This window comes from Lagenorhynchus albirostris, chromosome 16, assembly GCF_949774975.1.
Source record: "Lagenorhynchus albirostris chromosome 16, mLagAlb1.1, whole genome shotgun sequence".
Lineage (NCBI taxonomy): Eukaryota > Metazoa > Chordata > Mammalia > Artiodactyla > Delphinidae > Lagenorhynchus > Lagenorhynchus albirostris.
Window position 1 is genome coordinate 70,734,782 of NC_083110.1, and position 71,600 is coordinate 70,806,381.

A 71,600-nucleotide genomic window follows, 5' to 3' on the forward strand; every position below is an offset into this window, starting at 1 on the left:
TCTCTAGTTGCGGCGAGTGGGGGCTACTCTTTGTTGCGGTGCGTGGGATTCTTACTGCGGTAGCTTCTCTTGTTCTGGAGCACGGGCTCTAGGCGCACGGGCTTCAGTAGTCGTGGCACACGGACTCAGTAGTTGTGGCGCATGGGCTCTAGAGCGCAGGCTCAGTAGTTGTGGTGCACGGGCTTAGTTGTTCCGCGGCATGTGGGATCCTCCCGGAGCAGGGCTCGAACCCGTGTCCCCTGCACTGGCAGGCGGATTCTTAACCACTGCGCCACCAGGGAAGCCCCCGGCCGTGTTTTATATCTTGACCCGGGTGGGGTCACATGAGGCTCAGTGAACAGTTATTTTTTACTCTGTAAACATATGTTTTGTGGCCTCTTTTGTATATATGATATGTCCCATAATAAAGATATGAGAAAGAAGCATTAGAAGCTTCTGGTAAAAAATACTTCAAAAAAATTGGAAGGGCATAAAGTTACCCGTGGAGAGTAAAAATCTTCACCTTCCTACTCTCCCCCCCCCCCACTATTTTCAGTCCCTGGAACTAAATACAGTCAGTACTGTATTGACTGTACAGTATCTGTCTGCATTTTGCATGAGTACATGTATTTATAGCCTTTTTGATAAGTTCACTTGTTTTCCTAAATGAATCATCGCAGACACGCTATCCTGTGATATTCGATTTCACAAATCAAAGAATGAAGAATGTCTTGGATACTTTTCCGTGGTAAACCTTGCACTACCTCGTTTTCTTAAGTGGCCACTGGGTATTTCACTGTAAGGGTGACCACCACTTACTTTCACAGTCCCCCGTGTGCAGCCAATCAGGAGCTTCCAGATTTTTCCTACTGCAATTCTAAAGTCACCTAAGTGACTTGACATGCAAATGTCTTAACTAATTTTCAAAAGATTTCTCATCCTAAATATTTTCTCTCATTCAGGGGGTTTGGCAAATGCCTGGGGTTGCAGAAGATATTCATGCTGCCATTTTAAAGGGATTTGTTTTCTACTCTCCTCAGAGGAATTAGGGTGCAAAATCTGGAACCTCAAAAATAAGACCCAGAAAGTCACCCAGGTAACAGCACCTCTGGCCACCTGTGCAAAAACGGTGGACCAGAACCTTCCCAAAGGCTCCTAGAAAAGGGACAGCTCTCCCGTGTGTGTGTGCTTATGTGTATGTATGTGTGTGAGTGTGTGTACATATGTATACATGTGTATGTGTGTGTGAGTGTGTACGTGTGTGTGTGTGTCCCTGTGGCATCCAAACACTGGTTTTGCAGGGAGACAACATCTTCTACAACAAGACAATAGTCAATGTAAATCCAATTGGACATAATGACTGGATTTCTCTTCCCGCTCAGAGATGGTGACAGTGATTTCTCAGATGCCTTTTAGTTACAGACAAGTTTCTGAACAAAATAATTAGGTTTGGGGCTTTGCAGTCGGCCCTATTGGACTATTGATTATCCACTAAAATCTCCTGCCCTGCGGACGTCTGGGTATGCGGTCAGCATAGCAAGTGGGCAAAGACAGCCCTGAGTGGGCGGGGGGAGCCTCCCAAGTCCCTTCTAGCATCCTCTGCTGCTGAGGGCTGCCTGTGGGCACCCACCTGTCGGCCCCTCCAGTGTTGCACACCAGCTGTCCCCAAACCATGAAGGCCCAGGAAGCAGGGCTCTAGTCCTCACTGCCCAGACCTCACACGTGGTGTGGCTTTGGGCATGCCTCTGTCCCTCTCTGAGTCTGCTTTCTCGCGTGGAAAAGGTAGCCATTAGACTCAATGACGTCCGAGGCCCCTTCCAGCACTGATGTTCTATCCCCACACCATCCAGCAGAAATATAATGTGAGCCACACACTCCAGCCATGTAGGTAATTTAATTCCTAGCAGCCATGTTTTAAAAAAGTGAAAAGCAACGGGTGAAATTAGTTTTAATAATATATTTTATTTAACCTAATGTATCTAAGATATTGTTTCAGCATGTAACAATACAAAACATTAGTGAAACTCTTTACATTTTTTTCATACTAAGTCTTTGAAACTCCGTGTGTATTTTTTTTTCATATTTTTTTATTGGAGTATAATTGCTTTACAATGTTGTGTTAGTTTCTGCTGTACAATGAAGTGTACCAGCTCTAGGTATACATATATCCCCTCCCATCCCATGCATCTAGGTCATCACGGAGCACCAAGCTGAGCTCCTTGTGCTATACAGCAGGTTTTATACTTACAGCACGTCTCACTTCGGCCTGTGGCATTTCAGGAGCTCTGTGACCATGGGTGGTGAGTGGCTCCTGGACTGGACAGGGCAGGTCTACCCGGCCCATCCACTCTGCCTGTGCAGATGCGCACACTGAGGCAGAAGGCTCCTCATTGTGCCTCTGATGCCGGTCCCAGGGGTCTACTCTGTACAGTGCACAGTGCAAGCCATCCTTGGGGGAGACAGGAAGGAATTGCTTCCCTTGCCATCAAGGGGCGAATGACCCAGGTGGAAAAAAGAAAAAGAATGAGCGCAGGGCTTCCCTGGTGGCGCAGTGGTTGAGAGTCCGCCTGCCGATGCAGGGGATACGGGTTCGTGCCCCGGTCCGGGAGGATCCCACATGCCGCGAAGCCATGGTCGCTGAACCTGTGCGTCCGGAGCCTCTGCTCTGCAACGGGAGAGGCCGCAACGGCGAGAGGCCCGCGTACCGCAAAAAAAAAAAATAAAGAATGAGCCCAGATGGACCTACTGCGGAAGAGCGCTGGCTGGTAAATGCTTTGGGGGACAGGCTATCAGGGCTTTGTGTATTCTTGGAGGTAGTGGCCCAGGGCGGGCTGTGGGTCAGCCCAGGTTTGACTTTGTGACGACAGAGCACCTGAGTTGGGCTCTCGGGCGAGGAATAAGATTTGCAGTCAGAGGGATATGAGGAGAATGTGAATGATGTCTGTTGCTGGGGCACCGAGGAGGCCAGTGTGATTAGAGCAGAGGGTGGGAGCTGGGGGTGCAGTGGGTGGATTGCAGACCACCCTAAAACGTAGGCAGGAGGGTTTAGACAGGAGCATTAGCGAGCCGCCTCAGGCTCTCGAGCTGGGGAGGGGCTCGTTGGAAGCAGTGGTTCATTGAGATCTGCTGAGTCACCGATGGATTGGAGGCAGTACCCGGTGCCAGGGAGCGGGTGAGAGGCTCCTTGTGCAGGAGGTGGTGACTGGGGTTGGGGGGGGGTCTTAAAAGGAAAGAGGAGCCGTTGTACAGAGTTAGAGGATGCCTGTCCCATGGCCGTGAGCCTTCAGCTTTGATGCTGAAAACGTGACCATGTGATGACATCTGGGCGTTTGGCTTCTGGCTGGGCTCCACTTCCCAAGGGCATTCTATGTGGATGGATCTGCCTAAGCAAAGACTCAGAGTCAGGAAGGAACAGAGGCTGGGGGGCTGGGGGTGGGCGCGGGATGGCTGCAGGTAACTGCTGGGGAGGGAGAGGGCATGAAATGACTCAATTATTTGAGGCTTGTTAAACAAGCAGAGATGTCAATTCCTTATGGGATCATAAATTGAGTGGGTCTTTTGGTGAGTTGGTGGGATAGTGGCAAAAAGGTTTTTCAAACCCAACCAGGTAGGAGGAGGCAGGGGCTTGGGTAGGTAGGAGAAAGGGGGTGAACAGTGCAGGTGAAGGACGTCACTTTTGCAAAGGCACATGAGCTGGGCTGGGCATAGCACTTTGCTGTCTCTATACAGCCTGTGAGAATAGAGGTCAATTCCTCGAGTTACCCCCAGAGGGCGCTCACTGCTTAAATGATCAGGGAAACCTGACTCAACAGCTGCATTTATTGATACTTTGTGCCAGGCAGTGTGAGGCTCTGCGGGGATGACGTGGGGAGCAAGACGCCAGAGGTCCTGCCCTGGCCTCAGCTTGCGTGGCGGAGGGATATAGAAGTCAGACATTAATTACAGTCTCATCAGTAAAATTGTGATTATAATGAAAAGTACCAGGAATGAAAGGTTTAGGGACCTATCAATATAGTACAGGGGAAAAATGCATAGGGGTCAGGGATGACTTCCCTGAGAAGAAATACCTCTCCATCCATTTACTTTCAACCTACCTGTGTCTTGACCTGAGACATACAGGCTAAGGGGGAGCTAACTAGTTAAAAGGGGTAAGAGGGAAGGACATTCTAGGCGGCATAAATGGCCTGAGCAAAGGCCCTGGGGTGAGAAGGAGTACGGGATGTATGAACAGATGGGAGACTAGGAATGAGAAAGATAATCAGACAAAGAGGGAGAGGAAGAGCTTTGCAGGCAGAAGGAATGGAGAGTGCAAAGGCCCTGAGGCAGGGAACCCTACTGAAAGGAGCCCTCTGTGGCTGGAGGGGGAAGGCAGGGGCCAAGTGGCATAAGATGTGTGGAGGCTGCATGACCCAGGCTGGGAAGGGCCTCCGGGCCAGGGCTCCTCAGGCTGCAATGCTGGGACCCTCGTGACACACAAAGATATCTGAAGCCATGTGAGAGCCCAGATAATTATAAGGGAATCCAATTTCAGATCAGAGTCAAGAGCAATGTGGCAAATGAAGATGGAGGAGTGGTCGAGGCTGGACCAGGCACTTCCCGTTGGGCCACATTGAAGACATTTGACATTATCCCAAGTGCAAGGCCGCTGAAGGTTTAGACAGGGAATAAGTAGCATGACCACCCTGGTGTTTTGAAACTCCCTTGAGCTGGTGAGGAGGGTGGACTGTGGGAGGGCTGGGTGGCCATCGGAGTAGCCACTGGGGATGACTGAAAAGTCCAGGTGAGAGTGGAGAATGAAGGCATAAAGCTGATGAAACACTACCCTTCACAGCTGGCTGGCTCCTCTGCAGCCTCTAATTACAGCAAATGTCCTCAGACAGGTTAGTGATTCTATCAAAGTGGCCAAACCTGGAGACCCACATTTTACAGATAATGCTGCATGAAGCCAGTTAATTCAGTGATTGAATTATTAAGTTAGAGCATCTATGACTTAATTTCATTGGCCATCAGCAAGGCCTCCTTCAAGTAAATTGACATTTGCTTTGCCATTCTGTCTTAAAACCAGAACAGTAGATTTGGTTCAATTTCATACAGAAAATGTGCTTTTGCAGTATGCAGAAGAACTCAGAAAAGAGTAAAAATAAAATGCATTTAAAACAAACTGTGTCCTCACTCTTTGTATGTGTGTTCAACAACAGTAGAGCTGGCTTCAAAGAGAAAAAAAAAAACAACTCTGAATGAGATAGCTCCTGGCAGAGACCTTCCTTGAATACTTTAAAAGAATGTGAAGTCTGCTATTTGCTCAGGCTAAATGAATATCAATTAAACCAAGGTGGTTAATGGCATGATTCTGATCATCTGTGTTGCTGATTTTTTGGTCTAGTGTTAGATTCCCCAATTTGGATTGTGAAATTGTCTTTTTCTCTCTTTAAGTCTGTCTGGTTTTGTTTCATACATTTTGAAGCTCTACTGTTGGGTGTATACACATTATGATTCTCAGCTCTTCTATTGAATTAATCACTTTTATCATTATGATATCTCCTTCTTGTCACCACTTAAAGTTTTGTTTTGAAATCTATTTTATCTGATATTAATGTAGTCACTTCAGCCCTCTTATGTTTACAGTTTGCATGGTGTATTTTTTTCATCTATTTACTTTCAACCTACCTGTGTCTTTACATTTAAAGAGTCTCCTATAGACAGCATAAAGGTGGGACTATATTTTAAAAAATCCATTCTGACAATTTCTGTCCTTTAATCGTGTGTCCCTGAACACAATGTAATTGTTAATATAGTCGGATTTCAATCTATCATTTTATTTTTTGTTTTCTGCTTGATTCCTCTGGGTTTTTTTTTTTTGGCTCATCTGTTCCTCCTTTCCTGCCTTTTACAAGTATTTGAATACTTTACAGAATTCCATTTAATTTTAGTTTTCCTGTTAGCTCTTTATTCTTCTTTGTATTACTTATACAGTGGTTGCCCTAGAGATTACAATACACAGCTTTGACATTTTACAGTCCATTTACAGTTAATAATATACCACATCACATAAAATACAGGAATCTGGCTGCTTTATAGCCCCACAACCAACCTTGTCCTTTAAGTTATAGTTGTTATAAATAATATACCTACCCATGCCATAAATCTCTCAATTGTTATAATTTTAAACAGTTAAAAGCTTATAAAGAAAATAAGAGGGAAAAGGCAAAAAACAAAACAAAATAAAACAGAAAACCACCTGTGTCTTTTGCATTTAGCCAGAGAGCTTACTTTTTCTGATGTTTTCCGTTCTTTCCTGGACCTTGGTTTCCATCTGCTCTCATTTCCTGTCAGTCTGGCTTGAGACACAGCACAGCCCTGCCTGCCCCAGGAGATAAAACCCACGTACAGCCTATGCGCTCAGAACAGCCAACTCTGTACTGAAAGGCTTTGACTTCTCTAGGCATCAACAGGCCACAGCCCCCTTTGGGGGGAACCACATGCACAGGGAGTTGAGTTGATCATCTGTCTCAGCTCTGCGTGTACTATCATCATTGGTCCTTGCAAGGTCCATTTCTTGGTTTATTTCCACTTTCCCACTTCATCCCAGATGCTCACTCCTCGGCCCCTTCTCTACAAAGGCACCCACTCCGAGGGGCTTAATACGGCCCCTTGAATAGGAATGAAACCTCCAAAATAAGTGGTGCTCTGCGAGCTTTTACTGAACTAACAAGCAATCTTGTTAAAGAACTTGCTCTCCTCCTCCTTCCTTCATACTCAAGACTTAGTAAAACCTGTGCACAGTCACCCGGGGAAATCCCATCTACATGGCGCTCCACCATGAGCATCCTCCACATTTCAATTATTTATTCCCAACTGAGGTTGCCTCTAACTTCCCACTGCCACCAAAAACACTGCGATGCCTACCCTAGTTCTTCCCCTTTAGGGATTTCCCCGAGTCGTAGACTGGATCAGAGGGTGCATGCTGACTTAATTCCACCAAGCACTCCTGATTGCTCTCCAGAAAGGCTGCACCAGTCCCCACTCCACCCCCAAGGAAAGCGTCCCCATTTCCTTACATCTTCACCAACATATGGCATTTACCCAACTTGCTAGTTGTTGCCAGTCTAGTGGGTGTAGCGCTGCATCTCCCTCTCATTTTAACTGGCATTTCTCTGATCACTAGTGGGTCTGAGTGTCTCTTCATGAGCTTGGGAGCCATTGGGGCTTCCTCTGTCTACGAACAGCCCGCTCTACCCTGTGCCTGGCTCTCCACTGGGTACTCCACTCCTTTCTCTACCCATGTGTTAACCAGTGTATCAGGTTTTGCTGCCCACGAACCATTGTGTCTCATCAGGATTCTATTGTCCATTTCTGCTCTGATCCTTTGTTTGCATTTCACAGCATAATGTCCAGGTCATAAGTTTGTTTTCATTATTTCCAAGTTCTCTGGTTGGGGGAGCACCTGAGGATTTTCCCTACAGACCAGCTACACCTCCCACGTATCAGCACTTTCACTTTCACTTTCCCGAGGCCAGGGAACACATAGCCTCTGCTATGTGCCAGGCACTATGCAAGGATCATCTCCCTTGATCCCCAAAACAACTCTGTCAGGGGCCCCTCTTATCATGCTTGAGTGACAGATGAGAAACGGAGGCACATAAAAGTTAGGTAACATGCCCCAGTTCACAGAATTGTAAAACTGACCCAATCAGGTTGCCATTCATAGCTTAAACTCATGTTAGTTTATCTCAAATAATGCCTATTTCAAATAACTGCTATGTTCCAGAAAGCTCCATGCCTTACCTTTCCTAAATATTGAAATTTAGTGAAAAAAAGTCAACCCTGGTGGTACCTTTGTACCTTCCCAGTCCCTAGTGTTTGAAAAAGGTGGTTGAGCTCACCAGTCTGAGTGCCCAGGAAGAGCAAATAAATGTTGTATTCACTAGGGGACTTCCTCAAAGCCTGGTCCCAGAAGAGTGGCCTCTGGTGGGGGGAGGTGTAACCGTTGCCTTCCAGCAACGGTGCTTCTCTCTCTGGTCCCCATGGCTCCGCCTCAGAAGGGAACCCGACTTACCCAGAGCACATCCTTTTTGCAGGTATTTAATGAGCATCAGCTGTGTTCTGGAACCTCAGTGATGACCAAGAAGAGTATCCCCAGTTCTGATAACCTAGGGAGACGGAGATAACCGATCACACTTATGTGAGTATTGTTCCTCATGGACAGACATATTCCGGAGGAAGTAACAGTTCCATGCAGATTTATAAGAGAAGGGGACCTGTCTGATACTTGGGGGATGTCCATGAAAGTGTGGCTCCTCCTAAGAAGTGGTACTAGGGCTGGTAATGAAGAATGAGAAGGTGATAACTAGAAGAAGAAGAGGAAGAAATTCCTAGGCAGAGAATGTGCAAAGGTCCTGAGGAACCAGTGTGGCTGGAGGGGAAAGGCAGGGGCTGAGTTGAATAAGAGGCTACAGAGTCCCAAAGTCCCAGATCAGGCAGGGCCTCCCAGGTTGGCTCCTTCAGGACACTGGGTATGTATGAAGACTTCCCAAGCCATAGGAGACCCTCAATTTCCATATGTCCTGTATTTAAAAATTGATCTGGCTAAGATGGACCCCGGTAGAGACACGAGGATTCTCTTTTATCACCTCCCCCTTCAACAATCTCCTGTCTCTCAGTTGACGAGGAAAGGCTTACCTCCCACCCAACCTGACTCTTACCATTTTACTGGGTTACATTGTTCTGAGGCATAAAAACAATATACTTTCTCTTCTTCTAAGGCTCCAAAAATCCTCTCTCCACCCATCTCATCAGGTAATGCACTTCTAATATAGTGTTCCTTTTTGTGTTTAATATTTATCAAAATTCATATTATATGTCTGAGGCGTTATCATTTATATACTACTAATAATTGTTATAATAACACAATTTTAGAGAGAACCTTAGAACATAGAACCTTATGGCCATAAGAAAATTTAAAAAAGCTAATGCATATTCATATATTTATTGCAGTTCATATAATAGATAAGGTGGTGAATACTGGATTTAAATAATAAAAACATTACAGTTGGATAAAATTCTGTTGAAAGCAGAAAGAAAATATACTTTGAAGGCATAAAGGAAACAATGTAAATTTTTGAGTGTTAAAGAGAAACTTGTTAGTATTTTAAAATATAATACGGTAGTTTTATAATGGTTTTATATATAAAGGTGAATTTACATAATATACCCCTAAACTATTAAAATTTATGATAAAAGAATATTTTAGATGTCAACTGAGAAATGTGTGAGGCATACCTATCTTTTTAAAAACTCTTTGGGGGTGTCAACAAGAAGTTTGAAGACACTGTTATAGGCCATGGTGCTCTAGGGGTGGTGACAGAGATCAGGCAGAGGGAATACAGGGGCTGGCATTTTCCCTAGGGCCATATTCCTCCAGCTGTCTGGGCTGGAGTTGGTGTGGCTTCCTGTGTTCACTGTTGTGGTGTTGCTACCAGAATGTGTAAGCACCCCAAGGATGGGGATTTTGTCTCTTTGGGCCGTTAATGTCTCTCCAGTATCAACCACGGTGCCTAGCATGCACTAAAAGCTCAACAGATATTTGTTGGATGGATGAATGGTGGACACTGACTCTCACTTGGTGCCAGGGACTGTGTTAAGGGATGACTGTGGATCCCCACTTAATCCTCACAACAACTCTGCAGTATGTCCAGTTGGCATCCCCACTGCAGAGATGGGGAAACTAAGGCACAGAGAGGATACATGATGTGCCCGAGGTCACCAATCAAGGACGGAGTGGACTGGGACCCAGGCATCCTGACAAGAGCCCTTAACCGTGATGCCTGCCTGCCCAGGGGGCACAGGGGCAGGACCTGTGTCTTTGTTCTGAAACTCCAGGCACTTTGGGGCACCCCATGAACGTGATATCCTTCACAGCCAGCTGAAACAGCTCCCTGCCATCTGTTCTCTCCTCCTAAGTGGTTTTCCTTCTCTCCTCCCTGTTTAATATTTAAGTTGCACATATCCTGGGACATCCCAGAGTCCGCATGTTCCTGACCTACTTACGTATCCAACCATTTTTCTCACATCGGGGGCAGCACAGGGGGGTTTTGGGAAGGAAGTAAGGAGGTGCAGAGAGTGGGGAGCCCTACACATCACCCTGCTGCTCTAAGCAGTCTCCAGCTGACAAGGAAACATTAAGAAAACAAGGCCAGACTCTACGGCTGAGGCTGCAGCAGACAACGTTTATTTCAAGTGGCTTTCCGCGAAAACAGCTCCTGCTTCTCCCGCCCCCAGAAGGGTCTTCAAAGCTCCAGCTCTGTTTGGGGCATGTCTGTTTGTTTCTCTTCTGTTTATAAAATGGAGGGACTTGGAAATCAAAGGCGGGCTGCTACTCCTTGGTAGTGAGGATGACAGCTCCAGGTCAGCCACACACAGGCACTTTGCCTGTTTCAACCATCTTTTTAACCAGAATCCCTGGGGAAAACGCCGAGGGGAGAGGACTACAGCACACAGGGCCTGGGACAGCTGCCCCGTAAGCCCTTTTACTAAGGCGCCAGGCACTCACCTATTCTCTAGTGTCCCCTGCTCAGGGTGACATGGTCCTATTTTATGAGAATTGGATTCAGGGCCTGGGGCCCTCAGAACCCCACTCTCACTGTGGGGTGACACTGAGAGATGTCCCCTTTCCCCGTTTCCACATCACCATCTGGAGGGTACCTGAGGACCCGATGGTCAAAGACTCCAAGTGGCACCCTGCATCATGATACCGAGGTGGGAGAGGGGAGGGGTGGTGGGGTGCAGAGTGGCTTCTCCAGGAAAGAGATCGGTCCCCGGCTCCCAACACCCTAAGACCTCTTTCCCTGGCACACTCACTAGCCTTCATGTTCTCACGGCCAATTTCAGGAACAGGGAGGCTCAAAGAGAGCTTTAGCGCCTAATTGGGCCAGGTGAAACCACTAATCCCTGACTCCTTATCTTGGCCCCTGACCCTTCACCCTGGGATCCTTGACCTCTCGGCCTGGGGCTTTTGACGTCCTCCCTCTGCGACCCATCCACTTCACCCGGACCCGGGTTCCCAGGGCTCACGGCCAAGTGCAGGAACAGGGGCTCGGGTCTGCTCAGGACGGGGCGACCTTAGGATCCGGGCTCAGAACCTGGTCGGGCACCTGGCGGGGAAAGGAAGGCAGTGGCTACTCCGACGCAGTGACGGCGCGGGAGGGCGGAGGCCGGGGCGCCCCAGCCCCCCGCCCCGCCGGCCCTGACGTCAGAGCCAGAGCCGGTAAACTGAGCGGCGGCCGCCGGGCGCTGGGGCGGAGACTGAGACCCGGAGCCGCCCGGACGGACGGAGCCCACGGAGTTCGGTGCAGGCAGCCGCAGATCACCTGAGGTAACGCCGACCCCGCTCCCTGCCGGCGGGGCTCGGCGCTGGGGACGGGTCGCCGCCCGGGGCGCGGGGGAGAGCGGGGCCCGGCCGAGGGCAGGGGAAGCCCCCCGAGGCGCCGCGCGCGGGGCTCCAGGGCGTCCCGGGAAACCCGGGGCGCAGGACGCACGGTGCGCAGGCGTCCCGCGGCACTTTCCGAGCACGCAGGGGGTTAAGTGGGACCCGCGGGGGCGGCGGAGAGCCGGGCGGCGCCCAGGATCCGGCCCAGACGGCGCTCGCGGGCGTTATTAACAAGCAGCGCAGGTGCCGGTGAGAACGCGCTCGCCGAAGGTAAGCCGAGGGTGGGACGCCCGGGACCATCCGGCGCCGCCCGGTGCGCGCCGCTCCCCGAGCGCCCCTTTGGCGGCCGGGCCGGGCGAAGTCTGGGGCCTGGGGTTGGGGGAGCCCCCAGCCCGGCAGAGCCCCTGACCGACCGTGCGCCGCGCCCGCAGCCGAGCCCCGGAGCCATGGCCTTGAGCGAGCTGGCACTCTTCCGCTGGCTGCAGGAGAGCCGTCACTCGCGGAAGCTTATCCTGTTCATCGTGTTCCTCGCGCTGCTGCTGGACAACATGCTGCTCACCGTCGTGGGTACGTACGGACCGGGCGCCTCCCCCCACTCCCCGGGTACCCCTTCCCAGGGCGTCCCGCTTACCCGAGCGCGGTTCGGGAAAATTCGAGAAGACGTTTTGCAAAAATACATTCCCCAAGACTGCCTCGTCTAGGCTAGTAGCCGTGTTTGTGGCTTCGTTTTCCTGGCGGTCCGGTCAAAAAATGTGACAGCAGATAAAACCCAGAACTTATGTTTCCTCCTGATAATTTCGTGCTTCCCTTTGTCACTTTCAACGCGATTTAAAAAAAAAAATCTATTAAGGAGGAGCAAGTCCTAGGATTCAAAATAATGTTATAATAATTATTATGCTACCCGGAAAGGTGGGTCAATAATGTGGTCTATCACATCAAGGAACAGGTCAAAATCCTTCCCTCCATAAAAGGAAGGGACATTTAAAGGTAGTGGTTCCACAGATGACTTGACATGGAGACATTACAGGACCCACATCAAGAGCAATTTTAACGGCATTGGTTTTCATCTTTTTCCTGTAATGGATTTTTGAAAAACTAAGTAATTGACATCCAGTTCTCTTAATTAGCACCATTAACAGCAACAGATTTGACATTGCTTTTCCTTAAAAATATCCCAATTTGTAATGAATAAAAAATGATTTTTTAAAGGGTTGTTTCCCTTCTCTCCATTTAAGGTTCTCTCTCGATGGTTTTCAGAACATCACACAGTCAGGGTTTCACTTCCAGGAATATCAGAGCTGGGGCGGGGGGCGCTCATCTGAGTTCAGTAACAAGGGCCCGAATCCTCCTTTGTCTTGAATGCTCTGTGATGCACATGCCCGAAGCTTCCAGTATATCAGTTTTTCTTTTCCTCTACGAAAGTCTCAGATCTTCCAGGTTGTATGAAACATTGAAGCTTCCCACTCAAGTAATGGAAAGATGAAGTGGGCCTGCTGCAGAATTTCTGAATTATTACTTCCTGCAGGTTTATTCTTTTCTAAGACACCTAATGAAATTTAGATTTCTGTTTCCTTGATTCATTCACTTAAAGGTCTTTCTAGCCTCTTTCTGAGAAGTACTGGTTGACCCCAGGTCAGCACTGATTAGACTTCAGACCGAATCTTGCTTTCCTAAAATATTCCTGTGAAGGAGCCCTGTAATGGGAAAGCCCTTGAGAACGGGGATCTCTGGGGTGGGTCAGGTCTGCACAGTAGCTGCCCTGAGAGCTCTCCCAGCCTCTGGGGCTTTGTTCGCAGAGCTGAGCAACGTGAAATTGTTCAGTGTTGCCGCGGAGGTCCCATTCCCGAGGCAGACATGCCACTTCTCTGGGCCTCGTTTAGCGTTTGACAAGACCACGGTTTTGCTGGCTTTGGTCCCGGGCAGGGTTTCAGTGTAATCACCACTCTCCTGCTCTTGTTCTCAGTCCCCATCATCCCAAGTTACTTGTACAGCATCGAGCATGAGAAAGATGCTATAGAAATCCAGACTGCCAAGCCAGTGCTCAAAGCCTCCACCTTCGGCAGCTTCCAGAACATCTTCTCCTATTATGACAACTCCACCGTGGTCGCCGGCAATAGCACCGGCAGCCTTCAGGGGGCGCTGCTGCATGAGGCCACCACGCAGCGCACAGTGACTAACAGGTCCACTGCCCCTTCCGACTGTCCCAGTGAAGACAAAGACCTCCTGAATGAGAACGTGCAGGTCGGCCTATTGTTTGCCTCGAAAGCCACCGTCCAGCTCCTCACCAACCCGTTCATAGGACTGTTGACCAACAGGTGGGTTATATCATTTTGGTCAAAAAGTTTGATGTTTATATTGTTCCAGATCACTTCCACCTGGGATTTTGCTTCTCATTCATTGATCAGAATCTGGAAAACCAAAGCTGGGGAAAAAGCCGGTCTCCTTCGCCTTACGTTTCTGTCCTTAGTCAATCACGATTTCCCATTTGGTCTTCCTTTTCACTGCCACCATGACCATCCTTGTGGGATTGTACGTACCATGTGGCTTTCTCTTCTCTTGCACCTGTGGTCATGCACTTCCTGATAGACAGCTGAGGTGGTTTCCTTCAGGGCTGGCGTCTCAGTGCTCGTGGGGATGGCCAGGTGGGGAACGTGGCACAGGACCTGTAGTCCTGCTGCGTATATGAAACATCTGACACTGAGGTCCTAGGCTGTGTAGCAGTTCTTCCCCTGCCACTTACTAAGCTGCATCCACGTGCACAAAGGGAAGAGGTGTTTTTTCTGGATGATTCAAGCTGCCCAAACTAGCTTTATATTAATCTCAATGTTCTGGAGTCTTTTGGGACCCACATTATTTTGAATAACTGTTCACATTTCCATTGCTGGTGGCCATCCAGCAAGTATTTGCTCTTCTACAGCTGAGGTGGGCCAGCTCTGCCTGATAAATGGGGACTCCAAGTACAGGACAGGGGGCTTGCAGAGGAGGGGAGGAGGTGTCAGCTGCAAAGAGTGGGAGCTGGTAGAGTGTGAATGGTGGTGGTGGGCCGCTATGTAACAGTGTGACCCCAAAGGCAGCAATGTGAAAAATGGGGCGGTGCCCAGAGTCCTACCTGTGAACCAGGCCTAGTAGCAAGAACCAAGACAAGGACTAGAGAAAAAAGAATAAAAGAGGGGGCGGGGTGAACTGAGGAGGCCGGGGCTGGGGGGGGACTCGGCAGGGCTGAGCTATAAGAGGCCTCATGTGCTAGGTGAGAGAGGAGTGGGGCTTGTTTGGGGGGCACTTGGGAACCACTAGAGGTTCCAAAGCCAAGTTGCAGAGTCAGAGAGCTGAGCGCAATTTTAAGCAGGTCAGCCCAGCACCCCCTGCAGGCTGGGAGCAGGGAGGTCTGTACATTTACCAGGCTTTGGCCTTGGGAAAGGTGGAGCAGGGCTGGCCGGGCCTTCTATTAAAATATTATTAAGCATTTCAAGATGGCAACAACAGAAGCGTTAAACCAGGCAGGGGACCCTTCTCAGAGCGGGGCGCACTCTGCGGGGTGGGAGGCCTGGGTGTTGGCAGGGGCTCAGAGAGGGGAGCCGCGCTCCTCCGCACGAGCTGTCCTCTGGCGCGCAGGTTGCGGTAACGCACCCATGGGGAGTCCGATGGAAGCACATTTTCAACTTCTGTGATTCGATTTTCCGCGCTGAGTAGGGCCATTGAATCCATTTTAACCGTCCCAGGCCACATCCAGCCTGCAGTTTGCTGTGTAGTGTTATCAGGCTGCTGCACAAATGCTGAGCAAGTTACCGCAGGACGCTGGGCTGACTGGGAGCCCGCCAAGAGGCACCGTCATCACGGTGACGTTCGGCAGTTCCTCTGCTCTTCAGGAGGAAAACCAGCCAGACCTTCATAGTTACAGGGTTTTCTTTCTTCTCTCAAGCCTAAGAGCGCTTCTTAAAATGCATCTGGTATAATTACAGGAAACAGCTCAGGGTTTTGTATTCTGAGAAAGCAAACAGCTCAAATACTATATTGGGAAAATTGAGGACATCATTGTAATAACGCCTTGCCAATCACTTGGACGTGAATGTCACTAGCTGCACAGCGTAATACTTAGAAACTCGGCTGCACTGATGTGAGTGTTCCAATCTTCCAAACGTAAATGGCAAATGAAAAGCTTACAAAAAACCCCATTCTTGTTTTTAATGCTTCGCTTATTCTACCAGGCAAGCAGCTTGTTTAAAACCAGTGTAGACCTTTCCCCTAGTAAATACTCCAAATGCTTTGACATTGCAGCCACCTAAGGCTCACGTTTGGGGCTCCCAAAAAATTATCTGCCAAGAGAAAACTAATTTCCTTTAGTGACCTGTGAGGTTTAGTCTATTGGTATGGTGCATAATCCACTTTGGAACTTATTGAGGGCAAAATTTTAATCCCTAGCTGATTTCTCCCAGCTCTCCAGCAAATTTCAAAATAATCTTCATCTTCTAGCACTGCCTTGTAATGTGGAAATGCAAACAAGTTTTAATATTGATGTAGGACAACAAACTCTGTTGTCCCTCCAAAGTGATCATGATAAGTAATTTTTTTCTAATATTTTCCAAGCCCAGTAGATATGAATTTGGGGACTTTCAGCATTTCTGGGCACTCCACGGCTGTGCTCAGAGAAGTGATAAATACATTTCCCTCTACAGACTCTTCCTTTGTGAGCCATTGCAAATAGCCTTCTGATGTAATTTGTGCCAATCACATCCGCAATTACCAACAAGATGTGTGACTCACATTTTCAGTGTTGTAAAGAAGTGAGTTTACAATAGCATTTTACACTTGGTTGGTTAAGGAGTAGTTAAAACATGAAGCATCAGATCTTGAGGAGACTTTAGCAAAAGCTTTTGGGTCCGTCTTAGTATTAATTAATTTTTTTTTTAAAGAAGATGTTGGGGGTAGGAGTTTATTAATTTATTTTTGCTGTGTTGTGTCTTCGTTTCTGTGCGAGGGCTTTCTCTAGTTGCGGCAAGCGGGGGCTACTCTTCATCGCGGTGCGTGGGCCTCTCACTAGCGTGGCCTCTCTTGTTGCGGAGCACAGGCTCCAGACGTGCAGGCTCAGTAGCTGTGGCTCAAGGGCCTAGTTGCTCCGCGGCATGCGGGATCCTCCCAGACCAGGGCTCGAACCCGTGTCCCCTGCATTGGCAGGCAGACTCTCAACCACTGTGCCACCAGGGAAGCCCCTGTCTTAGTATATTATAGGCAAAAGGGTTTGCTACTCAGGAGGAGAAAGCATTTGTCCAGACTCTCTGGCCAATGGCTTCCTTCCTTCCTGTTCTTTCTATCTGCTTACTGTTACACAGTTTGTACCTTTGGCTACGAAATATAAACAATGCAGGTCAAAATCTGCTTTTTTTGCATCTACTCGGGCTCTCCCTTGTGTGCCAGGCTGAATGAGGGAAGGTTCAAACAGTAAGTTGTTGGGTGCTATTTTTATCCAATGGGAGGGAGTTTAGGAAAAATCAGCCTGATTTTTGGGACATGGATCCTCCCTCACCTCCCTGGCCCTAGAAAAATATCTTTTTCCAGCCCGTGATGTGAGCTGGTCCAACTTCCTACTGTCTCTGCAGTGCTTCTGATAGTGGGGAAAAGAAAGGCCTCCTGCATCCCCAGAGATGTGAGGGGAGCTCCATAGAGACAGGCTGGTTGGAGCCGCTCCTTTCTAAAGCTTCTTGCTGTAAGTGGGACTCACTCTGAAATGAGACACCCAACATCACACAGGTCATAATCCGAACCCCCGTGTTACAACCTGGGGCCCCATAATTTATGGTCACGATGCTGCTGAGTGAGTGGCTTTGTGGTGACGCAGGCTGCCTGTCTGTTTTAAATATTGGATAAGATCTCATGCCAAACCCTGAAAATAAAAAATGACAATTCTTGGGAAGCATTTAAATGCTCATTTGGCTGTTAATATGACACAAGTGATTCCTGTTTCATTGACTCTTTGGGAACTATATTCTTACTGAATAAGATGTGACCAGGTAGGGAGCAAAGGACCTTTAGATTTTGTCGAGTGTGGTGATCACACGTCCAGTAACGCACTTTCCAAAGCCTGTGGGTGCCTTGCTTGGTCTGATTGCCATCTTTGAGGCTTGTGTGACTTATTTTATAATTCCAGTTTAAGTATTCATTTCATGATTGCAGCTGTGCGTAAAAGGGGGTAGAAGGACTTATACTAGCAACACCTGTTGTCTTTTGGCCCGGCAAGTGGAGTTTAGACATACACATAAAAGGAATGTTCCAGGCTGGTAAACAATGTGAAAACCACCTTTACATTCCTCTCTTCTGTAAGTCAGGCTAAGAACGAGGCATCGTGGCGTTCACTTGCTTAACGTAAGGCTTACATAGAAGTTGCATCTTTAGACCCAGGATATTCCAAACGAAGCCGGCAGCTTGGGAAAGGGTTAACAGGGTGGGGATGGTTCCCTCCCTGGCTGGTCCTTGTGTTAGTGGCCTGCTTTTTATCAAGCCAGCGTCAGTGACTTAATTTATTTCCATAGTTACCTAGTATATTTGAAAGCCAGTTATTTTTCCTCACAAATCTTAGCTAACGTCTGAAAGACGGAGAGAAAGCCGCAGGGCATGAAATCTCTACAAAATCTACTGTGGGTTTTTTTTTTTTTCCCCTTTAGCTTTAGGCAACTGGTCTGAAGTGGGCTTTGTAGGAATAAGCAGTGACCTTTTCAAAAAGCTTCTCCATGGACAGGGAAACCAGCTATGCCGGAAAGGGATTTCCCATCCTCGATGTCATTAGGGTGGTGGAGACGGTGTGACAGCGTCTTTGCTTCAAAATCAGAAGAAGCTGGCCATGGAATTGGGTACTTCTCATGGGAGCAAAGCCCTCGCGTGACCTGTGCGTCGGTGAACACCCTGGAGAATAAGAAATCCAAGGCTCGCGTAATTCCCCACACACATCTGATAGCTGAAAAAGACAGACCCAGGGGCTAAACCTAAGAATTTTGTTTTATTTATGCAAGGGTTGACCACAAGCTTCCTAGTATATCCTAGCAAATGTAAAATACCTTTCCGTTTACTGCTGCTCATCTTTTGGGAGTATGTTGAGGTAATCGAAATGGGAGATGTCACCTCTTGTCTCATCTGGTGACAGTTTGTACCCTTCCCTGTCCCCTGTTCTGTGTCCTTGCTTTTGTCACTTACCACAGCAGAGGGAACCCAGGTCTTAGCAAGCCTGGGAAGAGAGCTTACATTAATCTCTGTGGTAAAGACAAACTAGTTAGGAGCATTAGAGAATAAGTACTGATTGCCAGTGACAATTTAGAGACATAGTGGGGTTTCTCTGCTGACTGGGTAGGGATATGTAATGAATATAACTTTTATTGCTTTGCACTTTTTTCTAGGATTCAAATATATGATTTTCATTTTTATTCAACTGGATTAACTGCTCCCTGATGCTCTGTGAAGATGACTGTGGGCCAGGATGACTCACGAGGGGGTGATAAAGGGATATTTCGTTAAAGGTTTGCCACATCAGACGTGGCTCTGCTTAGTAGCACTTTACTTGAGATGGCATTGAGTTGGGACAAGAGGCCGAATCAGACATTTATGACTAATGTCAGTTGGGGTTCTGTCCATTTAGGAGACATTGTGGGGAAGGAGAAAGGACAGTGGCGATCTGCCCATCACTCAGTGACCCTGGGGCCTTGAGCAAGTCTCCTGAGGTTGGTGTTCAGGGGGCCAGGAGAGGCTGAGGGTGGAGAGCCAGGAGCTGGCCCTCGGGCCACACTGGCCGTGGGGCTGAGCTCCAGGGAAGGGCGCTGCCCAGCACTTTCCACTGGGCAGCCCTGCCAGCGGCTTGGCTGGTGGTGAAGGCATAGGGCACATGTGTCTGGTAACAAGCAGGAAGCAGCGGGAGCCCGGTGGCATCAGAAGCGATTGGCTTGCTTCACCTCTGAACCTCGGCTTTCTCACCCACGTTGGGGGTTTGGACTGGCCCGCCTTTGAATTTCCTTCTAGCTTTGCCGGTTGGTTATTCCATTCATGCTTTATTAAAATCCCAAAGGAATTAAAAGACAAAACAGTAGCTACAGCATTTTTAAAGAAAACACAGCACCTGGCCTTGGTAAAAAGAATCTTCCGTAAGCACACAGCCCTGTGGGTTCGGAGCCACCTGGTTTCAAAAGATACTGTGGGCCCTGGGTTCCACTCAAGCTGTGTGAACCTCTGCTCCTGTGACTGGTGTCCCCACCAAAGTGTATGCTAGCAGGCCCTGCCACACCTGAGACACACGAGGTACGCCCATTGCCCTGAATTTGGGGCAGCTCCCCAAGCCTCAATGTGGCCATCTGAAAATAGGGATAAAGCCAGCTACCTCGCGGAATTGTGGTGAGAATCACAGGTGACCCTTATGGTCTCTGGGAGTGCTGGAGCCTCCTGGTAAGAAGGAGCCCTCCTCAGCTGTGTCCTGCCAGGTGACCTTGGCCAGTGGCTGGGCTGTAGACTGGACATAACATTGCTGGTATTCCGATGGCTTTGACATATGTATGGTTTTCCAAGTAGGATGTTGAAAGGGATGAGAAGCCTGTGTTTATTCCAGGGCGGTCGTATGTCCATTCTTCCCCCAGACATGCAGTAGTTGCTGAGAAAATAAACTGCCTGTGAGTTCTCTGAGTTTCCTGGAAGTTTCCTTCACAGTATCCAGCAGTGCCATGTTGGACCTGGTGTTGTGAACGGCTTTCTTTTCCTACATGAATAAGGGCACAGAGCAGTCAGCTCGGTGTTAGTTGAGACGGGAGAAGCTGTCATTTGATGGCATCTGAACTGCAGTTCAGGACTCTGGTATCTTTCCTAGTTCACAGGATTGGCTTCAAGCCCTGCTTTGTGAATTACAAGCTCATTTCAGGTCGCAGTAGAGGAATCTTTGCCTGGGTTTGTGGGAGGGCGACTGCCTGAGAATGCTATGATTTTGTGATGCTGTTTAGTTTCCGGATGCACATGAAGCAGTTAAAAAACTTTGTAAGTGTGCCCAGGACTTTTAGAGGGTTCTACTTAAAGCCACGTATGCCTTTTGGCATATACCTGAGGAGGTAGTAAAATTTGCATGGAAACGTCCTGGACTGGATTGAATGGCCCTGAGTGAAATTAGCCCTAGGACATTAGACAAGTCATTTTTTTGTACCTCAATTTCCTCATCTGTAAAATGGGGAGGTGGTCGTCTGCCCTTATCAGATCATTGAGCTCGTGTGTAAGTGGAGAGAATGGAGTGTAACCTTAAGGTGAAGGTATTGTGTTATGATTTTTTTGTTCAAGCCTGGAATAGAAGAGCCCTCCCAGGCTGTTTGACTGGGACTCGGGGTTCCTGTTCCTCATTTGGTTTTTCTCCAGGATCTGGAGGGTCCAGGGCTGGAGGGAGATGAGGCCTGGAGATGCTCAGGGCTGTCCTGGGCTGACACAGGCCTCCTTTAGGGCAGTAGCTCAGCCAGTGCTGGCCCCTTCAGGCCAGGTCGTGGGAGGGAAAGAAGCTGCCTTCACTCTCATGCCCTGTCCATATGGCGGGGACCAACCTGCTTGCTTAATCTGCAGAAACAGAGAGGAAAAAAGGAAGAGAATGAGGGAGGAAACAAAATTTCTGAGGCACTTTTTCTGTTCCGGATGCCCTGGTAGCAGTTTAACATCCATATCTCATTTCATACCCACTCCAGCTCTGGGAGGTGGGTGGTGGTCTTTCTGCGGGGCCGAGGGGAGATTTGCCTGGGTTAAGTGGCAGGGCCAGGTGTCCAGGTAGGGGTGTGATGCCAGGAGGCCAAGGTCTCCCCACCTCCCCTGTCCACCTGGTAGCAGAGCCCTGTACAGACAGTGGTCTTACAGAGCAAATAGGATGTTGAATTTTTGCACAGAAAACAAGGTCTGTCTTTCTCAGTTGGCTTCATTAGGGTCAACGTGAAGACAGATCTGAAAATTTCCTTGCTTCCTAATGCCTCTTAGATGTAGTGCCGTTGCATCTGCTGCCCGTTGAATCGCTTGATGACCTTTTACTAGAGTCGTTTGATTGCAGCTGTCCCTTTGGGGAAGCTCTAGCAAAGACTGCAATTAAAGAAATTTTTACAAAATGATGGAAACAGGGGCTGTGTATTTGAACGTGTTCTGGGTTACTTGCCAATATTTTATTAACATTTATTCCAGAGAAATTTCAGAGTGGCAATCCGCAAATGTATTCACGTTCCAAGACAGTCAAACACAGAAAGGTCATATAGGAAGCACCAAGTATATGAATTTTTAGAAAAGTTGACCAAATACTTATCCACCTGATCCCAAAGGGTAAGCAGGAGAGACTCAATATCAAGGCTACACGAGTACGCAGCGGACAGCAGGTTCTCACTGTGGTTCTGTTCTGCAGGATCGGCTATCCCATTCCAATGTTCACGGGATTCTGCATCATGTTTATCTCAACAGTTAGTAAGTGTCTGACGTTTGCCTTCTGAGTGGGGGTCACCGGGTGGGCTCTGGCCACCACCAGCTGGGGGTTGAGAACACAGCCGGGGGTGGGGGTGGGAGGGTGTGTTGGCCGCAACTGCAGAAAGAAGTTGATAGGAGAAGTCTTCAGGGAGCAAAAGCACAGTGTGGTTAACACGGAAATACCCCATCGGGTTAAGGGAGGTCCCTGTTTGAGCTGATCTGGTCGCGGCACCAGCGGGTCCACAGTGACTGTGGCCTGGCCCCTCTTCCCGCAGTGTTCGCCTTCTCCCGCAGTTACGCCTTCCTGCTGATCGCCAGGTCCCTGCAGGGCATCGGTTCCTCCTGCTCTTCTGTAGCTGGTAGGTGTGGAAACGCCTAAGTCAGTGCCCCGGGGCTTCTATCTGTCGGAGGCGCCACCGTCATTGTCCAGGCTGGCAGCCCTTTACAGAATGAGTTGGAATAGTTCAGGGAATCTAGGTGTTGGTGGTGGTGGTTGGTGGTTGGTTCTCAGAGAAGGTGCCACCTTGTTGGGTGCTGCTCGGCCTTATGTTCTGTTGGTCTGGCAGGTGTGGGGAGACCACAGTCTGGGCTGGGGGTGGGGGAGGGCGAGTCATGATGGTTATTCTGTTGCTCCCAGAGCTTGGCTGTCGCTGTTTCTTCTCCTGTTTAGGGATGGGCATGCTGGCCAGCGTGTACACAGATGACGAGGAGAGAGGCAATGCCATGGGGATTGCCCTGGGAGGCCTGGCCATGGGGGTCTTAGGTGGGTGAGGGCCACTTTGGGGGCCACCTGGGGGGAGGGGCCTATCTGGCATTGGACAGTGAGCCCCCTTTCACACTAGTGTCCACTGTTTCTTCCCTCATTTCATGGAGCCTTTGAAAAATGGTGGGAAGAGTCCTGACCTGGGAGGACCTGGACTCCCCAGACCTCCCTCCTGGGCCCAGGTGTAAACCCAAGCTTTGAACGGGACGGTCTACCAAGGCCCCTCCTCTTGAACATTCTCTGAGTTACCACCCACCTGAGGACCTTCCCACTTTCCGAGCCTGCCTCCTCCACCTGCCCTGGCTGAGCTCCCAGACCAGGTGCAAACACCTTCCCTGAGAGATCCAGGTCCTCTCCGTTTTCTGTTACTTTCCTGGCCTTCATCTGGAGCCCACAGTCCCTGTCTGTGCTGCTGTGTAATGACCATGAAGTCTTCGCTGGCCCATTTTCCTGTGCACTTTCGTTGCCTGGGTCTTATTTCCTCTGACCTTTACTTTGGGAGTGATTCCATGTCTCAGGTGTGAAACCCCTTGGAGGAAGTTGCCAGGGCAACTTAACAGTCCTGAACAGAATGTAGGGTGGCCACCCCACACAGTGTTTGGAACAAAGTAGAGGGAGAAACGCAAGAAACGCAAGATGGTTCTAGACCAGGGGGCGGTCATCAGTCCCGGGCCCGGCCCTGGCCCTTCTCTCTCTTCCTTGCAGTGGGCCCCCCCTTTGGGAGTGTGCTGTACGAGTTTGTGGGGAAGACAGCTCCGTTCCTGGTGCTGGCTGCCCTGGTGCTCTTGGATGGAGGTGAGTGAGTCCACGTGGACCCCTTGGCCGTGGCCTTGGGGGCCCTGAGCTTGGCACCCCTGTGGGCAGGTGCTGGGGGCCACACCTCTTCTTTTTTTCTCCTGTAGCTATTCAGCTCTTCGTGCTCCAGCCATCCCGGGTGCAGCCAGAGGTGAGCGGCGGGGCAAGGCGGGTGCTGTGGTGGCCGCGTGGCCTCTTCTAACCCCTGTTGTCCCTGACAGAGCCAGAAGGGGACGCCGCTAACCACCCTGCTGAAGGACCCGTACATCCTCATCGCCGCAGGTGGGGCTCCCCCAGCACCCCTGATTCTTCCCAGCCAGGCGGTGGGGGTGGGCGGTGAGGACCAGCATTCATTTTGCTGCTGGAAACGTTGGGCTGTAGAAAAACATAAAAGGCACAAAGAGGTTACACGTCAGAAGAAATGGTTTTCTTCTGTCATTAACTTCTGACGCAGGCAGGCTCCTTTGTTGTTTTTCATCTGGGGCAGAGATGCCTGAGTCACAGAGACGCCCTCCACAGAGGATTGTTTTGGGCCAAACTTGCTCACTGTGTTTGTGTCAGAGGCTGTCGTCGTTTGGCCTTGAACTTCTGGAATGGGTCCATGGCCTCCCTGCCGGTGCCTTAGGGGGGTGCTCTGATTCACCTTGGCATCTGTGAATAGAGACTGACAGCAGGGCCCCAGAGGGCCAAAGGGTGCCTCTCTTTCTGCAGAGGGCGTCCTGCGCAGCGGCGGACAGGCGGCTGGAAGACACCTTTGGGTTCTTGGCCGAGATGGGCTCAAAGGACGCCCTGGGGTTCTGTGGCTCTTGGGGAGGATAATGGGCTGCATCCATCCAAGCAGCTGACCTCCCAAGAGCACCCCAGTGACACAGGCCTGGAGCTGCCTCGTGAGGGACCAGCCTTACGCGGCCTGGGCCTGGACACAGTGGTCAGCAGTGACCCTCGGCATCAGGCCGGAGAGGGCATCCATGCAGTGTGGCCTCAGGCCCGGTCAGGGTTCCCTCCAGGTAGGGGTAGGTGTGTCTAAGCAGCAGTCACAGACACTAGGGCTGGGGGGAGCCTGGGTGAAGTGAGGCACGCCCCACCTGAGGGCATTCAGATTCAGCCGCTTTCAAAACCCCAGGCTGCTTTTGTTAAGGTGTATACTGCTGGGTTTGGTCCCGGCACCACATAAGAGGCCTTGGTCTAGACCTTGTCTGTCATGCCTGTTGACCAAAGAGTTATAAGCCTGGTGTGGCGACCTCCTCATGCAGGGGGACCTCACTGTGTCCCCAGCAAGACACAGGGAACATTCCAGAGCTGAGATTCCCCTGGAGCCCTGGCTGTCCGAACTGGGGGGTGAGGACATGTGTGGTGAGAGATGGGGGCCCAGAGATGCGAGTCCCTGCACCTCGGGGCACACGTGTGGGCAGGCTGTGTTGCCTGGGCCCTCACTGTCTCACCCCTACCCACCCTTGGAGGAAATATAGAAATCCAGCCGGCACTCAGGGTCAGGCTGTCGGCAGGTCCGGGCAGCCTGGATGGTGGGGTGTGGGGTGGAGCTGGGGGGCAGGCGGTGTCTCGTTTGTACCGCTGGGGTTTAGTTTACAGAGGCGACTGAGTGACAAGATGACATGGAGAGATTAATACCACCAAAGGATGATTTTATTACTTATGTTTCTGGAGAAAAGGGGGCATGCCACGTCGCTCAGGGCCACATGGGGAGGCACTAGGTTTGGTCAGGAGGCAGAAAGGGACGAGGGGAAGACCCAGGCCAGAACCTAGGCATTGGCATGAGAAAGTGGATTTTCCATGGGAAAGGTAGGGGAGGGTAAGCAGTTTAGGATTGGCTAGTTTAAATAATTCCAGTCTGGGTGCTCTCCCCAGTTGCCTGGGTGGATTTAGGGCAGGAGATACTGGTGAGGTGGGTGAGAGTTAGATAAAGCAGGGACTCAGAGTATGGGTTCCGGATCACAGGGGAGACTTGAACAACTCTGGTTGTTAGCTTGGCCCTGTAATTAACGTCAAATAGACAAATACAGAAGTTAAGAAAACACGGAATAGATGGGTGAGGGTAGTCCAGCCATTTCAGCATCATTTTTATGTTCTGTCTTTAAATGCTACAAAGGATGAAAAAATCTTTCATCGTATGTAAACACCTTAATTATGATTGCGCAATGTTCTTTGAATCAGGAGTCTAGCAAATTAGAGGTTCCATGGCACACAGCACAGGAGGTTCTCAGAACAATGGGGACGGCAATTTGTGTTGTTCCAGGTGGTTCTACATTTACGAAGGGTTCTGGTTAACACAGTGATAACGGATATTTGCATGGATACCCTATAGGTACAGCTGATTTTAAAAAAATCCCTCAACAGCATGTTTGCACTAAATGCACTTGAATTTTGGGCAACTAAGGGCATCGTTAGAAATATCTGTGTTTGTTATACGGTGAAACATAGGCGTAGGAGCCTCAGGTTGCCTGAGTCTGTGTGTGGTCAGCCCGAGCTGCTGAGTAGCCTCAAGCAAGTTACTGCATTAGTAACTTGGATTTCTTCATTAATAATAATGAATGTAATAATAATAATAATGAATAATAACGATAATGAATAATAATGAAGTAATGAAATAATATTATAATCAATAATAACTTGGATTTCTCCATTTCTTCATTAATAAATTGGGAAGGTTAAACCTAGTGAGCACTAAGCCTCCCTCCACTTCCACACTTTATGACTCTGGGATTCTAGTTGTTTTAAGTAATAATAATAATTTCCAAAGCAACACTCCCCACTATCCCTTTGACCTGTCATTTGTCTTTTTCTTACAAAAGTAGACGTTCTGGGTATCTGAGCTGATTGTTCTGGCTGTGGGCACATGGGATTTAACTGTGTTTGGAAATGGTAGGGGACACTTGAGACCCCAAACAGAAGGACACTAACCTTCTTCCTCCCTTTAAGGGTCCATCTGCTTTGCAAACATGGGGATTGCCATGCTGGAGCCAGCCCTGCCCATCTGGATGATGGAGACCATGTGTTCCCACAAGTGGCAGCTGGGTAAGACTGGGCCGCGAGTTTCTGGTTCTAGAATTTTTGTCCCCAGGTTGGGTCTCATTATTGTAGTCCTTCTGAGCTGCCGGTAGCAGGATGATAAAGTGATGGTTTCTGTTTGTCACTTAATGGGGTCAGTGCTTAGGTTAGCAATGAGCTTTGGGGTTGGTTTTGGCTCCAGTTTTTGTATCACCCCTGATAGAGGCATAATTAATATCAAGGCATCAGACCTGGGCAGAAATGAGAGGTGAAAAATACATTCAGCATTTCCTCACACTTCTGAACTGGACAAGTTATATTAAATATATGTGGACAGTAATAACATTCATGGGAAAGAGAACAACAAACGTAGTTTTATTTTTTTTTAATTGAAGTGTAGTTGATTTACAGTGTTACGTTAGTTTCTGGTGTACAGCAAAGTGATTCAGTTATACATACATATACGTATTCTTTTTCATATTCTTTTCCATTATGGTTTATTATAGGATATGGAATATAGTTCCCTGTGCTATACAGTAGGACCTTGTTGTTTATCTATTTTATATATAGTAGTTTGTATCTGCTAATCCCAAACTCCTAATTTATCCCTCCCCCCACCTTCCCTGTTTGGTAACCATAGGTTTATCTTCTATGTGTGTGAGTCTGTTTCCTAAATAAGTTCATTTGTGTCATATTTTAGATTCTACATATAAGTGGTAACACATGCTATTTGTTTTTCTCTGTCTGACTTACTTCACTTAGTATGATAATCTCTAGGTCGGTCTGTGTTGCTGCAAATGGCATTATTGCATTCTTTTTAACGGCTGAGTAGTATTCCATTGTGTATATGTACCACATCTTCTTTATCCATTACAAACTGTTTTTAAGAGGATGAATTTTTGAAAGTATTTTTTATTTAGAAAGTAATTCATGCTTATTGTTAAAAAATCAAAGTACAGGGACTGAGGAAGTAAAAATTGTAAAAATCTCATATTCATCTTTCCCCCTGTCCCAGCCCAGTCCTCTGTGACATTCATTGTTAATAGTTCTGTGTGTCTATTTCTCCATTGTTCTGCATTGATCACCATCTTTGTGAAATGCCTGAAAAACCCAAATCTTGCCATTTACACAGTGTGACCTCCTGTTTTTCTATGTTTCTGTGTCAAAATGGGTAGATTTACTTTTCACAATTAATTAAATTTTATTTTTTAATCAAAGTTACACATGTACACAATTTTTAAGTTAAATATGTTATAAAAATCATAATGAAAAAGCAGCAGTCTTTGCGCCATGCCTCCTCATCTCCAAATCTCTTCCTCAGATTTGATCACCTTCAACTCTTTTAGTTGTTTCTTCTGCTAATTTCCTTTATGTCTCTAAATAATGTGTACACTCCTATTTTTTGATTTTCCAATTTCTGACGTTGTCCACCAGCTTCCTAATACAGTAGATGAGGATTTAATGCCATTATTGCTTTACCTGAAAATATCAACCAACCAACTCACATGTTTTCTCACCTTCTGTTCTCCTGAAACAATTGTATTACAGGTTTGGTTAGATTGGCATTCAGTATTGACATTATTGTGACTATGTAAATATTATTCAAAGACGAGCTCTGTAGGGTTCTGTGATTCTTTCTTTTCTTTTTTTACAAACTTTCTGTTTTTCCTGGAGTTAGTAATTATGGTGTCTTTCTATTTTCTTAGTTTTCTGTGTAGCATTTATGAATATATCCCTCAAACTCTTTTGCAGAGATGAAAGACCCTCTAAATATGGACAAGTACCTCCACAGACCTAACCTTTCTGTGTTTTTGCTTGTTTGTGGACATCTGTCCCACATCATTCTGACTTCCTGCTCTAGTCTAGAGTTGTTCCCTAGGCCATCCAGAGATTTTCCTCTTGTAATGTCTGGGCGTCTTCTTTGCCTCTCTTCTGTTTCCTGTATCCTCCTCTCCTGTATTCCTCTCTTTCGGTTTACTTTCTCATTATGCTAGAACCCGTCCTCCAGCAGCTTCCTGAGAGGGGGTGCACGGCAGGTAAAGTCCTCTGGGGTCCTGCTTATCAGCAGCATCTTTATGCTTCCCTCAACTTTATCCCGAGTTTGGTTGACTTAGTCTGTTTGGGTGTATAATTCTTGGCTGGACATCCTTTTCCTTCAGAGTCTTGAGGCCAGGGTTGCTGTTGAGGAGGCCAGTGTCCTCATTCCCCATCTTCTGTAGGAGCTCGAAGGATCTTCTCTTCCTCTCTAGGTTATGAGCATCCACAAGCTGATTTGCAGGGAGTCTTTTCCTCCACTGTGCTGGGCACTTGCTTGTTCAGCCTCTTCATTTGGGAAATCCCTTCTTTCAGTTCCGGGAAACCTTTTTGTATTATTTCTTTAATCCCTCCCCCTCTTCCATTTTCTTTCTTCTCTTTTCTGCTACACAGGTGGGTTGGATGTTGGGACCTCTGTGTTTTACACTTAATATCTTATTTGCCTTCCCTTATTTCCATTGATTTCTTCATCCTCCTCCTCTAAACTCTATTGAACTTTTACAGTTGGTGGCATCGTATCACACTTTTGAAGAGCCCTTTCCCATTTGCCCTAAGTGGTTTTGTGTATGTGTGGGGCGGTGGAGGGATGTTGAAATGACACCCTTTACCATTCAGTAGGAAGACTTCTCTTCACCTCCCATTTCAGCCTCTTGTGACATCCCTGATCTCCATGCTGCCTGGGGTTCCCTGAACCTTTTCAGTTCAGTTTCTCTAAAGAAACCTTCTCCTGCTAGGTGAACCACTGAGGGCTGGGGGGTCCAACCGCTCTCTTTCTGGTTGACAGCCTCCGCCCTCAGCCTTATGTTCACAGTACCTGGAGCCTTCAGTTCCTTAATTTTCTGGGTTCTGAGGCACAGAGGTCTTGTTGCTTCTGCCCGCTCCGTGAGCAGGTGGAAGGTTCCAGTGCTCTGGGCTGTGTCCCTCTCTGCTCTCCCTCCCCTTGCTCCTCCCTCTCGCTGCTTTTTCCCCTTTCATTTTGCCTTTCCTTGGGCAGACAGGGGGAGGATCTATAGTTTTCTTTTATTCCTTTACTAAAATTTAAATGGAATTTAGAGTGGGAATAGAGAAAAGCTCGTAGATTCAGTCTGCCCTGTTTAACTGGAAAGCCATCATTCCTTCTGCTCTGATTGCCTTTTATTCCATGTTAAGGTTATACCATACCTTTGGTATATACCATATACCTTTTTCTACCAGTCCTTATTGCTGGACATCTAGGTCCATTCCAGTTTTGCCATCAGAAACCATACTGCAGTGAAATATCCTTTCCACGTATTCTGCGCATGTTTGGAAGTACATATATCTGTAGGGCAAATTCCTAAACTTAAACTGGCATTTTGATATTTGGTAGCATTGCATTAACATGGGTATTATCAATCTTTTCCAATCGAGTGTGTGAGAAAGGGGGTCTCTTTTTTTTTACATCTTTATTGGGGTATAATTGCTTTACAATGGTGTGTTAGTTTCTGCTTTACAACAAAGTGAATCAGTTATACATATACATATGTTCCCCTGTCTCTTCCCTCTTGCGTCTCCCTCCCTCCCACCCTCCCTATCCCACCCCTCTAGGTGGTCACAAACCACCGAGCTGATCTCCCTGTGCCATGCGGCTGCTTCCCACTAGCTATCTGTTTTACGTTTGGTAGTGTATATATGTCCATGCCACTCTCTCTCTTTGTCACAGTTTACCCTTCCCCCTCCCCGTGTCCTCAAGTCCATGCTGTAGTAGGTCTGTGTCTTTATTCCCGTCCTAGCCCTAGGCTCTTCATGACATTTTTTTTCCTTAGATTCCATATATGTGTTAGCATATGGTATTTTTTTTTTCTCCTTCTGACTGACTTCACTCTGTATGAGACTCCAGGTCCATCCACCTCACTACAGATAACTCAATTTTGTTTCTTTTTATGGCTGAGTAATATTCCATTGCATATATGTGCCACATTTTCTTTACCCATTCATCTGTTATGGACACTTAGGTTGCTTCCGTGTCCTGGCTATTGTAAACAGAGCTGCATTGAACATTTTGGTACATGACGTGTGTGTGTGTGTGTGTGTGTGTGTGTGTGTGTGTGTGTGTGTGTGTGTGTGTGTGTGTGTGTGTGTGTGTGTGTGTGTGTGTGTGTGTGTGTGTGTGTGTGTGTGTGTGTGTGGTACGCGGGCCTCTCACTGTCGTGGCCTCTCCCGTTGCGGAGCACAGGCTCCGGACGCGCAGGCTCAGCAGCCATGGCTCACAGGCCCAGCCGCTCCGTGGCATGTGGGATCTTCCCGGACCGGGGCACGAACCCGTGTCCCCTGCATTGGCAGGCGGACTCTCAACCACTGTGCCACCAGGGAAGCCCACATGACTCTTTTTGAATTATGGTTTTCTCAGGGTATATGCCCAGTAGTGGGATTGCTGGGTCATATGGTAATTCTATTTGTAGGTTTTTTTTTTTTTTTTGTGGTACGCGGGCCTCTCACTGTCGTGGCCTCTCCCGTTGTGGAGCACAGGCTTCGGACGCGCAGGCTCAGCGGCCATGGCTCACAGGCCCAGCCGCTCCGTGGCATGTGGGATCCTCCTGGACCGGGGCACGAACCTGCGTCCCCTGCATCGGCAGGCGGACTCTCAACCACTGAGCCACCAGGGAAGCCCCTATTTGTAGTTTTTTAAGGAACCTCCATACTGTTCTCCATAGTGGCTGTATCAATTTACATTCCCACCAACAGTGCAAGAGGGTTCCCTTTTCTCCACACCCTCTCCAGCATTTATTGTTTCTAGATTGTTTGATGATGGCCATTCTGACTGGTGTGAGATGATATCTCATTGTAGTTTTGATTTGCATTTCTCTAATGATTAATGATGTTGAGCATTCTTTCATGTGTTTGTTGGCAATCTGTATGGGGTCTCATTTTGATTTAGTTTTACAAATTCTTTGTGAGTGAAATTGAGCACCTTTTCATATGTTTATTATCCATATCTATTCCGTTTACTGTGAACTTCTTATTAATATCCTTTACCCATTTTTCCTATTGAGTTTTGTCCTTTTTTAAAAATTGATTTTAAGTGTTCTTTGTATGTTATTAATCCTTTATCAGATGTTTTGCAAATATTGCCCTTTGTTGTGTGTCTTTTGACTTTATAGGTGGGATTTTATTTTATTTTATTTTAAATTTTTTAAATTTTTTACCACTCGGAACATTTAAAATGCTCTGAGTCAGATTTAGCAAGCTTCCCCTTTACGTCATTGTCATTTCAATTCAGGCTCAGGAAGGCCTTTCCTATGCCAAGATTATTTTTTCACTATGTTTTCCTCCAGTAAATTTGTGATTTATTTTTTACATTAAACTCTTGGATTTACATGGAATTCATTTTGCTGTAAGGTGTGTGATAGGGATCTGGTGTTACTGTTTTCTTTATGGCTGGCCAGCCCTACAGCCAGGAACCCTAGGAGTCCATCTGGTATTTCCCACGTCTGTCATGCTGGAAATGACTGTGTGTTCTTGGGTCTGTTTCTGGATTTCTCTCTTGTGTTCCGTTTGTCTGCTTGTATTCCTGTGTCAATACCCTCCTATTTAATTAGCTTGAGAATACTGCTTAGTACACGGAAGGCCTAGTCCCCGCACACACACATTTCTTTAAGAATTTATCAACTGTCCTTCCTGCCTCCTGGTTTGGGCTGGTCCCTGATCTTCCGGCCTCACTCCAATTGGCCTGGCCTGAGCACTAGTCCCTTTGGGTTCTGCATTGAATTTCTGTGTTCGTTCATTTAAAAAAACCCAAAAATCCTTCATTAAAAAGCCCCAAATGGTTGGAGGTCGGGCCAGATGTGGAAGGACTGCTAAAGGGTGTGAGGTTTCTTTTTGGGGGTGATGAAAGCGTTCTGGAGTTAAGTCATGGTGATGGTTGCACAGCCCTGTGAATATACTAAAACCCAGTGAACTGTGCACTTTAAAACGGTGAATTGCATGGTTTGGGGATTATGCCGCAAAACCAAACCAAACCAGGCCCCCAACAACGAATCATTCAGTGAAGCAGGAAAGATTCTGGGAGGTAAACTAAGGCTAGTTCTTAGCAGGAATTTCGCTCTGAACTTCCTGGCCATGGAGAGAGCAGGAAACCCAAAGGCTCTCAAAGGTTCTAAGGAGAGCTCACCACTTTGCAGGAGGGGTGGACTTTTTCTGTCCTCGAGTTAGCGAATAGCAGCTTTGCAAAAGATGAGGAGACATTCTTCGTGTCTCGGCGCTGGTACCGGCGGATGACACCACGGGAGCTGTTTTTCTAGGGCTCTTTCCCTCTGTGCCTGTGCTGATCGGCGCCTTCAGGTCTCCTCAGGAGGCTCCCTGTGTCGGTGGCGCGTGGCTGTGAGTGGAGCTCCCATGTTGGCTTTGCACGTGCTCCTGGGCAGAGACGCTTTCCTGGTGTTTCTGTTTTCTCCACTTAACTGACTTATCACCCTAATTGAACACGTCCTGGCCACGTGCAGCGCTCTCCAGCTGCTTTGCCCTATTCTTCTCCAGACACAGCCCGAGGCTTTCTGTAGAAAGTCTTTCACGTCAGTCAGGGACCCAGGCCATCCGGGTTAGACAGCAGGCCGCAGGCTGCCTATATTTCATCAGGAGGTCCTCTTGTGGGGCTTATCACCCCGGCCAGATGTTCCCCCGACCCTGTACCTTTCCACCAGTGAGATGGCTCCTTCCTCGTCTCAGAGCTAGACTTGGGTTTCCTCAAGAGAATCAGATTTCTGTTCCCATTTGCAGTGTCATCTCCAGTGAGGGGAAGCTCTCCTCTTAGGTGGGCCTTGCCACCTCGCGGCCCCCTCTCCTGAGCGCCTCAGGCCCCTCCGAGCCTGGGTGAGAAGGCCCCTGGGTGGGCCTCCCCGAGGCGAGGACCCAGCTCTAGGAGGTGGCACAGGGCTTCCCCGGAGGCCCGGGCAGCTCAGCCCCTCCCTGTGTGAGCTCTCTCCAGCCCAGTGTGGAAACGGAAGCCGTTCTACCTTTTGCTTCTCTGATTGTTTCTGGAGAAAGACTGTAAGATTTGAAGTAAAGCAAAACAGTCTTATGAGCTGCGTAGGGGATGCATGATTGTTCCTGTTGAACGCGGTGTTTTGGGCCGTCATTTTGGGGGAGGTAAAGACGCGGCCATCCCTACTCCAGGGGGCTCCCTTGCAAGCCCGTCCCTCAGACTCCCTGTGCTGCCACTGGGGCGTGGCCCGGGGTTTGGGTTGGTGGAGAGAGAATCATCATGGCGTCTCTTTACCTCAAGTCCTGGGTCAGATGACCTCTCCCTGACACCCTGTGACACCCTGAGGCTTAGGGAATCAAAAAGTTCATGTTCATGGTGAGGGCTGTGACCCCAAAAGGGAAGCATAGGCTCTGAGGGGCAGGCCCCAGACAAGGGTGGAAACAGACTTTTTCTTCTGGTTCTTTAACGAGGTGTGGTGGTGCAGTGTGGGATGGAGGGAAGGACACTGGCCTGCTGGTGGGGGACCACACTGCTCCCAGCCAGCTGTGACCCCAGGCATGCCCCGTGCCAGCCTAGCTGGGTGGCAAAGACAAGATGATGGCCAACCTCCTGTGGTTCTGGGATGTGACGACTTCAACCTCCCGAGCCTCCCTCTGGAGAGTCCAGATGGGACCACTGCCCCATTCTGGTTCCTAGCTGAGCCCTTGGGGACGACAGGGATGGGTCACCCGGAGCTCGGAAGAAGCCCAAGGCTTCATCCTCGCGGTCACTTTGGGGCTGCGTGTCCAGGATCAGCTCTCTGTGGACTTTGTGATGGTCCGGGCCTCTCCCTCGTGTGCAGGTCAAGCCTGTGGTCAAAGCCAGGCTTTCCATAAAGGCACCAGGGGCAGGTGGGTGGTCCCTCTTGGTTAAACGTTCTTGTATGAGCAGAGGCGAGTGAGCAGGCACCGGCACCCCAGGGGAAGAGAAGGGGTCGCGCGTGGCCCAGCCCCAGTCAGCACTTCTCATGCGGCTGGGGAAAGGCCTAGAGGGAAGTCTTGTTGTGTTTGCCGGTGATACAAATTTGGGAAGGATAAAGATGTCCAATTAGTCGCAGATTCAAAAAAATCTCCACAGGCACAAATGAAGGCCTGCAAGGAACCTGGGGGGATCCTCTGGTGAGAGTGTGAAGCCCTGCCGAAGGCTGGAAAGCACCCCAGGAAGGCGAGGTCGGGGCCCTGGAGGAAGCGCAGGTCTCTGCGCGGCAAGCCCGGTGAGCGCATGCGCCGCTGGGGCTCCACAGACTCTCGCTGTGCGGCTGCCCCAGAGGGGCGCGGCCGAGGGGCCGGACCTCGGAAGAGGCTTGTAGGATTCCTTCAGCCCTTCTTTTTTTCCTCAGATGCTAGTGGTCCTCTGCTGTGTGCCCATCGTGGGCTGGGGCAGTTCTGGGAACCAGGTTTCAAGGTCGAGAATAACGTAAACTTGTACAGAGGGGGCCGCAGTAGGCGCCCTGCTGCTGGGGAACAACCCAGGGCCTGAGGCCGTGTTTCCTCGAGAAAGCTGAGTGGCAACAGGGATGCTTCTCACTCTTCCCACGCGCCGGCGGGGGGCTAGGGGAGGGGGTTGAGCCAGCTTCTCCTGGCTCTGGGATGTGAACCAGGGCCGGCAGGTGGAGGTGGTGGGAGGCTTAGGGCTTGGTGTTAGGATGCTGCCCTGTAGTAGGAGGCGCCCCTGAAGCGCCGTCTGGAAGAGTAGTGGGCTCCCGGCCCCAGCTTTCCCAGCAGAGCTAGACGGCCCCCTCCTGGGACCCCGTTCCTCCCCGAGGCACACTGAGGTTTCTTTGAGTTCCGAGAGGCAGGTTCTGTGGATTGTGTGAGATGGTGGAGGTCCTGGCGAGGCAGACGATGCTGAGGCTGTGTCAGAACAGGAAAAGGGAACTTGGAACCTGAGGTCCAAAGCGTGCCTGGCCCCGTCCGCAGCTTGAAAGTCAAGAAAGGAGGACTCTGGGCCCCCGACCACACCCTGCCTGTTGCCCCGTGGAGTAAGCCCATGCTGGACCAACGGGGGTGCCTTCATGGGACGGCCTTGAATACTTCCAGCTCTGTGAAGTGAACGTCCTCACGCAGGGTCTTCCCTCTAAATGGTCAGCGTGTTCTGGGCGCCTCCTGCGTGCCACCGTGGAGTTGGGCTGCCGGGAGACAGATGAAGGGGTCCCTGCCCGCGGGAGCTTACCACAGTTTGGGGAAGGTCAGCAGGCTGGGGTGAATGGTGAGTGGGGGCTGTGTGGAGTGACAGGGCACAGGGTCAGGCTTGCACACGTTTTCACGTGACCTTCAAAGCCTGCCCGTGAGGTGTGTGCAGTAGGAGCTGTCACCGTCTCTTGGGCTCTGAGGGGTTCAAGTGACCCACTTAATTAAGCCTTGGGTGGTAAGTTTCCAGCTGAAATGAACACCTTGTTTCATGCCTCCTAATCCCATGCTTTGGGCTTGAGAATCGGGAAGTGGGTGTTTGCTGTCTGAGAGTACAGCTGACCCTTGAACAACTCGGGGGTTAGAGGCGCAGACCCTCTGCACGGATGAAAATCCGCTGTAATTTATAGTCGGCCCTCCGTGTCTGTGGTTCCTCTGTAGCTGCTGTTCCCCATCTGTGGATTCAACCAACCATGGAGCGTGTAATACTGTAGTATTTATTATTGAAAAAAAATCTGTGTACAAATGAACCCGTGCAGTTCAAACTCATGTTGTTCAAGGGTCAACTGTATCTGCTGTCCGTGGAAAATAACATACGCTGGCTTCCGAGTCACATGCGTGAGCTCAGCACCCCACTCGCTTCAGAAAGATGTAGCTTGTCTGGGGCTTGCCCTGAGCCGGCCTGCATCCCTGCTTTGAAGTTTTGGCTTCAGAGATGGTTTTCATGCTTCACTCTGGGAGTCAGGAGTCACCGGCAAGCCATTCTGGCCACAAAAGATGACCACGTAGACATTTACTTATTTATTTTTCTGGCATGGAAAGATGTTCATGAAGGTTATTGAGAAAAGCAGGATGTAGGACCATAGGTATCATCCCAGATTTTTTTGAAAAACAAAAAACCTAAATCCTGTGTACACACACTTATTTACGTATGTAAAACTTACAAGGGAAAACTGTGGCGATTATATGAGTGAAGGGGTGTGGGACAATTTTCATGTTTTTTTGTCCTCATCTTAATGTTCCTCGATTTTGTCAATGCCCATGTCTTTCTCCTGTCGTACAAATCATGAAGGGGGTGTGGGGAACAGAAGCAGATGCCACCACTGCTCACTGCCCATGCCGGGAGCTGTCGGTGTCATCTCCGGGTAAAGTGCGCCAGCAGGCAGAGGTGGAGGCGAGATGAAGCTGATGATAGAGGGAAGAATCTCATTTCTGGAGCGTCTCGGGCAGCTTTGGGCGGCCGGATAAGCCGCGTGGGGCCCAGATGGGCTCTGGCAGCCACCGGATATTAGCTGCTTGGGTGCAGGCCCCAGGGCTTCATTTCATCAGCTCTAATCTCTAATCACCAGCGCGGTGTCTCACAATGATTAGTTTTTCTCACATGTGACTGATATCAGTACCGATAAGGTGTCCTTTTCATACATTTGCAGGCGTTGCTTTCTTACCAGCTAGTATTTCTTATCTCATTGGAACCAATATTTTTGGGATCCTTGCGCACAAGATGGGGAGGTAAGATGAAATGAGACAACACTCACTCTGTTATAATAATGTAGTTCTTTAAAAAAAAATTCCAAGTGTTTCTGCCTTCACGATTACAACTTATTTTTCTGATTTCCATTGAAAACTTGGATGGGGGCGGAAATCACGTATTGATGGTGCTTTTTTGTTTTTTGACAGGTGGCTTTGTGCTCTTCTAGGAATGATAATTGTTGGATTCAGCATTTTATGTGTGAGTGAAAGATGACATTTGGCAAGTGGAAATAATCTGTGAATGAAACTTTTGCTTTGGGCAAGAATGACCAAGAAATATTTTATAGCAATTTGAAGTTTGTTGACTGAGTTTTATTACATCTTCTATTTTCTTCTCATCATTTTTTGTTGTTGTTGTTTGTGATACGGGGGCCTCTCACTGTTGTGGCCTCTCCCATTGCGGAGCACAGGCTCCAGATGCGCAGGCTCAGTGGCCATGGCTCACGGGCCTAGCCGCTCCGCGACATGTGGGATCTTCCCGGACCGGGGCACGAACCCGTGTCCCCTGCATCGGCAGGCGGACTCTCAACCACTGCGCCACCAGGGAAGCCCTCTCATCATTTTTTATCATCTTAAAAATTTTGGACAAGACTCTCCAAAGGGTTTATTTTTACTTCATGTTGGTTGGAAATTATTTAGAATGTTTTATTACATAGTTTTTATTTCACTTTGTAGCCTGCTCCCCAACATCTTAAACATCGCTGTGTCTTAAACACTTTAGGGCAGCTAGCCAGAAACAATAGCAGGATGTTTTTCTAGAATAAAACATCTTCTACTAAAGGCCAGTATCTATCCCAAATGAGACCTTATGGTTCTTTTCAAAAATGGTGTATGGACGAGGCTGAACTTTCACATATGGCAGTGAACTAGCTTTTCGTGGTGGTCACAAAACCCATTTCAACTCCAACTGTTAACGATTTGGAGGGTCTACTTCTGCCCAAACCTCATCCTGCTTCTCCTCCTACTTGCTCCAGGAGGGAACACGCATAACAGGCCAAAGAAATCATATCTTTAAGACTTTCCAAGATGATTTAGAGTTGGATAGCATGTTATTTATTTTTTAATAAATTTATTTATTTTATTTTATTTATTTTTGGCTGTGTTGGGTCTTCGTTGCTGCGTGTGGGCTTTTCTCTAGTTGTGGAGAGTGGCGGCTACTCTGTTGCAGTGCTCAGGCATCTCATTGCAGTGGCTTCTCTTGTGATGGAGCACGGACTCTAGGCGCGTGGGCTTCAGTAGTTGTGGCATGCGGGCTCAGTAGTTGTGGCTTGCGGGCTCTAGAGCGCAGGCTCAGTACCTGTGGCGCACGGGCTTAGTTGTTCCGCAGCATGTGGGATGTTCCCGGACGAGGACTCAAACCCCTGTCTCCTGCATTGGCAGGCGGATTCTTAACCACTGTGCCACCAGGGAAGCCCCAGCATGTTATTTTAGCGTAACATTTATTTTCTCTTACAGATTCCTCTTGCAAAAAACATTTATGGACTCATAGCTCCCAACTTTGGAGTTGGTTTTGCAATTGGTAAGTCACATGAGTCTTTTACCTAAATTTAAAACTTTGTTTTCCCATTACTAAGACAGAGTTCCTCTTACTTGGGCAGACTATAGCTACTCAATCTAAAATATCTAGAAGTTTGACAGGAGGCTGTGGGCAGCTTAGCTCATGTACGGCTTGTAGATCGTCCATAGAAAGGTACTGGCTTCCGTGTACTAGTCATTTATTTCCTGAAAACCGGGCATATAAAAGCCTGCTATTTACAGAAGCAAAGCGACACTCCACTGCTGAGCTTGGGCAAACAGGAGAGCTGCTTCCTCAGAATCCATTTGTTTGGGCTCATATCTGTGCACAGACCTTCTCATATGAGGCTGGGGGACAAAGAGACTTCACGTGTATTTTTTGTATAAGGTTTGGTACAGAAAAGGTAGACTGATGTATTGATGACCAGCTGTACTGCAGGAATTTTCACAGGCAAAGGGGTTGAGTCTTTGCAGTAATGTGAGGAACAGTAAGTAATACATTAGGGAAAAACCTTGTTAATATTTTGGATAAATAGCATATGCTTTTTGTTTCTCATTTATAATATACACATTGATCATGATAAAAGTAAAGGTAAATCTGTCACAGGGTAAAGGCAGGAGTTGACTCTTTGGTACAGTAGAAAGGGTGGAGCCTTTGTGGACCCCTTAGACCAGCTTAGGTTCTCCTAGCTTGTATGTATGCCTATACATAACCTCTCCCAGTGCCTTTATAGCCTCAATCACAGTCGTAATTTATTTTCCAACTCTTTGTTCCTTTTGTTCTCCCCTGTGTCCCAGCAACTTGCACATGTTAGGTGATCAGCAAATACTAGTTGAATGAAAGAAATGTCCCTTACCCTCCTGCCCCTGGTGGGTGTTCGGGTAAGGGGTCTGTCATTTGAACGCCCTGCTGGGCATGTTCACAGCCCTCACCTCATTCAGCCAGTCATTATCATCTCCATTTTATCGATGGGGAGACTGACGTTCAGAGAGAGAAGGCATGACAGTGCTCACCCAGCCAGGGATTTGGGGCCAGAACTCTGAATATATGTGTGTTTCCTTTATGCTTCCTGTCCCCGACTATTCAAGAGACCAGAGATTCTAATACAGGTCTTGGAGGTGGTGGTGGCGGTTTTGGTTTTTTTAGGCAACTAAATGAGCAAAGCTCTTTCGATTTTAATTTCCTGGGTAGGGCAGGATGATCCCTCAGACTCCTTCCTGTTCTGGTTCCTTGTGATTCTCCCTAATACTTTGCAACTTTAACTCTCATAATCTAAGTGTGAGGCCACAGTGTGGATGGGGAGGGAGCTGAGTGAGGCATGTAGGTTTGCCCACTCTTTGAGGGCAAAGGACGAGTGGACCAGAAAATAGTGAATCAGGAAAACACCCACAGGAAGCAGGCCTGGGGTCCAAACAGCCAGTAACCAGCATCCCTCTGGATCTGAAGAACGGCAGGTGAGTCACCAGAGGACTGGGCGCTGTCCACCAGACAGCGGAGGGCAAGGTGAGGCAAGGTGGAGAACAGCAGATGGTGGTCTGGGTTCCAGTCTCAGCCTCACGCGCCTTCAGTCTGTCTTCAGCCAAAGGTACGTTGCAGGGAGTTTGCCTCAGGACTTGCAGGTGGCAGTGAGAGATCTTGGCAGGGTCGTGAGTTTAGGACACAGTCCCTGACATTCAGCTCATTATTGGTTTCCATCAGTTTTCTATAGACTGTGTTCCCTGACTGTCCACAGGCATGGTGGATTCGTCAATGATGCCCATCATGGGCTACCTGGTTGACCTGCGGCACGTGTCCGTCTATGGGAGCGTGTATGCCATTGCCGATGTAGCATTTTGTATGGGATATGCTATAGGTAAGGACATTGGCTTTCAAAACAACCTTTTTTCTCAGTGCATGATTGATAATGCCTACTGAAAATTATTTAAACCTTTGCATCTTTCTGCCTACAAGACATTTAGAGAGAGCTTTATCTAATTCTCTGTTTCCTGAAAGGTCCTTCCGCTGGTGGGGCTATCGCAAAGTCAATTGGATTTCCATGGCTCATGACAATTATTGGAATAATTGATATTCTTTTTGCTCCTCTCTGCTTTTTTCTCCGAAGTCCACCTGCCAAGGAAGAAAAAATGGTAAGCCAATTTTAGGATGCAATGAAGTATTTCTGGATAATTTTAGCATGGTCTCCTGGATAGTGTCGTATGGCTTAGTTCTAAAATATATTTCTGCTCCTTTTGAACAGAACTCCCCAAATGTAAATGGTAAGAGTTCCTTTTTAGTTTATACCACATAGGGCAGATACTTGTTTTTACTGTATCAAGCATTATGTTTATATATTTTGAAGAATGAAACTATTTTTGTACATAGATTAGCAGTCAATATAGCTCTTTTCATCAACCAAATATAAACAGGGATTGTTCCATTTAATTTTCTAAGGTTCTTGAAAGTCTTGAAGATAACTTTTTTGCCTCTTGTGCTTCTAAGATCAGCCATTTTTGGTACTGTTTGCTTTTCTCCTAACCCTTACAGCTTTCAGTAATAGTATCTTAGTCCTTACTGCATAAGATTCAGGAGATGGTTTTCATGTAGGTAACAGACGCTTATGGAAAAATATTGTTTATGCACCTTTGGGCGCATGTTAGCCCGTATGTGTAACGTTTAAGTTCATAATTTCATAACCAGAATCGTAGCTATAGGCAAGATGTAGTATTGAGTGTTAAGTGTTCCTTTTCTGAATAAATTCAAACTTATTGATTCTAAATTTGAATCTTGAAATGCATGGGTCATTTGACCGTTTCTGATAAGCGTTCAGACCTGGTTTGGTGCCGCTGCTGCTGCTTTTTTTAAAACATCAAATGGTGATAGACACTCGTCTAGTTGAAAGATGAGGGCCTTAGGTTAAAGGTGAATGAGAGAAACAAGGCTGGGGGAGATGGTATTTGGCATTTAGGAATGGGTGTGAGGTTCCCTTGCTGCTGTTCCTAGGGAGTACATCAGAAGTTCTCTCTGATGTTTGACCTGAAATGGGTTTTAAGGCTTTGGCATTTCTTGACTGCCCTTTTACGTGATTATCCCTGAAGAGTGGATTTAAAGAGAGACACAGACCCTGAAGTTAGGTTGTGTGCAGTCTTTGTTTTGGGCACTTTCTGTATTTATTAATATGTCCAGCACTGAGCACTGGTCTTGTGCCCTTTACTCGATAGGATTTAAGTAGGTGATTTTGAATTACTCTCGAGCCATTTGACTCTTTCTCTTTGCCTATGCTTGCCAGCTCCGAACAGCCACAGCCGTAGCACTATGTCGTATCTCTCTCGGGGCACTTCCTGTTTTCCAGACTGGTTGTCTAAGTTTCCTGTCTACCTTTGTTTGTCCGACCCCAACTCAGTACCTTGGCCTCAATCAGGGTCAGAAAATTCTCTGTGCAACCACAGAAAACAACGCTTGTCCTGTTGCCACTGTATCAATCTGATTAAGGCCGAATGAAGATTACTCCTAACCCTATTTGACGAAAAAAAAAAATCACCTACAAATGCTCCTGTTATCCAAGAGACTGTTTAAGACTCGGGAGACAGTGCAGGGCCAGCACGGGCAGCCCTGGAGCCGAGCTGTCTGTCCCATGGGAAGACATAGCCTCAACCTCACACAGTGGTTGTGAGGATTAAATGAAAGAATACCAGTGGAGTGCGACCCCGGAGTCTGCACACAGTAAATGCTCAATAAATTGTCACGCGTTCCCATCTCACTCCACTCTCCTTTCTTGCTCTCACCTAACCCTGACTTACTCTGTCAGCCCAGCAGTACCCCAGTTTCCTCCTTCTCTTCCTCTCTGAGATGAGAGCCTCCTTTTACTCTCAGAGCCCAGGGCTGCCCAGTGGACTTCCCTCGCCGAGCAGCAGATGTTAGTGGCCGTTGTGTTATCTGTTCGTTGGCAGCAGTGTGAGGGCTTATCTGAGGTCTTGGAGGAAGTGGATGAGGTCAGGGGACCAGGGAGGGTGAGCTTGCCCTGCCAGCCCCCACTCTGGGGTCCCCATGTGATGGGCGGAAGTCAGGCCTCAGTGCTTCTTCCCACATTTAAACTAAGGCTTCAGTTCATTTAAAAAGAAGAGTGCTGAAGGAAGTGGAAGACACGATTCTGAAAGGAAAGCAACAAGAATGACAGGCTTCCAGAAGCCACTTCCACTGTAAAATGTCAAAATCCTTAATAAGTGCCCGGCAAGATGAATCATTACAAACTTGAGAGAATGCGCCATCTGCCTGCCCATAATTGAATGCATCGTGTCGGACGCCATTTGACTGTCATAATGGCAGCATGCGAAGGTGGCAGCTACTCACTGTGCAGGCAGAGCAGGAAAGAACCAGGTGGAAACCAATAGCGCCGGATGATGAGGGGAGTGAGGGCAGGAAGCAGTGTGTGCCGTGGTGGAAGGACGATCGATTACTGCCCACTTGAGAAAATCCAATACACACAAGTGCTGGCATTCAGGATCAGCAGTTACCAAATGCAGGGGACCTGAGAGCCAGAAGAAGGTATACAAACCTTGGCCAATCATTCTTTCATTAGTAAGCATTCTGATTAAGTGGTGTTTGGACTTAAGCTAGAAATGGAAAATTCTAGTGCTATTTTATGGATCCTATAAGTCATCCAGTCATGAGCCAGTTTGTGAGCACTTGAGTTTTTCTTCCATTTGGTTTATTGGATTTCTGCTTTTTTTTCTTTTCTTAAATAATGAGTGTTATCAATACAGGCAGAGAAAAAAGCCTGTTACTCCAGTTCCTCTGCAAGTATAAGAAACACCAACTCTGTCATTTAGGAAACTGTGTTCCAATTATAAGACAATTGCTTACAGCCTCTAACTGTGAGAATTCCCAGTGAGGAGGAAAGCTGTGTTCTGGAATGGAGTTTTATCTTTTCAGGTTGAATTATTTTTAAAGATAGGGCACATTTCTTAGGTCTTACTCTTGAAGTTTCTAATTGTTGCCCAGACAGGAAAGTAGGTGGTTTGAGGACTGCAGCTTTCTTTTACTGGGTGACCCTGATGCAAAACCATCACTTTTTTTTTTAAAAGATGTGGTAAATAATTTTTTTTTTTTTGCGGTATGCGGGCCTCTCACTGTTGTGGCCTCTCCCGTTGTGGAGCACAGGCTCCGGAGGCGCAGGCTCAGCGGCCATGGCTTATGGGCCCAGCCGCTCCGCGGCATGTGGGATCTTCCCAGACCGGGGCACAAACCTGTGTCCCCTGCATCGGCAGGCAGACTCTCAACCACTGCGCCACCAGGGAAGCCCCCAATAAATCATTTTTTTTTTTCGCGGTACGTGGGCCTCTCACTGCTGCGGCCTCTCCCGTTGCGGAGCACAGGCTCCAGACGCGCAGGCTTAGTGGCCATGGCTCACAGGTCCAGCCGCTCCGCGGCATGTGGGCTCTTCCCGGACCGGGGCACAAACCTGTGTCCCCTGCATTGGCAGGCGGACTCTCAACCACTGCATCACCAGGGAAGCCCTAATGCTTTTACTTTTTCACTGTCCCAGCTTTGTATTTGTGTTATTTTTACACTTCACTTGGTCCAGCATGTTTTTACCAGTTTGGAAATTCTGACTCTCCTGTGTCTGATATGAAACCAGGCATTTGGTAGGACCAGGGCTCAACTCTCAGGAACCATGCATTGCCCTGAATTCAGATGAAAATGCCCTCCCCCCCCTTTTTTTTTTTTTTTTACTTTTTCTTCAGTCCAGAGTCAAACACACCTTTTTCCACACAGCAGTGCACGGAGCACTGCTCTGATTACCAGGCTTCTCCCCAGGCCACTCTGCACGCGTCCCCCATGCACTTGACTTACCCACTTGATATTGTTCATGCCCCTCTTTTCGTGGCACTTTTGGGCTATTAGATGCCATCTGGCTTAATCATGTACAACTTAAAAAAACAACTATGGCACAATAAATCTTTCAAAAGAGGTTCAGAAGCCAGTAAGCTAGGTTTTAAAAGCAACAGATGATCTTTTAAGAAAGAAAACTTCTTAACCTGATATAGGTAGTATCAACAAATGCAGTTTGGTTAATTGATAAATTCTATTTAAGTCTATATGATGCCAGATAACTGGTCTGACTGAACTTCCCTTGCAATGCAGTTTTTTAATTGAGTCCGTATTACATACCCAGTGCTAGGTTCCAGAGGTCCTTACGTCTACATGTACATACCGTTAGGTATAATGGTGGACAACCAAGGGACGGAAGGCAGTTGTGATAAGGTAGAATGATGGCCGTCCTTCCCAAGCCTGCTTCGCTGCCTGTGGGCCTGGGGTCAAGGCCCCTGCCTGGCATCCGGGGCCCTGTAGTCTGGCCCCGGTTGGGCTTTCCCGTGAACATCTCCCTGTGCCTCATCATCAGATAGGGGGTGGAGGGGTTGGTGGGGAGGCAGGCTGTTTTACTTAATGTCTCGTTTGGTAAATAACCTCTGCCACGCTCATTCCCAACTCCCTCGCTGTGAAAATCCTTTCCATCATTCAAGCTTCAAGTCCACCCCCATCGCTTCCACATTGCTTTCCCTGAGCACTTAACCCACAGTGAGCACTCCACCTGCAAACCCTATGGAACCTGTCACTGGTGTGCAGTGAGGTACCTAAGTTGCTGGTAGAGGACCTTAAGGGCACTGACACACACACCTGGTAGGTGCCCAGTAAGCTGCTGTCAGCCATGTGACCCTACTGTGCCCTAGAAAATGCCACGTAAGTCGGGCGGTGTTTCTCGCAGCGCGTTTCTCACCCTCGTGTGAGGGTAGGGACGGGGGATTTCATTTTTAACCTGCCCCCTCAAGTGATTCTTGGGCACATTTCTTTGAGGATCACTAATCCAGAGAGGCAAGACATCGAGCTCTTTGGTGGCTAGACCTTTTGTGTTACGAGCACACACCCACGTGGGGAGAATGGTCCTGGTATACAGTGTCTGTTGCCTCAATTACTTATTTTTAGAAATTGAGCTCTTTATGAAGTCCATGTATCAATTCACTTGGCAAGAAGCACAATCAAAAAAATAGAGTTAAATTTGCAGCTGACAATTTGAGCTGGCAGCCTAACTCAGAGGGTCCTGGAAGGCCTTATTTATTTATTTATTTTTTGCGGTACGCGGGCCTCTCACCGTTGCGCCCTCTCCCGTTGCAGAGCACAGGCTGCGGACACACAGGCACAGCGGCCATGGCTCACGGGCCCAGCCACTCCGTGGCATGTGGGATCCTCCCGGACTGGGGTATGAACCAGCGTCCCCTGCACTGGCAGGCGGACTCCCAACCACTGGGCCACCAGGGAAGCCCCGGAAGTCCTTATCTTAACATGCCACACAGATCATTTTAGCATTTCTTGGGAAATGATAAATGGGTTAAGCACTTGAGTGGAGACATAGCAGCTTATCAGATCTGTGGGACAAGAACTGGGTGTAGCTAACAAGCGCCAAGATAGGTTGCAACAGGCCAACAGAAGATAAATTTTAATCCAGATAAATGTTGCCATTTAGATTTTCAAACTGCACAGAAAGGCACTGGAGGGAATAGTTTACGTGGAGGAGACTCTGAAAGATGTTCTTGATGAGAGAATTCATTTCAGTTGCAGCTGATGTTGTGCTCTACACTCCTGCTGTCCTGTGGGGCATCGCCAGAGCAGACTTTGGCATAGGCTGCCTGGGCTCGTATCTGCCCCATTTAGCTGTACATCCCTTGGTCAAGTTCTTTAACCTTTGCGCCTACACGGAGGGTTATCAAGCTACCACATAGGGTTATTGTGAAGTTGAGGTATTGCATTGAAAATGCTTAGCACAGTCCTGGCATGATAAACCCCAGCTGTACACTCAGACTACGTGCTTGGTCTGTACACTTTCATGAGGGATGATGACTACAGTGCTCATCAACTGAGGATGTTTATCAGTTGAGGATCAGTTGACCTTTAAGAAAGTTTTCGGTAACAATAAGGGAGTGCACAAGATTTTTACGTACATGAGAGGAATGTATTTTTTTCTTTTTTTTTTTTGCGGTATGCGGGCCTCTCACTGTTGTGGCCTCTCCCGTTGCGGAGCACAGGCTCCGGATGCGCAGGCTCAGCGGCCATGGCTCACAGGTCCAGCCGCTCCGCGGCATGTGGGCTCTTCCCGGACTGGGGTACGAACCCGTGTACCCTGCATCGGCAGGCGGACTCTCAACCACTGCGCCACCAGGGAAGCCCAGGAATGTATTTTTTAAAATACACTTGAGCAAAAGGAGGCCAGCCAGGATTTGGGGAGAGGTCCTTCTGAAATGCCATTTTTAAAAAGATAAGGGCCCTGTGACGCTTAGTCTAGGGAAATCTAAGGGGGCATGACCGTGGTCTTAAAATATTGTAAGGGCAGGCTGTGAAGACGGCTGGAATCAGAACTTGATCCACAAATAGAAACATGGAGACAGGTTTTAGTCTAGTCTCAGGGATGTTTTTAACACGGGAGCTTGCCTCATTAAGGAGGGAGGACCTCCTTATTAAGTGTTACCACTGTGAAGGTGCATTGGGTGACCTCCAGGATCCTCCCACCCTAATTCAAAGATTCTAAGTATAACCTAAACCTAACCTGCATATCTGTTTCTTCATAGCGTACAGTTTCCTCCAAATCGACTTACGGCTCCTGGCAGGTATAATGGGAATACTGCAGACTGCTGCTGCTGCTTCCTATTGCCTGGAATTTTCAGTTTAGAACGCCAGGCCTTCTAGGGAAGGCACCTGGCAGTTGCACCAAATTACTGGTTGGTTGATAGTGGGTGGTACTATATGTAGTTTTCAAACTACTAATCCTTAGAAACAGGGTAAGACTATCTTCTCTTTATGAAACAGTAAGTTAATATATCTGCACTTTGCTCTCTTTTAGGCTATCCTCATGGATCACAACTGCCCCATTAAAACAAAAATGTATACTCAGAATAATATCCAGTCGTATCCGATAGGTGAGGATGAAGAATCTGAAAGTGACTGAGACCCTCAGAAGTCATCCAAGTATCTAATTGTATAAAACAGTGTTTCCAGTGAAATGACTCATCCAGAACTGTCTTAGTGATACCACTCATCCCTGGTGAAAGAGTAAAACAACCAAAGGTTTTCTTTTCCATGGTTATGATCGATTGCCAACAGCCTTATAAAGAAAAAGCAGCTTTTCTAGGGGTTTGTATAAAGTGTTGAAAACTTTATTTTATGTATTTGATTTTATTAAATATTATACAATATATTTTGACGAAATAGTGTAAATCTATAAATATTTGAATCCAAATCCAATATAATTTTTTAACTTACATTCACGAACACCTAGGCAAAAAAGTCTTATATATTTTCTGAATATTGGTAATGAGTGTCTAAAGCACGCATTATCTCCGAGACACTTCCAATAATGAGGAACTAGAAGGAAGTCTGAAAAACAGAATCAAGTAAGATGGCATATATGATATAGTGACACTGAATGTTGAGATACTGAACTTGTAATTACAGTTGACCTTGAACAACACAGGGTTTGGGGGTGCCGACAACCCATGCAGTCGAAAACCTGCATACAACTTTATAGTCAGCCCTTCGTATCTGTGGTTTCACATCTCTGGATTCAGTCAACCACAGACCATGTAGTACTGCAGTCTGTATTTATTGAAAAAAATCTGCATATAAGTGGACCCGTGCAGTTCAAACCGTGTTGTTCAAGGGTCAACTGTACTGTCAATATATTCATGAGTTAAAAGCTAGTTTTCTCAGATGCAGAAGACAAGAACTTGAGCCAGTCATCTTTCGGATTTATCCATGAATCTCAGCAGGCATTAGTTTTCTATGTAATCACCTACCTGGAACCAGATGGTTGTAAATTATATGTTTACATGTCATGTGGTTGGCAACAAACATAAAAGCCAATAAGGGTAAAATAGTAAATGTTCTGAAAGTAGAGAAAAGCACCCAAAAGTATAGTTATAAACAACTAGAAGCTTTCCCTTTCAGATATATACTTGTCTTACCAGATGACAGAAAATTGAGGATAGATATACCTTACTTATACTGTCAGGGTTGTTTAAGCATGATGAGATATATCAACACCTAGCTCAGGTTTTAGAAAAGAAATTTAAAAGGCTAATAGCTGCTGTGATATGAAAAAATCAGACTATAATTATCTTTGAGCTGGAAGTCATCCAAGTGTTTTCTAGGGATCTACTAATTTTGAGTTGTTTGAAACTATTATTTTTTAGACTTCTGAACGTTGTTCACATCAATGTGAAAACAAATTTTACATGAAGATGAAGAAGGAATGAAATTGTCTTGAATCGTGTTAGGAAAACAGGTAAAAATAATAGGGTGGTCAGGGTACACCCCCTTTCACAGGCAGGAAAAAACCCAAACATCTAAAAATGTCTATGTAATACTGTATCACCTAGTGCTGTGTGATGTAGTTTTTCTAAGCATGATGACATTGATGTGCCTTTTCGATGTGATAGCAAGTACTGTGTTAGTGAACATTGTTAGTTTACATCGAGTTTTGTATGAGATATGAAGATAGTGTGGAATGTCTCAAATAACACTTGTTCATTCTGTAGTTCTGTAATCGTAAACAAAAACTACTTAATGTCAGTTCTTTGTTAAGCTAAAATTGTGCTCCTGTTAACTTGGAAGGACCCCTCAACCTTATAATTCTCTAAGAAAGTAGCTAATACTTCCCATTTTCTTTATGAAGCTTTTTTTGTGGGGCTTTGATCTGAAGTCTGGTTTTCAAATGCATGTGTTGGAAGCAAACAAGCGTCCTACTCGTGTGTTTGCGTTGGGCGACTTACACAAGGACTCTGCTTTGCTGGAGGCGCTTCTGTGGCTAATGTAAAAAGGCAGGACTGCTCTCTACTTCTGGAGGGGAGAGCCTTAAAAAAGAACGTGCTGCAAATCAATTTTCTGGCGGGGTTTGTGGTTCTCCTCACTCCCAATACCACGTAACTTATCCCTCTTTTATTTTTGCCTGCAAGGTTTCAGTCTCTTCAAGAATGACTGGCAGCCATGTCTGCTGGTGATCCCAAGAGATCATATAAAAGATACATATTTTTCAGAACTGTTTTGAGAGCAAAAGGTATCAGTTGTATCTGAAGGAGAAAAAAATTGTAAGGTCTTTTATATGACCAGTATTCTGGGATTGGCAAGACTATGGAAAGAAAAGCTTTTTTTTTTTTTTTAATGTGTGTATCAGAACAAAGAACACACAGCTCTCTGAACATTTATTTTTTGAGCAGAGGTGTTTTTTATCTTTGTACCTGGCAAAACAGATACAAAAAGCTTAATGAGGTAGTGATAAATATTCAATTCTTTCTTTTGACTGCTAAGTGTATCCACCTACGTCATGTTTTAGCTAGTTTACTTAATAAATCTTCTGAACACTACTGTGCCTGTTGTATTCCTTTGTTAACCAGATATTATCATTGGAATAAAATATGTAAGAAGGTACTGTTTTAACTGTGGGTATTCAATTAAAAACTATTCTTCTTTGCTTGCAGGCATCAGGTAAAATCTACTCCAGACTAGTTTGAACCATACTTTTTGGCTTTGCAAAATTTGTTTTAATTTGAAGTATGTAACTAGCCACATGGTGTCAGTGTGGAACCAACCAGTAAGTTATCCTTGCATCTCTAAAGTTACATTGTTTTCCTGATGGCTACGAACAAATAACTATATCTGATGAAAATAACTGTGATATGCAGCCACTTGACACAGTAGGTCCACGACTCCTGGAAGTGCCATAAAACTTAGGGTGCGCATGTGTGCACCTTTCAGGGGTGAGAATCCATGGTTTTAAACAGATCTTAAAATGGATTCATGGCTTAAAAAGGCTTAAGGGAACCTCCCCCAACCCTGTTTTTAAAGGAAAGCTGTTATGTCTCAATTTAGAAATAAACTCAATACATTTCAAAATTAAAGTGATTTTAAATTTATTCACTTTTAGGGGACTTGAGATTTTATTATCTTACTATCAGTAAGAGCCAAATACCTTCAAACTGCCTTTCAAAAAATTCAACAATACTTAAATTTAGAATTGACAGTACCTTCAAATTTTTAGCATGTGTTTTCTCCTCTTAAATTCACAAAATGGCCACATAGTATTTTAACTAGTTCTGATACTGAAGAATGTAAGGTCTGATATTAAGAAATGTAGCATATGAATTGATCTTAAATGCTAAAATATTGCTCAGCTTGACTGTCTAACCTAATAATTCATCTAAATACCAATGTAGCAAATACACTTTAGTCCAATTACTATTAGATAGCAGAGGCAAATCCATAAATCTGATTGTCACAGCATAAAAAAATAGTAAAACCAAAATTTAATGCTTTTAGACAATTTTCAGAATAGCAATTTTGTTTAGCAAAAGCGGACTTTGTTAAACTTATCTTCATGGCCCAATTATACCAGGCAATAATTCCATAGAGATGCAGCAGTCACCTTTCTTAGATGACATCAAATGAAGATATTCTTGTTTTCTGTGGTAGTTTTTATTTAATATTATTTTTTAGCTATTGATAACATAGCATGGCAGAAAGATTACATCAGGAATGTGATATAATACAACTGTTTTCACTGAAGCCTTATACCTTACTATTCCTTAGGCTATTGGCGTGTCCCACCGCCCGCCCCCCTTGCACGAAACTACAACTGTGATGCCTCTACTGCCTCTCCCAGTAAATAGAAAAATATTGCACTACATTGAAGGTACATTTTACAAATATCATTAGCAGCATTACTGAGCTTTCCATAATTGTGGTTCTACAGAGTTAAATACTTTTAAAACATGAGTAGATTTTTATGAAACCAAAGTTTTGCATTATTTCTACAGCTCTTTCAAATGCATCAGTTTCAGCAGCATGCTTGGATGTCACTAAAACTTCATGGTATAATCCAAAACCACCAGCCACTTACTCTGCCTTCCAGGTTGTCAGTGGTAAGTGATTTTTTATGATAAGATGACAGTTGCTTATTACATTGGGAAGATTGTTTCAAGCTATTGTTACAGAACAACATTTTAGCTTTCAGTGAATTTGGTGTATAAAGACTTCTACAGCAGTGTTAAAATGCAAGCATGTTTAAACAAAAATGGGGGGTATACACAGATATATTTTTGTTATAAACTTGGCCAAGAAAGGTATTTAGTTTCCTAATATTTTACTTAATAATAAAATAGCAAGAATGAGAACTATTGATTTTAAAAGTGGAATGGCTTTTCTACCCATAAAAATGTTTTTATCATCCATATAACCCTTTTATTTCAATAGCTTGTTACTGTTCAGAAAACTTCTGCAGTTATGCTGTTGTTTTCCTCACAACAATCCTGTGAGGTAGAATAAATTTTGTTTATTCCTACTTTACAGCTGGGGAGCCTGCAGCATGGAGCCCTTTCGTGGCTTGCCTATGGTTACACAGTTCACTAATGGCCAACAGAAGAGCTTGAACTTAAACTCTTGTATGGAGTCCTGGGTTATAGACCTGGGCCAGAATCCTTACTATTATACTATGCCTTTTCCTGCCAGCCATAAAAACTGCCACCATCTAGTTTTAAATTCATGTCAGTTTCACTATATAGCAATTATCATAGTAGTTACCTACAAAAGGGAAAAACATGTACATATCTATTTTATAGACATATAAAAGGCCAAAACTTTTATGGTATACCAACAGAGGTCATGCTCACATGTTTTCCCTCAGTCGTGTGTTATTGGGATCCACACGATGGCCTGAGTATCAGACTAGACCTTCATTTTAAGAGAAATGGTTCCAATTCCTATGTATTGACGCTGTGTAATTTTCTTTTTTTAATAAGACAGTCTGAACTACAGAAGCATTCAGAATGATCAGCCTGTAAGATGATACATAGGATAAGCCTGTAGGATGTCAGACAAAGCAATAAATCTATTCTGCATGATTCCTCTCCCTTACAGCATTCTCATGCATGACTATTTTTCTAAAACAAAACAGCCAAACCAGATATCAACAAGGGCATTTTAAGAACAGTCCTCTGAAACTTCAGATATCTACATGCTTTATTTCCTATGGGAGAACTGAAGATGAAAAATAATCATAAATGTTTAGTACTTCCATTTGAAAGGCAAGTGTCAACATTTTGAAAGATTGTATTTCAAAATCCTGCTGGTTACTGTTTTTTGTTTGTTTTAGTAATCTGGTCATCCTCTCAAAATTCTTGACCAACTGCATTCTGTATTTATTCCCTGTTGCATTTTGTTTTTCAATGCAAGCTCTTCAAATTAATCACTATATTCTCACTATACTTAAACTGCACATAAGCTTTAGAAAAAAATTTCACAAAAGCATAAAAAACAAGCAATATATGTAAAACTTTTTTTTTTTTACTAAATCAGCATAACTAACTAAAGCTGTGGCTTTCATGTTACATTTGGCAAAATCAAAACAAAAAGCACTCCCCCAAACGCCAAAATAACAAAAATCTCAAGCAAGTAGATATGACAAACTTCATAACACAAAGTACGATTCAAAACCTGTTCCCTCAATGATTGCTGTTGTCAATTTGGGCATGCAGCAAATTTGTTGTTATAACTGTGATGGAAATGAAAATATTTCAAGAATCTGGACAGTATCCTATTTAACACTAATTCAAAAACTAGGAAGAGGAAGGAAAAAAAACCACAATGAGACATCACACCTACATAAACACAAAAAGCTTACATAATTACATAATTAGAAAAAGTTAAAAATAAATTAGTAAAAATAAATTCCCAGTATAAACCCAAAAAGCATAGCTATAAATGCAATCTGAAACAACCAATTTAGTGAGCTGATCATGTTTTTGCTGGAAAACCACCTTTCCCACTCTAGCTCTTACACAAGCAAATAACTGTGAAGAAGCAGGCCAAAGTGCATAATAAGAGGGTTTAAATGTGGTTGTATCTGTGGTACTTTAGATGCAACTTTTCCTCAATCACTAGAAAGTTTAAACAGACTGTTACACAGACTCAGATGGGCCAAATAAGTCATCTGATATGCTACTGAATGGCTGAGAGTCTATTAGTTGGGTTATTTCACTATCAAGGTCTTCTTCTGTATCATCTGTGTACTTGCTTATTTTTTTGGAGTGCTGGTCTAAGGACAGACTTTCTAAAGATTCAATATCTTCAATGCCTGCTCTGTAGTGGATCATAAGAAGTGTTAGAGCTTGCAGTCTTTCACCTGATTTAGCCAAAGCAGCAGAAAGAAGTGATTTTTTCCTCGTATCGGTTGTCTCTTTTTCTTCTCTAACAAGGGAATTATTATGTTCCAACTCCTGATCAATTTCATTCTGCAGTTTATCTAGCATGAACTCTAGTTTCTGGATCCTCTCCTCTGTAGGCAACCCCCTGTACAGATCACGACCAATTTCTTTAACTGCAATGAAAACGCTGTCATCCAGACCACCCTCCTTTCTCACTAATTTTATTCCTGTGTTGTTGCCCTGTTTAGAAGGGCTGTTTGGGCCACAGATCTCTGTGTCACTGCCTTCGTTGTCTGATGTGTTGGGTGTGTGTTTTGGTGAAGGTTCTACTAGATCAGTCCCTGGCTCAGAAAGGCGAGTTTTAGAGACTTGACGCAGATTTAACAAACGAGAGCTCGTATTGATAATATGTCTTGTCAAACCTGTCATTCTGTTGACTGACTTCCCAGCTTCAGCATCAACACGAGGGGGCAGGCCTAAGAGGGCTTCTTGTCCTTCCAGCCTGAGATTTTTCAGGGCCCGGTCTATCCGTTGATCAGTTGCTCCACAAAGAGGAGTCTCGGCTAGACACTTTTCCTGACATTTTTTATGGCAAACATAAGCACAGAACATACACTGGGAAGCAGCTTTAGTCCAAACTTTTTTCTTACAGTAATCACACCAAGTTGGGTTCTGGAACTGAGTATCCTGGAAACTATGTTTATTTTCTGTTAAACCCATCTGTCCAACAAAGTGCTCCTCTTTAGGAAGGGCAGAAACCTCTTCGACCAAATGGAGTTCTTTTTCTTTCTCTAAGTTAGTAACTACATGGTGGTCTGGCTCTCCTTCTTTCAGATATTTGAAGTGAACAGTAATATCACCGAAACAAAATTTGTCATTGAACCCCTTCTGCATACTCAGATTACGTAGCGCGGTTCTCGTGACCATGGCCTTAGGTGATGGGGCTTCCAGTCTGAATTTGGAAAGGTATTCCATGTTCGATGTAGCTAAGCATCCTAAAGCCACCTCTTCAAGTTTTAAGCTGACATGCCCCAAACAGATGAGACCCCCTAATTTGAAAGGATCCCTGCACCACAGTGCGATGTTTAAGTACCTGTGGCAGGCTTCTATGTCAAAGAGACAGCTGGCTCTGGTTCTTGTCCATTTTCCGAGCTTATTACGATAAAGAATTTCTGATGACTCCCACGTTTGATGGTCATCTGAACTGTCCTTAGGAGTGCAGGAACTTTCTGAAGTCAAATCTTTTGCCACTTCTTGCTTTGCTGGAAGCTGCTTAGCTGTAGCTGCTTCTTCGACGTGATCCAGATTTTTCGCTTGCTTTTCAGCAGGTTTATCTGCAGCAGGCGGTGGCAGCACCTTCTCTGGCTTTTCAACGAGAATATCTGGTTCTGCCTGATTTGGGGCATCAGCAGAAGGTAAAGGAACTTTGACTTGTGGTCGTGGTGGCACAGGTGGTTTGAAAGTGGATCCTTGGGTGGGTTTTGACACTTGTGCTGGTTCTGTTATCTCAGAAGATTTTAGGGCCAAGGGCTTATTTTCTTCTTTGGATGGAAGTTTTGGGGGTGGTGGGTAACTTCCTACAACTGATTTACGGTTTAAAACTGGTGATATAGTTCCAAGGGGTTTAACAGAAAGTGTTGTTGGAGTACGTTTGGGACTGTGACTTAATGACTGTGCCTCATCCTTGACCTCAGTTTGTGCTCTCACATCACTTGCTAAGTCTTCAAATTCAGAATCCAGGTCTCTGTTTTCAGCATCTACTGCCAACCCACTTGTTTCCTCTTCATAGTTTGGTTGGCATGGGCCTATCAGAAAGTTGTCTTCCAACTGTCCAAAGTTATCTTGCAGCACTGCACCCTGGTTACTCTGGCCAACAGGCCTTTCATAATATACCAGGACTCGGTCACCAGCCTGCTTGATAAGCTTCAACACTTGCAGTGTAGATGTGATTTTCACACCTGTTTTAAGATATTAAATGGGAAACATGTAAATTACTGCAGTAAAAATTACCTAAATTCACTAAGTGTAATTGCCGTTAATTCATGATTACTTAACTAATGGAAAAGTAATAGTGAAACCTCTAAAATATCTTACGGGTTTATGGATACATCAGTGTACTGATTCTTAAACCCTGACTGCTCCGATGTCCTGGAAATGTTTACCTTTTCAAACCAAACGATGACATGAAAATCCTGAGGAGGGTGTCAAGCTGCTAACTCCTAACTGTTTACCACTCCTTCCTAGGTTTAAAAGACATTATTCCTCAGTTTGAACTGAAGTGAGCAGAGTGAGACCTATTGAAAAGGATTTTATTAACGGTTAAATCAGGCTTAAAATGATGGGAAACTATGATTATATTAAGGGAAATTGTAAAATGCATCAGGCATTACAAGTTGTATGGTGAATGATTCAAATTAAGAGACCAATGCTTGAAATAAACTTAGCAAAATATTGGGTTGGCCAAAAAGTTTGTTCTGTTAGTGAATACACTGTTCAATAAAAGTCTTGGTGAAAATGAAAAATGTCTTTTATTTTCACTTAAAACTGAACAAACTTTTTGGCCACCCCAATACTATTATGAATAGTGGACTCTTACAGATTCTTTTCATTAGCCCTACCCATCAAACTAGTCTTTTTCAGGACCAGAAAGAATAAGGAAGGCATAATAGGAAGGCTTTAAAGTTAAACAAGTTGTCTACTATCTGTATCTATATCAACAATATCTTAAGTTTTCATTTTATTTTCTAATAGGTGCTACATCAATTAGTTCAAAATTCAAAAAGTATAGAAAGATGTACAGTGAAAAATCTCCCTTCCACCTCCATCTCCCAGACGTATTTTCCCTTTCCTGAGGCAATCAAAGCTTCTGATGTATTCTTCTAGGGATATTCTAGGTGTATCTTTTAAAGGCTCTATTTTTTCCCTACCCTCTCCAAAACAGTACTTACCTAAGCCAACCCTTTCTGTAGGAGTTACAGAAAGGTGAGAAGGGGTCTTTGCTTTCCAAAGGTCTTAAGGCCATCCTAAATAAATCAAAGTAAATCAGCCCCATCTAATAACCTGACTTCAGAGTTCCTCAACCTCTATATTCTCCTACTTTGGCTGCCCAGGCAAGACCATACTTTAGACCTGGTCATCACTTGGAAGTTTTCCACATCAAAGATCTTTTACTTGGAAATTAACCTCTGATCACAATCTCCTATTTCCACCTCTAACAATCCTGTCTGCTAACTGAATCTGTTTTGAGGTAGTTTCCATGTCCAGTCATTCCTCCTTTGCTCTCATGGTCCAGCTGGTCTCCTGACACCACCTGCTTTTCTCCCCAACCTCAGTTCAAGACTTCAGTGGTGTTCACATCAAGCTTTTTTATTCTTTTGCCCCAGCCCTTTCCTCTTCTGCCATCTACCTGTCTTTCTGATCCCCAGCTTTGCTAGCCCCTTATCTCCCTTTCCTGCTCCTGAGCTTATCACCTGGATACAACTCCCGAGTTATACCATCTATCTGCAGCAAGGCTTTCAGTGCTGCTTTAGCATTCTTTTGACTGGTCTCTAAACAACTCAGTCTCCAAACACCAGCTTCAAACCTTTCTTATTCCCCTGAAACCCACCCTTCCTACTCTCTTTTATTCTGTAGATGACATCACCTTATATACTGAAGATCAGTAAGAAGCCACCTCTCCTCCCTGCCAGTCATTTTCAGGATTAAGCCATCTTAGAGGAGGAAGTATCCCTTGTACTTTGGATCCTACTCCCTATCCCCTTCAGGACTCTGCTCTATCAGTTATCCTTGCTAAAATCTTAATTCCCTTCCTTCTTCTCCTTTAAAACCTTGTTTTCCTTGGTTTTCACAACACTGTACTAATTTGGCTCTGATCATCTCTGCTTTCTTTTTTCCCCCACCTATATCTGTCCCTTGTATGCAAATGTTCCCATGTTTTTTTCTTTAGTTTCTCTGCCTTTTTGTTCTCTCCCTAGATTACACCCATTTCAGTAGTTTCAACTATCAACTTTTTCTTTGGTTGGCATCCGCTCTTCTTCACTCTAGTCGTACATTCCCAGCTACTTCTGGATATCACCACCTGGATGTTTCGTTGATGCTACAAATTCAGTGAAGTTAAAACCTCTCTTTGACCTTCTCATCTTCCTGTTCTCACTACTATGTGAATCAATTTGCCACCCTCCCAGTTAACCCGATCTGAATCATGGAGATGGCTGACTCCCTAGATAGATTCAGTCTGCTGTCAATCCTGTTAGAGTTCCAGTCCATTTTCATTCTTCCTCCTTTCAGATCCTCCTGACCACTGGCTTCCACTATAGTAATAAACAGCTTTTTACTATGATCCCTCACTTAGATCTTCCCTATTTTAATCACCAAACATATATTGCTCCCCAGTTTTCCTAAAACATTGGCTCAAAAACCTTTCGCCTACAAACTCATACTGAAATTCAGAGCTTTCTAGTATGACTTCATGATTCATCCAGCCTTAATTTCTTCTGCTTCCCTTTAACCACACTATGAACCAGCAAAACTGTAGTTTGACATAAATAAAAATTAAGTCCATCTAATGATCTGAGGTAGGCAAAAAACTTCGGCTCAATCTAAACTCATTCTTTGTGACTTAACATCTGCCTCTTGGGACTGTTCAGCCAAATATGGATTATTTTTCTTTTGGAATATTACAAATATACTCAAAAGCAGAGGAAATAGTAAAATGAACTCCATCACTGAGCTTAAATATAACAAACATTTTGCCAATCTTATTTCAATTATCACCAATCCCGTTACTAAATTTTTTTTTTTTTTTTTTTTTGCGGTACGCGGGCCTCTGACTGTTGTGGCCTCTCCCGTTGCGCAGAACAGGCTCCGGACGCGCAGGCCCAGCGGCCATGGCTCACGGGCCCAGCCGCTTCGCGGCATGTGGGATCTTCCCAGACCGGGGCACGAACCCGTGTCCCCTGCATCGGCAGGCGGACTCTCAACCACTGCGCCACCAGGGAAGCCCACTAAATGTTTTTAAAATGTTGTATACCCATACAAATAAAGTATAGCTATAAAAAAAAGAATGTGTATCATACCCTCCCCTTATCTCAATGAATATTATTATTTTTACAAATGTTAGACACAAAGAGATGACTTTTGCTTTTTCACCCTGCCTGTATTTATATTGCTTGGATTTATTTATTTATTTTTGATAACAGATATTTACTACTTGTATAATTAAAAACAAAAATCTTTCATAAAAGGATGTAAAAAAGAAAACAATTTTATGCTGTAGGTAAAACCAAACAGGGTGTATGTATACATAAAAAAAATTCATACTGAATTATGATTTTTAGCTGAGGGATAACTGTTATGTTTATGTTTAATAACTACGTCACAGATGAGGTTTATTTTATAGCCTTATTATCCTAAGTGTCTATGAACCAGTATCATCATCTGGGAGCCTGTTAGAAATACAGAACCTGGAACACCACCCCAGGTCTACTGAATCAGAATCCACATTTTAACACCATGCCTGGGTGATTGGAATACACAAGAGAGTTTGAAAAGCACTGTTTATGACATAATCAGAGGGATTTCCATGTGAAATATTGACTTAGTGGGGCTTCCAGGTATGCAATTAAATCATTTTCATTATTTTACTGTCATGATGGATATGAATTAAAGGTAGAGTTTCTTCAACATATAACCAAAGACAACTGCTCCTTAATTTAGGAACTAATTTACCTTGTTATTTATTGTTTTAGCTGTGAGAGAATATTCCATGTTGCCTTTAAAAGCTCAATTGTAACCAACCATGGGCTCAAGAAATCTCTTGACAAGCCTAGAATGGGTGGGCCATGTACTACAAAGGTCTGAAAAGGTTTGGACTTTTCCCCCACTGATGTCCACAGTGAGTCTTACTGCTTATTTATAAACATGCAAGCAAATAATCTGCCTAACAATAGAGAGTTTTTGTTGTTATCAATCCAACTGATAGGAAGGCATGCAGGTGACACATTTTTCTGCCAGTGACAGTGATCTGGGCTGCACTCTGAATGACAATCTATTAACAAATGGCTGCCCAGTCAGGAACAATAAGGGGCAACAGGCCAGTTCAGATGTGCCCTTTTAGACAAGGAATCGCTCTCCTGTTAATTATCTAGTCCTGAGTGATGGGGGCAGTAGTGCTAACATTGTCAGTTTTAGGCTCAGAGTAGTAATGGTGGTGGCCACACAGAAAGATAACTGTTGACCTGCCCTTTCTTTCACATTCAATTAAAAAAAAATAGAAGTAGGAGGAAAATGGTCTAAAGATGAAATATTTTCAAGATTTATAATTAGAACTAAAATGATGTGTTTCAAATTTTTTAAGTATTTATTTATAGTATAGTTATTACTTTCTTTCCATTGTAAAAGTAACGTGCTTATAGAAATAAAGAAGGAAGAGGGACTTCCCTGGTGGCGCAGTGGTTAAGAATCCACCTGCCATTGCAGGGGACATGCCCAGGTTCGAGCCCTGGCCTGGGAAGATCTCACATGCCATGGAGCGACTAAGCCCATGTGCCACAACTACTGAACCTGTGCTCTAGAGTCCACGAGCCACAACTACTGAGCCCGCGTGCCTAGAGCCCATGCTCCACAACAGAGAAGCCACTGCAATGAGAAGACCACGCACCGCAACGAAGAGTAGACCCCGCTCGCTGCAACTAGAGAAAGCCCGCACACAGCCATGGAGACCCAACACAGCCAAAAATAAAAAAAAATAATAAAAAGAAATAAAGAAGAGAGGAAAAACCCCCACATCTGTTCTCTGGTTTTCTTTGTAAATGTCAGGTATATTGCACATCAGCATAATTACCTCCAATAGCAATCAGTCGATCTCCCCGCTGAAGATCAGCAATTGCAGCAGGCGAGTTTGGGGCCACGGTCTCAATTATGACGTGCCCAGCATACCCGTCAGTTGACTGGACAAGACGAAGTGTAAGTCCGACACTTTGTAAATTCCCCTTTATTAATTCAACCTTTGATAAAGATAAAAAAATGAAAACAGATTCAATGGGTTCACAGTAGTGGAGTGAGAAAACAACACATCGAGAGCACTACAGTTGACGCTGACTTTTATACCATGGTGGTTATTATTACAGACTAATAAAGGAGGGAGGAAATCTTTTATTGTGACAATATAAATTAAGATATGCTCAGACTGCACATTTGTGCCATCGAACCTTTTAAATGATAAGGTGAACATAAACAAATAGAAATCCTAAATATTCTTCCTACATCTGGTATAGCATGTGGCATGCACTCCCTAAACTCTGGCATCATTATCAAAGATGATTTGGTTTTTAAGGTTTTATTACAGAAAATTTTAAAAATATACAAAAGCACAAAGAATAATTAAAATGAACCCTGTGGTAGGTTATAAAATATAGTAACAAATTCTTCTTGACTTGAATGCATGTCCCTTTGCAATTAATACTTTACCAGACCTGCTATTAGAGGTATACCTATTTCTCCATCCTTCTCTCAGCAACCAATATAACTAGAAAAAACAGACGAAGACATAGACGATCTGAACGTGATCAACCTTGACTTAAATGACATTTATAGAACACTATACCTAACAATGCCAGAATACACATTATTTTCAGGTACACATGGTAAGTCCACCAGGATGTGCTACAGTCATAAAACAAGCGTTGATACATTTAAAAAGACTGAAATCCAAGATACGTTCTTTGAATGGAATTAAATTAGCAATCAATTAACAGTAAGAAAACTAGAAAAACCCCAAACATTTGAAAAGTAAAACAACACACTTTAAGAAATTCATGGTCAAAGAAGAAATCAGAAGGGAAATTAAAAAATATTCTGGGGACTTCCCTGGTGGCGTGGTGGTTGAGAATCCACTTCCCAATGCAGGGGACACAGGTTTGAGCCCTGGTCTGGGAAGATTCCACATGCTGTGGAGCAACTAAGCCCATGTGCCACAACTACTGAGCTTGCGAGCCACAACTGCTGAGCCCGTGTGCTACAACTACTGAAGCCTGTGCGCCTAGAGCCTGTGCTCTGCAACAAGAGAAGCCACCACAATGAGAAGCCCCTGCACTGCAATGAAGAGTAGCCCCTGCTCGCCACAAGTAGAGAAAGCCCGTGTGCAGCAACCAAGACCCAACACAGCCATAAAACAATAAATTTATATTAAAAAAAATATTCTGAGTGGAATGATGATGAAAATACAATCTATCAAAACTTGTGGGATGCAACTAAAACAGTGTTTAGAGGAAATTTATAGCTTTAAATACTTATATCAGGAAAAAAATTCTAAAATTAGTGATCTCAGTTCATTCCTTAAAAAACTAGAAACCCCAAAGTAGAAGGAAAGAACAGAAATCAATGTAATAGAAACTAAAACAACAAAGAAATCATGAAAGCTGATTCAATGAAATAGTCAATAAAACTGATAAGCCTCTAGGATAAACTGATAAAGAAAAATGTGTACTACCAAAATCAAAATAAGAGGGGAATATCACTACAGAATCTAGAGACATTAAGAGAATAGGCAACATTATGCACAACTTTATGTCAATACATTTGACAACCTAGATGAAATGGAAAAATTTCCTTGAAAGATAACATGAGAAAAACTGACTAAAAAAATAGAAAATTTGAACACCCCTATATCAATTAAAAACATAAAATTCATAAACCTTTGCACAAAAAAATTCCCTCCGGGTCTAGACTGCTTCATTATGAATTGTTGAAATAACAATCTTACTTGGAATCTTTTAGAAATAGAGAAGGAGGGTATGCTTCCTAAATCATGTGTTAAGGCCAATGTAACCCTAATTCCCAAACCCAGACAAGAAAGCAGAACTACAGACTAATATTTCTAATGTTCAAATATGGATGCAAAATTTCTTAACAAAATTTTAGGGAATTCAACCCAATAATATATGAAAAGGATAATAATCATAACCAAGTGGAGTTGATTCCAGGAATTCAAGGTTGATTCAAGCACCCAGGAGTCAATTAGTATAAGTCACCATATTAAGAAAAGAAAGGAGAAAACCATATAAATATTTTAATAGCCGCAAAAAAAATTAACATCCATTTATGATAAAAGCCCCCAACAAAATAGAACTACAAGGGAACATCCTAAATCTGATTATAGGCATCTACAGAAATCTATAAGTAACATAATACTCAAGGGTGAAAGACCTGTTCTCTACCCAAGATCAGGAACAAAGCAAGGATTTCTGTTCTTACCACTTCCATTCATTATTATACTGGGGGGTATAGTTAGGGTCATGATGTAAGAAAAAGGGAAGACATAAAGAATGGAAAGGGAGAAGAAAAACGGTCTTTATTTGCATATAATATGACCCTATACATGGATAATCCCAAGACATCTACAAAACAACTTTTAGAACTAATAAGTGAAATTAGGTCACAGACTACAAAGTCAATATACAAAAGGCAAATATGTTTCTATATATTACCAACAAATAATTAGAAAATAAAGAAAGCAAATTAATTTGTAATAGCATAAAAATACTTAGGATTAAATTTTTAAAATTTATCTTTTATTGAGGTAACACTGGTTTATAACATTCTATGTTTCACATGTACATTACATTTCTGCTTCTGTATACACTACAGTGTGTACTCATCACCAAAACTTTAGTTTCCATCTATCACCATACAACTAATCCCCTTTATCCATTTCACCACCACCTCTCCTCCCAGCCCCTTCCTCTCTGGTAACCACTACTTTGTTCTCTATTATCAACATGTTTGTTTTTTTTGGTTTGTTCATTTATTTTGTTTTTATTTGTTTATATTCTACAGTATGAGTAAAATCATAAGGTCTTGTCTTTCTCTGACTTACTTCATTTAGCACAATGCCCTCCATCCATGTTGTCACAAATGGCAAGATTTCATCTTTTTTCTTTTTTTATGGATAAGTAGTATTCCATTGTGTGTGTGTGTGTGTGTGTGTGTGTGTGTGTGTGTGTATATATATATATACACATACCACATCTTCTTTTAGGATTAAATTTAATTGAAGATGTACAAAACCTGTATGCTGAAAACTTCTGCAAAGGGAAATTAAAGAAGACCTAAATAAATGAAGAATGACACCATGTTCATGGATTGGAAAACTCATTATTGTTAAGATGCCAATTCCTCCCAAATTTATCTACAGATTCAAAGTAATCCCAGTAAAAATCTTTGCAGGACTTTGGAAAGGTAAAAGACCTAGAACAATCAAAGCCATCCTTAAATAGAACAAGGCTGAAGGACTTATACTACCTAATTTCAAGGCTTACTATATAATGTTAGCGTAATTAAGACAGTGTGGTATTAGCCTAAGGACAGATATTAGTTGTAGAAATTAACATCATCATTTCTTAAGATATCAAATTTTGGACAACGTGTTGACTTCCTATTATAATAGATAAGGATGATAGTCCATTCTCCTGCCCCCAAATTACCGTAGAGTTACATCATTATTTTTTTTCTTTTTTTTTTTTTTTTTTGCGTTACGCGGGCCTCTCACTGTTGTGGCCTCTCCCGTTGCGGAGCACAGGCTCCGGACGCGCAGGCTCAGCGGCCATGGCTCACGGGCCCAGCCGCTCCGCGGCATGTGGGATCTTCCCAGACCGGGGCACGAACCCGTGTCCCCTGCATCGGCAGGCGGACTCTCAACCACTGCGCCACTAGGGAAGCCCTACATCATTATTTTTAGTTCCTCTGCATAACCTCTTTATAACTTTAATTAATATACTTATACCCCTATATTTCTTATTTCATCAACTACAGACAATATCTCTCTTGATACTAGGACTTCTATCTTTCCCTTCACTTCTCCCCTTTATACCTTCTACCTTCTAAACTCTACCATGAAAGTTGATAGCTATTATATTAATTTTTAAACTATTTTTAAGCTACCAAGGTTGACTGGAAGTCAGTCATGTTTATAATATTGTGACTATATAAATATGATTTACTGAGAACCTGGACATGTTTACATTTTCTGTCTTGTATAGCCTTTTGCTTTTCTTGGAGGTTTTTCTTTGAACAACATAGCTTTCATTTTAAATGTAGGATTTATGTAAGTACTGCTTCTGCAATTAGCTCTTAAATTCACCTATCCATTTGTTTACATATTAAATTATTTAGCACTCAGTCAAAGCGAAGTTTTTCTTTACCCCTCCACCCTACTCCTGCCTAAAAAGAAGCCAGTTAATAAATGTAGAAGGAATGAGCAGATTTGAAAAATCACCCAAAAGGAGAGACAAACATTTAGATTAAAAAAAAAGAGAGAGAGAGAGAGAGACAAAGAAAGACTAAAGAGCTGGAACAACCGAATGTAATGTCTGAATCTTGGTAAGATCCTGGTTCAGGGAAAAAAAATCTACAGAAACATTTATGGGACACTGGGAGCATTTTAATATAGACTGAAACTTTGGTGAAATTAAGGAATTATTAATTTTCTTATGTGTGATAATGGTTATTGTAGTTATGTAAAATGTTCTATTTTTAGAAGATTCATACTGAAATATTTAGAGGTAAAATATGACGTCTTCAACAATGTCTTTCTCAGATGCAGAGCTATGAAAAGTTTCAGCATCTATTATACTTATTAGTAAGACTCAGCACTACTAGTCAAAACAGGATACAAAAGGAAATTTAAAAGCCAATCTGCTGTGAATGAACTCAATATACAGCTGAGGAAACAAGGCAAACATATTATGAAACAAACATCAATTCAGGGCATTAGAATATTTAAACTATCTTATATCGTTCAAACCTTAATTTACTTTTACAGGATCAAGACTGAGAAGCTAATTTTATGATCATATGACTTTAAAAACTCTCCCATTAGAAAAGACAAAGACGGTGACTGATGTCGACATTCAGTAAGAGAACAGCAGCCAGTTCAAACCCACTAGGAGAAGAATGGGCTCAAGCATGGTCTTTACTTCCAAAGAACAGAAATCATACCAATGGTGGTAAATATCTACCTTTTCACAAAATTATGTTTTCATCCTGCTAGAAGGTTTCCTCTATGTTGTAGACTAAAGACATATCAAATGAAAGGAAAAGGAAGGGGCTGAAAAAAGGAATAGCAGAGAGAAAAAATTGTATTTCTTATGGACAAACAAAAGCATAGTGAAGAAAAAGTGAACATGGAACAATATTATATTTTCCTTTGGATTGCTGATCATGAAATCTTTATTAAAAAAAAGAAAAGCAGGATGAAAATGTCTGATAACAAATACAGGAATAGATTATGGATGGGAGACCTTCAGTCAATTCTAACCATCATGTAATAACTTTTCCTTTCTCATAAAAAGCCAATTAGATGTTTTTAAGCCCACCAAAATCTGGGTACTCCCCTATTCCAAAAGATAAGCTATGATTAAGGAAAAATTAACATCTACAGAACTCATTTTGTCTGCAAAGAGAGAGAGGCTGACAGTGATTTAGTTTCTAGTTCCAGTTTGTTGCTAAGGCCTTGCTGTACTCCTACTAAAAGCTATGCAGACCCTAGCCCACACAACCATGAACAGTGACCCTGACACCTGACTGTGGCATGAAATACCAGAATCCTCAAAATAAGCACACCTTTTTTACTTAAGTGAGTTTTAGTAGGTATCTGTTTCAAACGGGTTCTGGCTTACCAGGCACCGTGTTAGAGACCACCATATACAATATCTCATTAAACTCAAAGTGCTGTATTTATTAACTACAAAGCTACAAATACATTATAAATGTAGGATGGAATCTGCCTGAGCCTAGCCAGGGGCCTCTGCCGCCTGCCCTTGCAGGGACTTAGCGCCTGCAAGATGGGTAAGAGAAGGAGAGGAGCGCCTGGGTCAGTGCTATACCAGCAGCTCCTCCTGACACCAGAGGCTGCCTCTTCTGCATATAGGGGCCTGTCCAGGAGGTGATGGGGGCTCGGGGCTTCAGAAGTGTGGTGCTATCCTCACCATTGTCCTACAGAGTAAAACCAAGTCCCCCTAAAACAGAGTTCCCTTACTGAGTTTACAGTTATTCTATCTAAAATTTTATTGCCTTTCTTTGTCACCTCTTACCCCAATCCTGTGCTAACTGAACATTAATCAACTAGAGTCAGATGGCTAAGATTACTATTGTTAACATCATTAATGTACCAAAATTGCTGCTGTAGATATCATCATTAACATACAAACTCAGGTTGTTTCCCCAGCACAAGACGAGCTAACAGACCCCTGAACCATGGACCACCTGGCCTGAGAATCATAAAACAGAGACATCCTGACTCCTTAAACTATGATAAAGAAATGTCACATAGGACTTCCCTGGTGGCACAGTGGTTAAGAATCCGCCTGCCAATGCAGGGGACACGGGTTTGAGCCACGGTCGGGGAAAATCCACATGCCATGGAGCAGCTAAGCCCGTGTGCCACAATCTGTGCTCTAGAGCCCGCGAGCCACAACTACTGAGCCCGTGTGCCACAACTACTGAAGCCTGCGCGCCTAGAGCCCATGCTCTGCAACAAGAGAAGCCACCGCAATGAGAAGCCCACACACCGCAAGGAAGAGTAGCCCCCTGCTCACTGCAACTAGAGAAAGCCCGTGCACAGCAATGAAGACCTAACAGAGCCAAAAAAAAAAAAAAAAAAAAAGTCACATACAGTATGGAATTAAGGGATACAAACTATTGTACACAAAATAGATAAGCAACAAAGATTTACTGTATAGCACAGGGAACTATATTCAATATCTTACAATAACCTATAATGGAAAATAATCTGAAAAAATACATACATAAAACTGAATCACTGTGCTGTACACCTGAAACTAACACAATATTGTAAATCAACTATATTTCAATTACAAAAAAAGAAAAAAAAAGAAATGTCACATAGAGTAACCTAGTGGTTACCAGTGGGGAGAGGGAAGAGGGAAGGGGCAAGATAGGGGTAGGCAGTTAAAAGCAACAAACTGCCATGTACAAAATAAATAAGCTACAAAGATATATTGTACAGCACAAGGAATATAGCCAATATTTTAGAATAACTATAAATGGAATATAACCTATAAAATTATGAATTACTATGTTGTACACCTGAAACTTATATAATACTGTATATCAACTATCCCTCAATTAAAAAAATCACATATTAATAAAAAGGAAATGGTACAAGTTGATGATTAATCCCAGCCTCTTTGTTCTTCCCCTTTAAAAAAGTCCCTCAATCAAGTCCAAATTGGAGTGGATCTGAGACTTGTTTCCCACTCTCTTGCTTGGCACCCTGCAAATAAACCCTTACTTTGATTCAAACACATGCTGTTAGTGTTGGGCTTTCACCTCCTTCTGCACCTTTACATTATGGACCAGGAATGGTTTTCCCATTATGGAATGGGAACGGTTATCTGCATCTAAAAGCCTACTTGTTAAAAAGTTCAGCTTTATACACGTGTTGTGTACGTATGTGTACAGGTTACTGTGTCACTCTCCCTTTCCTGTCCCCCTGCTCTACTAAAAAAGCTAGGAAACAGTCCTCATAGTCCACATGAGCCCTTGCTCCACAACAAGAGGACCCCCCAGGCTGGCAGCTCCAGGTCCTGGCGTGTTAGCGACAGAGAAGGTCTCTGAAGGGTGTAGGCCCAGGCACCTCCAAACTCATAAGATGCGTCCCCAGGCTTGAGCTGCCGTCCCTACTCCCAGGAGCAGTGCGGTGGGCTTCGGAGAGTCTGGGAGGAGTGGAGAACTGTTGGAGGCCATCCTTGCTGGGCCAGGAGCACATCCCTGCTCCCTGCCCTTGTAGCACCCTTCATGTGCTAAATAAAATGGGCTTTATTATATGCAACTCATATTTTAGTAGTTGATTATACTCTGAACTGTTATGAAGAAATTCTTTAATATTGTTGTCAACATAGATAAATAATCAATAAACCAATCTATCATAGGAATAGAAAAAAAAATGTAGGATGTAAAGTTGTAGGATGTAAAGTGCTTTCTCTGTGGCTTAGCCTGTGTCAATTGGCCTGAATTTAGTTGAAACCAAAAGATAAACTTCTATTGGAAGAGAAATACTATTTCTAGTATTTTTTTGCATGACATACCAAAAAAAAGTTTATCAATTGTCAAGAATTGCTGACACATACTAAACAGCAATTACATGAGCTTAATCACTAGTCAACACATACAAGATTGCAGACAGCCTGCATTTAACTTCACCAATCATGTTAGACACAGGTTAAAAAATTCTAGCTGCATGTGTACCTATCTGGTGCAGAGCAATTTAGTAAAAACAACAAGATAGCCTTTAAGAGCTCTCACACTCTGAAATCCTTTTAGCCTTCCCTGGACCCAGCTGGGATGCCTTATTTTCACCTTGGGGGGGCAGGGTGGGGAACAACACTGATTTTTTAATCCCTTCCTAACATGGACATAATTTTTTTTTTAACATCTTTATTGGGGTATAATTGCTTTACAATGGTGTGTTAGTTTCTGCTTTATAACAAAGTGAATCAGTTATACATATACATATGTTCCCATATGTCTTCCCTCTTGCGTCTCCCTCCCTCCCACCCTCCCTATCCCACCCCTCCAGGCTGTCACAAAGCACCGAGCCAATATCCCTGTGCCATGCGGCTGCTTCCCACTAGCTATCTACCTTACGTTTGTTAGTGTGTATATGTCCATGACTCTCTCTCGTCCTGTCACAGCTCACCCTTCCCCCTACCCATATCCTCAAGTCCGTTCTCCAGTAGGTCTGCGTCTTTATTCCTGTCTTACCCCTAGGTTCTTCATGACATTTTTTTTTTCTTAAATTCCATATATATGTGTTAGCATACAGTATTTGTCTTTTTCTTTCTGACTTACTTCACTCTGTATGACAGACTCTAGGTCTATCCACCTCATTACAAATAGCTCAATTTCGTTTCTTTTTATGGCTGAGTAATATTCCATTGTATATATGTGCCACATCTTCTTTATCCATTCATCCGATGATGGGCACTTAGGTTGTTTCCATCTCCGGGCTATTGTAAATAGAGCTGCAATGAACATTTTGGTACATGACTCTTTTTGAATTTTGGTTTTCTCAGGGTATATGCCCAGTAGTGGGACTGCTGGGTCATATGGTAGTTCTATTTGTAGTTTTTTAAGGAACCTCCATACTGTTCTCCATAGTGGCTGAACCAATTCACATTCCCACCAGCAGTGCAAGAGTGTTCCCTTTTCTCCACACCCTCTCCAGCATTTATTGTTTCTAGATTTTTTGATGATGGCCATTCTGACTGGTGTGAGATGATATCTCATTGTAGTTTTGATTTGCATTTCTCTAATGATTAATGATGTTGAGCATTCTTTCATGTGTTTGTTGGCAGTCTGTATATCTTCTTTGGAGAAATGTCTATTTAGGTCTTCTGCCCATTTTTGGATTGGGTTGTTTGTTTTTTTGTTATTGAGCTGCATGAGCTGCTTGTAAATTTTGAAGATTAATCCTTTGTCAGTTGCTTCATTTGCAAATATTTTCTCCCATTTTGAGGGTTATCTTTTGGTCTTGTTTATGGTTTCCTTTGCTGTGCAAAAGCTTTGAAGTTTCATTAGGTCCCATTTGTTTATTTTTGTTTTTATTTCCATTACTCTAGTAGATGGGCCAGAAAGGATCTTGCTGTGATTTATGTCATAGAGTGTTCTGCCTATGTTTTCCTCTAAGAGTTCAATAGTTTCTGGCCTTACGTTTAGGTCTTTAATCCATTTTGAGCTTATTTTTGTGTATGGTGTTAGGGAGTGATCTAATCTCATACTTTTACATGTACCTGTCCAGTTTTCCCAGCACCACTTATTGAAGAGGCTGTCCTTTCTCCACTGTACATTCCTGCCACCTTTATCAAAGATAAGGTGTCCATATGTGCGTGGGTTTATCTCTGGGCTTTCTATCCTGTTCCATTGATCTATCTTTCTGTTTTTGTGCCAGTACCATACTGTCTTGATTACTGTAGCTTTGTAGTATAGTCTGAAGTCAGGGAGCCTGATTCCTCCAGCTTCTTTTTTCATTCTCAAGATTGCTCTGGCTATTCGGGGTCTTTTGTGTTTCCATACAAATTGTGAAATTTTTTGTTCTAGTTCTGTGAAAAATGCCAGTGGTAGTTTGATAGGGATTGCATTGAATCTATAGATTGCTTTGGGTAGTAGAGTCATTTTCACAATGTTGATTCTTCCAATCCAAGAACATGGTATATCTCTCCATCTATTTGTATCATCTTTGTTTCATCAGTGTCTTATAATTTTCTGCATACAGGCCTTTTGTCTCCTTAGGTAGGTTTATTCCTAGATATTTTATTCTTTTTGTTGCAATGGTAAATGGGAGTGTTTTCTTGATTTCACTTTCAGATTTTTCATCATCAGTATATAGGAATGCCAGAGATTTCTGTGCATTAATTTTGTATCCTGCTACTTTACCAAATTCATTGATTAGCTCTAGTAGTTTTCTGGTAGCATCTTTAGGATTCTCTATGTATAGTATCACGTCATCTGCAAACAGTGACAGCTTTACTTCTTCTTTTCCGATTTGGATTCCTTTTATTTCCTTTTCTTCTCTGATTGCTGTGGCTAAAACTTCCAAAGCTATGTTGAATAAGAATGGTGAGAGTGGGCAACCTTGTCTTGTTCCTGATCTTAGTGGAAATGCTTTCAGTTTTTCACCACTGAGGATGATGTTTGCTGTGGGCTTGTCATATATGGCCTTTATTATGTTGAGGAAAGTTCCCTCTATGCCTACTTTCTGCAGGGTTTTTA

At 44.7% G+C, this 71,600-nt stretch overlaps 2 protein-coding genes across 3 annotated transcripts in view; one reads left to right on the forward strand and one right to left on the reverse strand.

Moving 5' to 3' along the window:
- Positions 1–11,578: 11,578 nt before the first annotated feature.
- Positions 11,579–48,863, forward strand: SLC18A2 (solute carrier family 18 member A2). Its single transcript, XM_060125454.1, has 17 exons — positions 11,579–11,674; positions 11,836–11,971; positions 13,368–13,719; positions 21,783–21,841; positions 22,117–22,200; positions 22,512–22,604; positions 23,310–23,399; positions 23,507–23,550; positions 23,621–23,681; positions 26,337–26,432; positions 36,977–37,055; positions 37,224–37,275; positions 38,532–38,595; positions 40,325–40,444; positions 40,585–40,718; positions 47,462–47,751; positions 48,810–48,863. Exons 2-16 carry the CDS (start codon positions 11,851–11,853, stop codon positions 47,564–47,566), a joined length of 1,554 nt encoding a protein of 517 aa, XP_059981437.1. The 5' UTR covers positions 11,579–11,674; positions 11,836–11,850; the 3' UTR covers positions 47,567–47,751; positions 48,810–48,863.
- Positions 48,864–52,377: 3,514 nt separating this feature from the next.
- Positions 52,378–71,600, reverse strand: part of PDZD8 (PDZ domain containing 8) — a 95,009-nt gene continuing 75,786 nt past the window's right edge. For both annotated transcript variants that reach the window (XM_060125453.1, XM_060125452.1), the window contains 2 exons: positions 60,655–60,817; positions 52,378–55,771 (listed from right to left, as the gene is read on the reverse strand). In XM_060125453.1, the coding sequence (XP_059981436.1) occupies positions 53,568–55,771; positions 60,655–60,817 (2,367 nt within the window). In that variant the 3' untranslated portion in view covers positions 52,378–53,567. The remainder of the gene's footprint in view (positions 55,772–60,654; positions 60,818–71,600) is intronic.

Bases quoted from the DNA above. Each gene is read 5' to 3' on its own strand.
- SLC18A2 (XM_060125454.1), top strand. From the start codon at position 11,851: ATGGCCTTGAGCGAGCTGGCACTCTTCCGCTGGCTGCAGGAGAGCCGT. The intron at 23,551-23,620 runs GTGAGCGGCGGG...TGTCCCTGACAG, and splicing joins CATCCCGGGTGCAGCCAGAG to AGCCAGAAGGGGACGCCGCT. The intron at 37,056-37,223 runs GTAAGATGAAAT...GTTTTTTGACAG, and splicing joins CTTGCGCACAAGATGGGGAG to GTGGCTTTGTGCTCTTCTAG.